The sequence below is a fragment of the Barbatula barbatula genome, assembly GCF_947034865.1.
Source record: "Barbatula barbatula genome assembly, chromosome: 15".
In the NCBI taxonomy this organism is placed as follows: domain Eukaryota; kingdom Metazoa; phylum Chordata; class Actinopteri; order Cypriniformes; family Nemacheilidae; genus Barbatula; species Barbatula barbatula.
Window position 1 is genome coordinate 21,105,836 of NC_136778.1, and position 54,562 is coordinate 21,160,397.

General features: G+C 39.7%; 3 protein-coding genes across 12 annotated transcripts; all 3 read right to left on the reverse strand.

Moving 5' to 3' along the window:
• Positions 1-273: 273 nt before the first annotated feature.
• On the reverse strand, positions 274-4,886 carry ccnk (cyclin K). 9 transcript variants are annotated; one of them, XM_079474908.1, is made up of 11 exons: positions 4,729-4,886; positions 3,996-4,282; positions 3,778-3,859; positions 3,525-3,656; positions 3,332-3,437; positions 3,171-3,228; positions 2,673-2,842; positions 2,319-2,524; positions 2,155-2,188; positions 1,996-2,064; positions 274-1,790 (listed from the first exon to the last, which is right to left on the reverse strand). In XM_079474908.1, exons 2-11 carry the CDS (start codon positions 4,196-4,198, stop codon positions 1,225-1,227), a joined length of 1,626 nt encoding a protein of 541 aa, XP_079331034.1. In that variant the 5' UTR covers positions 4,199-4,282; positions 4,729-4,886; the 3' UTR covers positions 274-1,224. The 9 variants fall into 9 exon arrangements, with proteins under 9 accessions (XP_079331034.1, XP_079331035.1, XP_079331031.1 ...); XM_079474909.1 differs by having other exon boundaries at positions 3,996-4,272; positions 4,729-4,884; XM_079474905.1 differs by having other exon boundaries at positions 2,673-2,845; positions 4,729-4,859.
• A 9,855-nt stretch (positions 4,887-14,741) lies between these two features.
• On the reverse strand, positions 14,742-15,608 carry cldn20 (claudin 20; the record flags this gene model as incomplete). Its single annotated transcript, XM_079474178.1, has 1 exon — positions 14,742-15,608. One exon carries the CDS (start codon positions 15,606-15,608, stop codon positions 14,742-14,744), a length of 867 nt encoding a protein of 288 aa, XP_079330304.1.
• Positions 15,609-23,545: 7,937 nt separating this feature from the next.
• Positions 23,546-42,735, reverse strand: tiam2b (TIAM Rac1 associated GEF 2b). 2 transcript variants are annotated; one of them, XM_079474193.1, is made up of 26 exons: positions 42,546-42,686; positions 41,227-42,339; positions 40,577-41,009; positions 40,265-40,437; positions 38,939-39,163; positions 38,298-38,483; positions 38,024-38,173; positions 36,009-36,068; positions 35,014-35,184; positions 34,807-34,911; positions 34,626-34,704; positions 34,377-34,466; positions 34,066-34,287; positions 32,700-32,785; positions 28,822-29,010; positions 28,661-28,729; positions 27,512-27,637; positions 27,309-27,417; positions 27,032-27,211; positions 26,724-26,839; positions 26,084-26,192; positions 25,939-25,997; positions 25,321-25,411; positions 25,090-25,177; positions 24,284-24,642; positions 23,555-24,190 (listed from the first exon to the last, which is right to left on the reverse strand). In XM_079474193.1, the coding sequence occupies exons 2-26, from the start codon at positions 42,331-42,333 to the stop codon at positions 24,159-24,161; spliced, it is 4,614 nt and encodes a 1,537-aa protein (XP_079330319.1). In that variant the 5' UTR covers positions 42,334-42,339; positions 42,546-42,686; the 3' UTR covers positions 23,555-24,158. The 2 variants fall into 2 exon arrangements, with proteins under 2 accessions (XP_079330318.1, XP_079330319.1); XM_079474192.1 differs by having other exon boundaries at positions 23,546-24,642; positions 42,546-42,735.
• Positions 42,736-54,562: the final 11,827 nt, after the last annotated feature.

Below are 54,562 nucleotides of genomic sequence, written 5' to 3' on the forward strand. Positions count from 1 at the left end.
CATCTTTTGTGTTCTGCAGAAGAAAGTCATACAGGTTTGAAATGACAAGTGGCTTGTAAATAATTACAGAATTGTAATTTTTAAGATGAACTGTCCCTTTTAAAAGTAGAAAATAACTGTCAACAAGAACAAAATCAGAGTGCATTGTGGGTAAAGAAATAGTAGGGTAGACGTTGTTGACTCGGAAATCAGACGCTACAAAATGTTAACAATATTTTGAGTGACCACGATTGTATTGAGCGCGGATATTTAAATGATAACAGAAGACTCAAATCCAGGAGAAAAATGACTTTATTAACAGCCTAAAGAACACATATGAGGTTGGGGCTGTACCCTGCCAATCAACTGCTAAACAAACTAAGGCACATATAGAAAAACTGTGAAACTGTGTGTCCATAAATGGAACCTTCTGAACCTTAGATCAGTCAAAGATGCTAGAAACACATCTGATTACAGGGACTGATAATTACGATTCGTTTTTCCCCATCTTAATAAGAAAATACATAAGCGGAGAGGTCTTACATAAAGGAAAAATAAACAACAGAATAAACAAGTTTGTACAACCAAAAATTCAAAATTCGTTCATAGAGTTAATTGGATTATAAGTGGTGATGTGAATAACAAGAATAGTTTAAAGAAATAGTTCACTTGAAAATTAAAACTAGACTGTCCCTCATGTTGTCACAATCCAACGTGCTGTTTAACAAACATCTTAGCAAAGATTTTTTCCATACAGCAAACGTTCATAGTATTCCACAAAGCACCATAAGCGTGGCTCACGTGTTATATTTTACATCATCTGAAGGTCCACAGCACTGAATGCCATTCGTTCTTGTGTGTCTCGCAACGAAACATGACAAGTCTTCTGCTGTTGTTTTTCAAAGCTTGACAGACATAATCACTATGAAGAGCTGTTGTAGAGAGCAGACTCAATTTTTGTGCTACAGAAAGAGTTTGAAACAACATGAGGGATTTCTGAGAGAACTATTCCTTAAATTCCAGAGAAAATGTACAGAACGGGGAAACCCTGAACCAAAGCAGAAATCTGTGGACTACCTGATGCTCCAATTCAAGCACAGTTCACCTTGGCAGCTGTAAAGTCTGTACCTTCCTGTGATATCTGCATTCCATACAGGCGGCGAGTTGTTTGTCAGGCACATATACTATGAGCCTAAATCCTCAGAAGGTGTTTGAGCGAGCGGAGGACTGTGAGTGCATGACATCTCATCTCATCCAAGCTCCTCTGTTCATTCCTGCCACAGGTGGCATGCCGTGGGGCGGCAGGGGCACCTGAGGTTGCCCAGGGGGAGGAGGGTACCCGGTGGGCGGCAAGCCCATAACGGGAGGCGGCACAGTGTGACCCGGTGGCATGCGCGGAGGCGGGTAGCTTGGGTTGTATCCCGGAGGAGGGTACGATGGGGTGGGCGGGGGCAGGTTGGGAGGGGGGTATGTGGTTGGAGGTGGAGGACCTGGTGGCGGAGGGTTTTGATGTGAGTAGACATGCGGGTGGTATGGCAGACCGTACGAAGGGGGCATGGGCGCATACGAGGGTCCTTCGGTCTTCATCATGGACTGCAGACTTTGATATCCTTCCCCTGACATGTACGAACTGGATGTGGACATTCCCATGATATAGCTGGAAGGGGGTGGGGGAGGCGGGCGGTGAGGTAAAGGAGGCGGGGCCCCGTGTGGCAGAGGAGGAGCCGGCCCCTGCGCAGGGTCCATTTCAGCAGACGTGGCCGGTTCTGCTTCAGCAGGCGGTGCTGGGATGGCAGATGGAGCCTTGCGATCTACATGAGGGCAGATGTTAGAGTCTGAATGAGTTGAGTGACCATGGTAACATTTGATTGTAAACTTATAATTTTGCTTCTGACTTCAAACCTCCATGACCTTTTCTTAAACGTCTAGGTATAAAATAAATGACATACCAAAAAATAATACCAATACCAACAGTAGTCAACACACATATTTTATTATCGATTCAGAAAGTCTTACCTGGAGGTTGGGAAGCAGGTGGAGGAGGCATAGGACTCTCCAACCGTGGTATCTTACACCCAACTTGCTCTGAAACAAAAACACAAAAAGATGAACCATTAATGGTCGAAACAATATGAAATACTTTGTATGACACCATTAAACATTTCTGTATTGTACCTGCTGGAGCTTTTGGTTCTTCCTTAGGTGAAACCTACAAAGAAAATGAAACAGATAAACCTTTAAATATGTCGTATGAAAAATGGATATATCTGTGCATCTCTACAGGATTTATTGGTTACACAAAAGAACGTGTTTTCTCTCATAATTAATGTTGTACTTACGTGTTGCCGTTTAATCTTGGCGGGTGGGCTGGCCTGAGGGGAGTTTTTCTTTGAGGGAGTTTGAATGGGTGGGTTCTGCCCAGCTGACTGGCTGGGTGGGCCCGCAGGAGGCAGTGGCGGCGGCTTCTCTTTCTCCTGAATTTGAGGCTGCTGGGGTATTGGCTGTTTACCCTGAGAGTACAAGTCCAGGATCTGGTGGCAGATGTCTAAAGAAAACAAGGTATGGAAATGAAGAACAAGCTCATGGTAAAATGAAGCTTTGAGCCAATTCAGATACAAAACGTTTAAGAATAACATCCGTCTGTGTGAATAGCTTTGATGCTGAATATTGATACATCAGCTGTAGTCTCTTACCCTCCAGCAGCTCAACCGGCACGTCTTGTACAAACTGCTCCCACCACCGGCGGGACGACTGCTTAGACGTCCACTCCTGGATGTCAAACTTACACAGACGGCCGGCAAGGTACATGACCGCCACTGCTATGATCTCTGGCTCCCATTGTAGCGACAGCATTGTGCAGAGACTGCTAGCACATGAAAACAAGATAATAATTAATGAAAAACACACTTTGACTGTTTTTGATTCTTTAGAAGCTTATTAGACTGAAAAATGTAGGCTTCCAAAATGAAAAATCAAACTCCAAATCTGAATAAAGATTTTTTTTAAAACTTGGATCCCTACTTTTTGCCATAGAACTGTGTTCTCCAACAAAAGAAAAAATTATACCATACTTAAAATGACAAAAGTTGATAATCTGGGAGTGATGCAATGATCCATGCTGCTTGTTACAAATCATACCACTTATTTAAAAACATTAATTCACCTGCACCTACAGTCAAAGTTAAACAGACCTGTCATTGACAAACGTCCAAGCCATCTGCACAAGCTTCTGAACTTTGTTCTTATCACCTGAAAATCAAACCATCAGGTGAGTTCCAGCACATATGAATGTTTACTTGTCAATGTATAATTTGAAAAGCACAAACAATGACATCAACTGGCTCAAAATTACCTTTCAGTTGTTTAGCGTAGCGCAGCAGAAACTGATACGGATGCTCCACTTGTAAATCGAACTTGATTGTCTGCAGCAAAATTCTTTCCAAGACCATGACCTCCTCCTGTAGAGACGTTTCATAAAACACAATGAATGAATACAGCTGGGACATAGCAAGAACGATCAATTGTGTCTTGAATGGGTTGCAAACCTTTGGGTCATCGCCAAACTGGGCAAACTGCACATCGTTGAGCAGACTGCGAGCCGTTTTAATGATGTCCTTACACTTCTTAGGGGTTTCTTCAACTTTTCCAGCCAAGAAAAGACAGCAAGCCCCAGTTACCTTTGGAGAAAAGCCAATGCAGTTCATTTATAGTTTGCTGCTTCTGAATTTGGTTGGCACTCACTGCCTTATTGCTTGTTGAATTCAATATTCACTTTTAAGAAAAGCCCGTATTACTTACGTATCTTGGAAACTGTTTAAAAGAATGAAACATGTAAAACCGATGAAAATATGTAATTCCAGTCGCCAATGTATCATAATGTCTTCAAAGTTGGTTAAGGATAGTATAAAGAACATATAAAAACTTATCAGGACAAAGAAATGGCAACATAACTGTGACAAACCAAATACACTAATTGGAATAAAATGTAATAATTTAAAAATGCATTTAAAGGATACAGCCCAAGACGAGTTCCGACATCGAAAATGAACCTGGCTCCCTCTCGCCTGTACCGGGCTTCCGTGGCCGGGTCAAGGCCGTCGGACTGGGACGGAGTGTGGGCTAGATCCTTTTTATCCCAGTACCAGCATGGCTTTATGTGATCCAGATTTGTGGCAAAACTTCCAGAGGTGGAGTTAGAGTTCTCTTTGCCGTCCTTCATTTGGGAGAACGTGATAGCTGATACCAAACTGGACTGTATGAGTCCACCGCTGGACAGAAATCACTTTGCAGATACTACAAAACACTGAATATATATTAAAAGCATTTCTAGTGAGTGGACCGGTAATATTCTTTATTTTACTACAAAATAATAATAATAATAATACCAATAATAATTCACGATGGAGTAATACTTCACCAAATTCATTACATAAAAATATAATTTCAGATAGTTTTAGGTGAAATGTAACATGTTTTGACAGGTTACATATATATATGATACCACCACGTATATTTAGTTTTCTGGTTAACGTTCGATAAATATAATCACGTCTAACTACAGATCGTCACCCATAAACTTACAAACTTGAAAAAAACGAGTCCATGTGTCACACATTACTACAGTACGTATCACATTAACATCCATTAAACGCCAGAGACAGTAGCGCGACTTAAACACATTCGAGCAGGGTTACGTTAAATATTCGTTTTTTCTGTCTCATTTCATATACAACTATGAAGCGATCTTACCGTCGTGATATATCATATGACTCTAATCTCAAGGATTTCAGCAAATCGATGTTATTTCTGTCGAATAATCTTTCGAGTTCCACATACAGGACATGGCGGTAGCCATTTACAGCGCGACTGCTTCTGCCGCGGTGGTCATGCGTCACCAAAGCCACTGCAACGCCACCTGCAGGTCTGGAGGGTAAATGTGTCACGGTTACAGTACAGCAAATCTATGAATGTAAATCAGTAGCGAAACCTGAGAGCACGTGGATCTTAATTTGTGAACTTGTAAAGTATTCGTACCTGTACACTAAAGTGTAAACTGACAGCCCCATTGCGAACGCTTTTAAAATAAAAAACTGAAGTTGAATGTTGAGATTTGCACTCGTGGACAAAACTCACAAATCTGTCTTTTGAATTTGAAGTTGCAGAAAAAGTCACAAATGTGTAAACTGTGATGTGATGCTTGTTGCATAATGCAGCATTTCTGAAAAGGGGCTGATGCCTCAAGATCCCAGCATGCTTTGCGTGGGATTAGATAACTAGATTCAGCAAAAATGTTTTTTATGCCTTTTAGCTGAAAACGGGAGGAGATTTAATAATGTGTGATATTCCGTGTGCAGAAGAGTAGAGCATTTCTTCACCTTGCAATTATAAGGTTCTATCTGCCATTTTGAGATATTTTCACATATTCTTTTTCTGTGACAACGTTCCTAAATTTGTGATTGAATGCGCACTTTGATTGCACATCTGAGGCCAAATAAGCTTTAATGATCCCATTTTTTATCTTTTTAAATTAAGTTCTTAAATGTCTTACATTTTTGACAATATTAAGCCATAAAGGTGAAATTGTCTATAATTTAATTCAGGGGTTTTCAACCGGTGGTCCGCTGCAGCACTGCATGTGGTCCGTGACATGCATTCCAGCCTACCTAATTTCACTATTAAAATCACTTTTTTTCCATAATACATTTTTCCAAACATTTCCAGAATATTTTCGCATTGGTGTGAATACTAAATTTAATGAAAATATCGAAAATAATATAGAGAAGTTTTACGTCCCCAACGTCATACGTACACATTCATCTTGCGCGCGAACTAGACCAGCATCTCGGAGTTAAGGAAAAACATTATTTTATTATTGTTTCATTGAAAAGACGCTTAATATCGGTGAATTAAAATTTGGAGTGGAGCTGTCCAGCATGGATCCCTGGGACAGAACCAGTTGAAAACCCTTGATGTAATTGATCTTAAGTATAACAAAACACACCGTGCAGTTGCCAGAGAAACGCTAATGAGGAAAAATCAAGAGCCCAGTTAAAGATAATAAAATTTACATTTAGTCATTTAGCAGACGCTTTTATCTAAAGTGCCGGGTTCAATAAGCGATATGTCATACAGGAACGATAATACAATAGGTGCTGAACACCAAAATAATGACCTCAAACTAAACATTTTTAATAAATTTAAACATCGTATTAATAAGCATCACCATAAAACTGAATAACATGCATGTGTGTATGGTTTTTTCCCTCAGTAATATACTTGTTCTCCCCACAAGTTGTTTAGGTCCCCATAAGGAAACAAGTCATACAGAATGATGTTTTTGTAATATGAAAAATGCTGAAACTTTCTTTAGTGGTAAGGTTTAGATGTTGTGCAAGGTTAAGGGGAACACTATCCATGGATTGTCCCCATAGATGTGTAAAGGCTTAGCTCTCTCCATAAAAATGCTTATTTTATATACATTTACAAGTAATTTAAGTTTACATTTACATTTAGACATTTAGCAGACGCTTTAATCCAAAGCGACTTACAGATGAGGAAACATTGGAAGCAATTATAACAACATAGGCAACAAAATACATAAGTGCATCAATAACTAGTCCATTAAAGCCTGACACAGTATACAAAGCTAAGAATAGTGAGGTTAATATAATTTTTATTATTTTATTTTTTTGAATAAGAAGGAAAGAGAAAAGACTTAGGATAAATCAATCAGCGACGTGTTGACGGAAGAGATGCGTTTTAAGGCGTTTTTTAAAGATGGCAACCGAGTCTGCTGATCTTAGCAGGTAGATCATTCCACCAATGTGTAACAGATCCAGAGAAGGTACGGGAGAGTGACTTTTTTCCTTTTTGGGATGGTACCCCTGGTCGTTGTTCCTTTGCAGACAGCAGGGATCTTGCAGGAATATAGGTCTGCATCAGCGAGTGGAGATACGATGGTGTAGATCCGGTGGTGGACTTGTAGGCCAGGAGCATAGCTTTGAACTTTATGCGGGCGGCAACAGGGAGCCAGTGTAACCTGATGAAGAGCGGAGTTACATGAGCTCTCTTCGGTTCATTGAAGACCACTCTTGCCGCCGCATTCTGGATCATCTGGAGAGGTTTGATTGTGCAAGCAGGAAGTCCAGCCAGAAGCGCATTGCAATAATCCAGTTTGGACAAGGCAAGAGCCTGGACTAGGACTTGCGTAGAGTGCTCTGATAGGAAAGGTCAATGATGTTTTTCAGAACGAAATATCTGGAAACACCAGCTGTCTATTTCCCCTAACTGTATCTGTTGGTATTACAGCATGTATATACTATGACGTAAAATATTCTGAAAGATTTTATGAAGACAATACGCAAAAATATGAAACATATGAATCTTAATAATGGTAATAAACAAACTACAAATCTTGTTTTGTGACGCTCATCTGAATATTTTGTGAGTGTTTAGTGAGCTTTTCTTCTTCTTAAGCCATCGATGACTGCTCTCCAGCGTTGTCTGTTCTGTGCCATCATCACCAGCTGCCCTCATACAATCCCGAGAGGGGTCTGGCTGCAGCCGATGGGGCAAGTGGAGCTCCACTTTCGTACAGGAAATACTTCACCTCCAATCAATAATAAAGAAGGGGCAAAATGCCGTTACTGAGCTCTCCGAAGTTCGAACTTTAACTCAGGTAATTTTATCTCGGCATCCCTACTAGCAGACAGACACTGTCTTAACATGCAATCCAAGCACAACGCATATGGCTTCCGTGAAATTAGGCAAATGGATATCACGATCACGGGTGGAAGAACCCAATTGCAGGCAGCGGTAAAGGGGTTAACAAGACTTTAATATAAATACAAATAATACACCCACGATGGGGGGAAAACTGAACTAAGGCAAGATACAAAAACAAAGACTCCCCACGAGGGGGCATAAAACAAAAGACAAATACTTAAAGCTGTAAATACTAGTACACAACAAAAACATCCAAACAAGGGGCAAGGTAATCTACGGGACACGAATAAACCGCAAGGCAGAGTCCTCGGCTGAGAGGACGGCAGAGTCCCCGCCTGAGGGGACGGCAGACTCCACCCCGAGATAGTCAGACAAATCTTGGGAAGATTTTACAAAGCAGAGTTGGACCTCTTTGCTACACAGGAGACAGCACAATCTCCCCTCTACTTCTCTCTGAATCATCCACCATACACAGAGTTTGGGCTGTCTGACTCGCTGTGTCGTCACAACTGGGATTTTTTTCACATGTGAGAGGAGCAAAGGAGTGAACTACGAGGCTGTCGTGGCTCTGGTGGAAGGAAAGTTGTTGTGAGACCGCTACAAACTACACATAGAGGAGCGTTCACAGTAGTCCAGCATTTTTCGGAGACCTCCAGCAAAAGAAGACAAGGATCTGTGAATCACTTCGCTCCACCACCTACAGAGGCACCGGAGGGGTCCGTGCAAAGATGATGAGGGCTACTAGTGGCCAAAAGACTATATTGGCCGAAGCGTTAAATGTTACAGGTTGATACTATATATTTAATAATGTTACATAAGTGAGTATATTTATGTTTTTATTACAGGTATGCTTATACCAATGATTTCATTTATTTCCATCCAGGTGCATTGATAAAGTGGATGTGTCGGATGCTTTTCGACAATTACACAGTCGCACAAAAGACCACAAAGTGTTACCGGGCCTTTTTTTACTACTTTGTGGATGCAGGCAGGGGCGCTGCCAGGAATTTTGGGCCCCATGACAAAAAAATCTAATTGGGCCCCTTCGGTGCAGCTGTTGGCACCACATCTCTAGGACCTAACTGTCCAATCAAAAGTTTTAAATAACTCTAATCAAAGGCTTGCAACTGTCTTGCTTCTTGTAGTTCAATACTAGTACTAGCAAAATATTTACTGCTGGTGATCTATAAATGCAAGTCTGCATACAGTATGCAGTTCACTATTTGATGCAAGATTAAAAGCCACCATAAAAATGTCCATTCTCAATGTATTTTTATTGTATAAATATTGACAGATTTAAAAAAAAGAAAAAAAACTAAATATATATGAACTTTTTAATCAAAATAAATTAACATCATCATCTCAAAACAATGAAAACATCTGATTTTTTTATTTAACTGCACATAAATGCCAACAACAAAATACAGTTGATATGTAAAACGGAATTTCCACATCAGGGTTATTATAGCACTACAAAACAGATCAAGCGATCACTAAATCAATAGGTTTTTTAGGTTTGGAATATGGTCATAACAAAACTAACAGTACCAGTGACATCAAATTAAAAGGTAAGTTAACATGGTACAAATAAGAAAAATGGAAATATATACCAATAAATGACACTAACACTACAGAACATTGACCCAAATTACCTATAGTTCTGTATTATCATCACTTGATTACATACATTAATTCTGCAAACGCTACATATATTATTAGCTGCCAGATTCAACTAGATTTAGTTTTTTATGATTGCTCCAATTTATCATGTTTTATGTCATTGAATGGTGAAGTTAAAGTCAAGGTAAGTTGCGCCCTCTTGTGGATGTATCTGTAATTTACAGCGCCATGTCCATCATCCATGATCCCAGTAATGCGTATATACAATTCGCAAATCTATTATACTCATGAATTGAACAGTTGCATTCATCTTAAACAATAGTTAATTAAGCGCGATGTCCTGGAAGAGGATACAAACATTTTAAAAGGAAAAAAGTGTTTTGACCCCCTTTTAAAATCATTCCTTTGCAAGATAATGACATGTCAGATGCATTTGTTTTCTTAGTAATGATTACTACAACATTTAACTGGCTTTAACAAAAAATTTTCAAACATGAATTGTTGTATATGTTGAATCCTCTTTGCTAATGCAAACCTCAACCATTGTGTTTAATGAAGGCTCACTTAAATTTGCCAAGTGAGAGACATCCTTGGGGACAACAATTCAATCAACCAATCGGATTTGAGTTGATGTGAAGTTAAAGCATACAACTATAGAGGCTTGTACACCAATGTTATTCACGTATCATTTCCCTCTGATTTTAGGAATAATTGATGGTTTGGGGTGGCCTTTTTCTACAGAAATGTTGTCCCAGGGGACATCTCTCACTTGGCAAAATCAGTTTGAGCGTGTTACGAAAAGCGTGCTTGTACGGGCATACAACTTAATCATTTTGAAATATTTATACATTCTCTTCTGTGCTAAATAAAAACTCAATGTATTATGATACATAATTTTTAGACACACAGAGCGGATTTCAGAGGCATTTTATACATAAGTAGTGGGATTCTGCATCTATGGTTTAGTTTTTATGTACAGTAGTCTGATTTTCTGAACTTGGCTGCACACTTTAAACAAAACGCTTCATGGGAAATCTAGGGCTAGTTAAATGCAAAGTGAGGATTATTGTTATTTCTTTCCTGGCAAAAGGGCAGGACACCTTGGTGCAAACCATCTATTCTGGGCTCTTATTGGCTGCCTTTATTCTTCAGTCCAGGTCATTCATTTCTCCAATTTTTTGAAAATTAACGTTTCGTTTTTTAATGACAAAATGAACAACATCAAGGGACAAAGAAATATCTTTAAGCGTATTTTTATCATCAGTTATCCCATGAGGATATGCCCAACTCGAGAGTAAATGTGTGACGCCCATCTTTAGTTCCCTCTATCTCAGTTTAATTTGAGTGGTTATAGGTTATGTCGACATACAGTATAGCAAAACATGAAAACTGAGCAGAATTCTCTTGAATACCTGCAGAAATATATTCTGCTCTGTTATTGCCTGCAGGCAACTTAAACTCAATTTGTCATTATGTCAAGCTGAGCACTAAAAATACACCCATAGAGCCACTTCAGAACGGCACACCTGCAAAGTGACCCCTTTAAATGTGTCAGATCGTTTATCTCATTATGTGAGACAGACGGAAGAAAAACAGCCACAGAAAAAAAGAGACCATTCAAAATGTTTACGTATTTCTAGATGTATTGTGGTCATTTCAGTCCAATTTCTATTGAATTTCAACCAATTTTGTCACGTGAAACACTGACAGCATGACCAGCCGCGTGAAAGCCGTGTTATCGCGTACATTATTATTTCTTTTTTTACTTATTCTCTATTTCGTACAAATATTGCTGTTGTATTGCGTAAACGTGAATCTGAACTTGTTTTCTGTGCAGTATTTGAGGTCTGAAAAGCAAAGCATCTTTTCTGTGTCTCCAGTTTTCATTTTCTGTGAATAAATGCAAATAGAAAAAAAGATACAGTATGATTTCTACAAAATAATATAAAACATTATTTAAAAAATTTGTGGAAAAAGTAGTATTTCACAGAATGAAGCAAAACCATCATGTTACCTAAACACATACCAATAAATCTACAGATTTTGAAATGGTCTCATATTTTTTCCGCGGCTGTGTGACTGAGCTTTACGCAGATTGTCTCTGCAATCTCTAAATGAGCATCACTGTTCACAACAGTGTCACATTAAACAACGAGCTCTGTGTTTTGTCAAAGGTCTTTCTGTGACGCCATTTAATGTGCGCATGAGCAACACAAAACACTCCAGAAGTGTGAGAGAATGATTCTGCGCTGAATGTAAATCAATTCTTTTCTGAAAGTCTGCAGGTTCAAAAGTACCCATACTTGAAAAGACACCAATATTCAGAAAATGAATATGACGTCCTTGTCGTTGATCCCAAGAGCTGGTCGACACAATGCAACACAGCTTCTGTTCCTTTGATGAGTCTCCTGCTCTCAGCATTTGAATTGTAGAATCAATTTTTATTGTGGCCATTGAGAATAAACAATGTCTCCATCTGCGTAAACAAAGCACATGTAAAGTAGCTGCAGATTTAACCTTAAAGAAGGGTCTCGTGACACCGCCGTGAGTGATTCGTGAAAATGTTGCTTGTCTGTGCAGTGGGCAGTCAGCCGTGTAAATGAAGCTCATTTGATGCTTGGATTCACTCGCGGAGGGAGTATGCAGATTGTCATTTGGACGGGCCTGACTCCTGGCCGACGCAGCCAGCCAAGACACCTCGTACCATACACCCCCGTTATGAGGAGGCATTTGCAGTCGGATCACGGACACAAAACAAAGAGCGAATGATGCGAGGCCAGTTGAACAAAAAGTCCTTGATGTGTGGATTAGCTCGGAATGAACAGAAATCATTTCCTTTTTTAAAGGAGGACAATAACAAACGTACACGTTCTTCTCTACAGGCATGTGCTTTAATGGGATTTGATAGTTGCACGTGATTTCCGTTCACACATTGTCAGTCTGTCAACACAGAGCCCTTATTTTGTGAAGGCAAATGAGAGAATTTACAATTTCATGGAAAGCAATATACAGAATCAACATTCGCTGTGTCGAAAATTTTACAAGAAAGAAAATGTTTGTCCATCATTGTATATATATCATATATAAGGTATATATATATACCCTTACAAAATTAAAGTTTTTTCAAGTGTGCTATTAGTAGACTTCTATTATAGTATACCTAAAATGTACTAGAACTTTGCCTTAATATGATGAACTATTATTTTGTAAGGGAAAACATTTTTGCATAAATATATTATTATACATATGAAATAAATATATATTTGTACATGTTTTTTTATAATGAATATAATATAATTTAAAAATATGTATTTTGCACCTTTCTGTGTCATACTTATTATCCTCATAACACTTCATATAATACTTTACAGAATAGAAAAAAATACATTTCTTTCATTGTTCAGTGTACAGTAGAGTCCAAATGCCTGAGACGACATAAAAAATCTGGGATGTTTTGCCATTTAACCTTGAATAAATAAACATCTCATTTTAAGATCGATTTGACAACTAAGTCTGCAGTCCTTCTAAAGAAAATATAATAAGAGACCGATCCAGTTTCGCCTTAAATCAGCATTTCTGCATGAATGACCATTCCAGAAAATAACCCTCTGGAATGACATAAAATGAAAGACGAAAATAAAAACAGGATCAAGTCATCATATATTCACATCACTTTTATATTGTTCATGAAATACACATAAAAATGACTATTGTGTATCTTAAACAATTTCTTCAAATAAGTGTAAATATATTTGTTATGGAAACTGAGACAGATGTTGTCACTAGTTCACAGAATGAAACAAAAATGATCATTTGACTTAAACACAGCTATACATATTAAACAAAAAATAAATTGGGGTGGTCTCTTAATATTTGTCCATTACTGAATATTTCATATTGACCGTGTTAGCTTATTTGTGTCTACAAAAAGTCAGATATCCTTGATTCTATTGAATGACATAAGATGCCCTTTGGAACATCAGTTTTCACATAAATATGTGTGTCCACGCCAATTCAGAAAGGCTGTGCTGTTTCTACTTTAATGATTATGATTTATAATGAAAATGTTCCATGTAATAGTGTAAAAAAGCATTTTTACGAGTGGTCTCAGGCAAGAGGGCAGGATTCATTCAAATACATGGACCCATGAGTTTCTTTGTCTCTGTCATTCTCACTGTCGAAGCATTCTATGCGTGTCAAAGTGCAGTTAGTGTGCTTCTATGAAAGGCAGAAAATAAAGGCAATCGTGCCATAAATGGCGTCTCTGGGGACATTGACTACGGCGTTAAAATGACAGCAGCGCAGCAAAGCTTGCATTAGCTTGAGTCAACTATCCTGTGTTTTATTGTCTTTAGCTGACTGTTTAAAATGCTCTAAACGACAATACCAGAAAATGGTTTTGCTAAATTAAGATGCGGACCAAAGGTGTAATTGTTGCCCAGCGGGGGTGGAGTCCCATCCCCGCTTCGGCCACGGCTGAGATTTGCGTCACCTTGGTTCCACTTTTCCTGGAGATGCAGAACAGCGTGTAACAACGTCCTGTTTGCCCTAGAACAGCAACGAGCGCACTTCCCGCAGGCATGACACACAGACGCACAGCATCAAGATGATTGGGTGCAAGACCCTTTTAGCCTTCCGGCAAGAGTATGAGGGAAAGCTTATGTGTGTGTGTGTGTGTGCATGTGTCACGCTCACAGTAAATGAGCAGTGTGCGCCCATCCGTAGCCAACCTAATGGAAAAGCAAAGAGCATCATTACCTCAGATGATCCGCTGTGCGGCCCCCCGCCCAACCACCACCACTCTTTCAAAAATATGGACTGGACGCATCAAAATCTCTTTTCTGAAGGACACGGATCATTTAATGGACAGCTGATGGTGAGACGAATCCCCAGGTGCAGACTTGACTATTCCCCAGGGTGTTTTCAGAACTGAAAGCCATTTAACACCATTATCTACAAACAGCATGCACATACCTCATGATAAATCTAAAAGCACATAAAACTGGCTAATCACACAAAAAGTGTGGTCAAATAAATTGCTCTCGGGATGGTTTTTTTTGTTACTCGGACAAGATGATGAAATGACCGTAAGCGGATAAAAAAACATTTTTAACCTTCGGTAAGCCTTAGTCAGCTTAGGAATTCCTCAAATGTTGCATTTTTTAGTACGCCAGAAGCCTCTCCATTTTTTTGTCTGCAGATGCGGTACAACCGTCTTCCCGACGATTCACAATCCTTAGTTTGTCTATTCCGTGGTTTTGGAAATGCCTTTTCGCTCACAGATGAGAGGGGTTGATAACACCATCAAAGTCATTATTCCTCCTGCTGTTCCTTCGCTTTTCTCCTCCTCTTTTAGACGGTCACAAAAGAAAGGCAATCCGATACGCGAGAACACACGCCTGGCGTCGGCGGCGGTTTCACACGTAATCGTGAAGACTATAGACGGCCTTGGGGTCTGGATTTCGGGTCCGAGAAGGAGACTGGTACTGCTTGTCCTTCTCCAAACTCAGCCTTTCTGGCTTGTCTTGAGGTCGTTCTTCCACTTTAAGCTTTCCGTGTTTTGGCGTCTCTCTCTGCGACTGCTCTTGTTCGGGTGACTCGGTCTGACTGTGCTGCTCCCGGTGCTCCTGTTTCTTTCGGTCACGGTTCGAGTCCTCTTTGCGCATCTGCTGTTTGGGCTTGTCGGGGTGGGACGTGCCTGTGTCGAGTGGACCACCTCTTTTTCCAGGGCAGGACAAGCAAAAGATAACGCCTGCGGCCAGGAGGAATCCCGCAGACACAAATGCCACGTACACGGCAGCACCCGGCTCATACTTGCTGCTCTTGGGCACTTTGGAGTCCATAAACGTAGTGATGACCTCATTGGTGAACCAAGATGCGGGGACAAGGCACATGACCCCTGCAACGACGAAGCAAGCCCCCGCCGAAATGGCCGTGTGTCCCTTAGAGCGGTAACTTCCACCCCAGCGAGTGCATTTCAGCCCCAGGGCGGCCAGGCAGAGTCCCAACGTCGCCAGCATGCAAGAGAGCACCATCGTGGTGCGTGCAGTCTGCAGGTAGGCGGGTAACGCCAGCACAGAGTATTTCAGCGAGCAGCTGAAGACTCCCGTGCTGTACCAGGTGCAGTCCATCCAGAGTCCCTGCATCTGATAGATGGCCGTCATGATGTTGTTGCCCACGTCGGCGCTCACCTTCCAGTTGGGTAGCAGAGTGGCCACGATGGCGCTCACGACCCCCAGCAGAGCCAGAACGAAGGCGAACATCTGCATGGTGGAAGACGGCATCGTTGCTCCCCGACTTTCGGTTCCCTTCCCCCTGTCGCCGCCTCTCTCACCTTGCGGTGGCCCTGCGTGCTCTGCGTCTCCCTATCTGCCCGGCGCAGGTCCTGACAGCAGATAATTTCTCCACACTGGCTCCGGTGGGCTGCGATAAAAAACGGAATGAGAATTGAACGGAGCGCACAAGCGTGACGGTCTGACAGATGAGACACATGACTGGAAGGGGGAACTGCGTTTTTTCCCACCCTATCCTTTTTTGGGACACCCTGTGTTTTAGTACACCCGCAGCCAGTCAGCATTCTCGTTTTGGGTAGGGGGAAGCGACTTTGTTGTTAACAGGCCAATTATTTTTAACATTAGAACTGGCGCGTAACCCTTGTAATGAAATTTCGCCAACTATCTGCACAGGCATGGCTGTGTTAATTGATTTTCTCCTTATCTCTCCAAACCATTTGACAGCTTGGAAATGAGAAAAGGGAAAAAAATCACTTCTATTCTTTGTTGTCCTTCAGATGGTGGTGAATCTCATGAATAGATCAGGGCAAGTATTGTTGGAGTGCATTATGTTTCAGTCAGAACAACAGAAAGCTTTACTTACCCTATCGCTGGTACGCAGTGTGCGCTATGTTGCGTCAAGCAGTTTCTTCTAACGCCTGGAAACAAAATAAAGGAAGGGAATTACCAAACAAGTAGAAACTATTGTAAAACAGTCTCTTTCTCCTTGGCAACAGAGTGTATTTCTTAAAGCTTTTCCCACATGTTTCTGGTGTGAGTGACTGGATGGTTTGGTAACGCCGAAGCTCTCACGTTGGAATCTGGACACCTTACCTGAAGGTCATTTTAGTATACCCTGAAGACAGACGCAAAGGAAACGTCACTTTAATAAATGAACACTGAAAAGGTAATGAAAGTGATGATAAGCTCATTTTCATTTTATTCAGCATAAAAAAAACAACGTGCAGCTGGAAATCAATTCCTATTATGTGCCGCAGGCAATTATCTCTGACGGGCAGGAGCTGCGCTGATAATGCAGTGGAAACAGACGCTAGGTTTTTTAAATTGCAATGATGAAAATTGCATGCAGAAACCTGTAGTTTTCTCTCTTTCATTCCATCTCTCTCTGAGAAACATTGAAATGGACAAAGAAGGTTATTAATGTAATCCACGATAAATATTTATGTTGGCAAAAAATACCAAATATATGTATTATTTGCCGCTACGATTTGAAAAATGATTAATGTACAAATCAAACTGTATTTTCACAGACTATTTTTTTTATTTTACAGTAGTGGCCAAAAGTGGCCAAATCCATAACTTAGCCGTGATAAATAATACAATAAAACATTTGAATGCATGCTGTGTAGTTTTGAGAAGAAGGAACATTTGCCAAAATACGACACATTAGCAAAGCAATCATGACCCAGGAGAACGACTGCTGTCATAAACAAAATATTAATAACAGAAAAAACTGTTGTGAACGTTTGCTTTATTTCTTCTGGGATTACATTTTGTGTACACATATTTTTATATAGGCCTATTAAAAACACCCATGTTCCCTGATATTCTAGTGTGTCTTTTTTGGTCAAATCATTTTATGAAATAAATCCCAGTATCAATGTTTTTCATGTTGTATTATACAAAACCTCTTTAATACCTCAGACCTGAAGATGGGACATTTAAAGGAATATATTATACAAATATGCCCATCATATTCGGCCACTATTGTAGATAGAAAGATATTTTTGTCGTTATGTTATTTATTTATTGCTGCAAATACACACCGAAATTTGCGTAAGAAAGAAATGCCGTTTGAGATGATGAGTAGAGTTTTAGAGTCAGTAAGCACATGCGCAGAACGTTTTTTGAGTCACATGTGTGTTATAGTTGCATATTTAGCCTCTCGCTCTCTGTAGGTCGTGGGAAAAGAAAACGAAAAGGCACTTTTCTCAGACAGAGAAAGAAAGCAGTTTTCACTCATGCACCGCAAGTTACGTCATCTCATTCGTTTTTTATGGCTATTATAAAATGTCTATAAACTTGTTAAAGATTTTAACATTTGCTCAAGCTTAAGACTGAATTAAAGACGTCTTGATGCAGCTGGTGATATTCGTCCAAAACATTTTTAATTCTGTCATCATTTACTCACCCTCATGTCATTCTGAACCTACATGATGAACACCGAACCCCCTTGACTTATATTGTAGGAACCATTGAGACATTTCTCAAAAGATCTTGTTTTGTGTTCCACAATCATATACGGATTTCAAAGCACATGAGGTTGAATAAATGATGACAGAATTTCAGACTATAGGGTTTGAAATAAAACATGTACTTGATTATTACTTAAACAATACATTCACGCAGGGTACAAAATGAATACTTGGGAACCAACAAATGTGAATAAAACCAAACATGATTTAAATCAAAGACAAGAGTCTATTTCTGTACTTTTCTAGAATTGTTTATTGTTTAACAACACAACCAACTGCAATATTTATTGCTTATACGCAATGACAAAAGCCAAATAATTGTATTGTCACAAGGACAAAAAGGCTCCTTTTCACAATAAAATATTACAAATTGCATAAATATTTATTTTCATTGCTAGCATTAAGTTTAATGTTTTTCCTCAACAAAGGAAATTGTTTGTATCGATTAAATGTTTGTCTGTTAGTGAAATATACTAAGTGTTGAGTACCTTATTGAAAGCAAAATGTAAGGTAACAGTTTTGAGGTAATAAATATTCGTCAGTATCCCTATAGACTGTTTCATCAGACTGCAGTCAACTTCCGGGTTGTGTTTGGCTAGTGTCTAAAAATAAAACTATTCATATTTTATTTATGTTAATATTCATTTATAGTATTATTTTATTGTGTAATAATTGTATTAAAGAGATACTTCACCCAAAAATGAGAATAATTCTGTCATCATTTACTCGCCTTCAAGTTGTTCCAGATCTGTTTAAATTGTTCTGATGAACACAGAGAAAGATACATATGGAAGAACGCTTATAACCAAACAGATTTTGACTCCCATTGTAGTACCGTGGTACATACTTTAGCCAAGTAACGCATCTTCTCGGTTTCTTTTGCTTCTTATCAGAAATAATCCACAGGCACTCCATTGTTTGTGAATGCGTACCGGAAGTTAAGAGCAGCCCACAAACGTGCAGTTACGTTTGTTTATGTCGTCACTTTGAAACCGTTTATTTATGGTTCTACATTTTATACAATCTTTACACGTAATGCACAAATATGAAATTATGCTTCACACGCTGCTTGTGTAAGTGATTCTTTTGTTGAAATCCGAGGTAAACGGGGTCAGTAATGAAAGGGGGTTTTCACAGCACAGCAGCACAGGCCGAGACTGTATATCTGTCATTAAAACAATGAGAGCTGCTTGTTCCAGCCGAGGACAGAAGTGTCTCTGCACAGCCCTGCACCATCACCGCTAGTCTACAGCCACAAACATATCATTTACTTCCACCATCAGAAACACTTTCCATTGGCGTCTGTCAGCAGATGAGAGACAATGTTTTACAGATCGTACAGTGAGTGATGTGTTGCCTCAACATGTGTTCTTTTGCAGTATACACGTCAATTTCTCTGAGTTTCAGAAGAGATTTCCAAAATGTCAATATTATTGAAGATCTCAATATGAGCTCAAACATTTCTCATCAGATTGATCCAAATTCAAATGATTTTACCTGAACAATTTACATTCACTTACACGTCAATGATTTTTAACAATAACAGTCTTAGTCCGCTTTCCTGTAGCTCAGTGGTAAGGTCGTGGGTTGGATCCCAGGGGATTGAACATACATGGAATGAAATGTATAGGATAATGCAATGTAATGCTCGGGCCGCACCAAAATATTTTCTTAAATCTTATGAGAGTTTTGAACGGTGAGAGACCACAAACAGGATGAGATAAAATCCTAGATTTATTCATCTTACTCCTATAATGTGTCATCTCTGTGATGTGACGGAGACTTGACGAATGAGTTATATAATATTGCACTGTAAGCTTTGTTTTTGTATATGTGTTCAATATAAACAAATGTGTACATATAACCTTTTATGTCATTTTAAAAATATTATTCATCGTTGAGAAAGTGCTCAAAGCATTTAAGGTGGCGCAGCACTAGATGTCGTTTTATTGCAACTCTAATATTGTGGTATTTACTGTTTGTCGTCACAGTAATTACAAAGGAATATTAATATTATATAAGCTGCTGACATTATCACCCGAAAGAGTCTACTGGCTCCACTGGACCTATTTATTCTGTTCCACCTTAAAGCATCCGCACACTGGGACTCCAACCACTACAGTCAATTTGCATAGCCTGGTTTTAATTGAAATTATTCGTAATTGCGATGATAGTGTTTGACAGAAAATAAAAAATAAAGAAAAGGGTTTGTTGAAGTGATAACTACGGTTGTTATACTTCTGTCAGCTGGCTTTCTGATTGGGTGTTGTTTAGTTCCACGTTTGTCCTCGTGGTTTCCCCCAACACATCAGGATTTCTGACGTTGAATATTTAAGATTCGCGATGGGGGCGGCTCTGATGTTCTGTCTGATCAGGTTCATTCACTCTTAACACACATCACACCACAGGGAAATCTGATGAGATCATCTTTAGTGCCGTTTAAGATCAACGGGACTTTACTTAGGACTATCGGAAAGGGAGAAATCGGCCCGATTATCTTTTGGTGTGGCCCCAGCATAAGTCGCTTTGGATAAAAGCGTCTGCCAAATGCGTAGATGTAAATGTCTCAATCGTTTTAGTTTATATACGCGATTTTAGGACAAATGTCTGTTTGACTAAGTTGATAAATGAAAGACAACTTCAAAAGAAAACGCACAAATAAAAGATTGAATTGGAATTTCAACAATTATGTAAACTAGATTTTTGTAGTTTCTGGAGACAGTACGAGTGATGTTTGTTCGTACTAAAGTTAGTTTTGTTACAGGGCTATTTCTTCTCAGCTGGAGTGACAGAAAAATACAGTAAAATAAAAGTTGTTTTCCTGTAAAATTACAGGATATAAGGATATATAAATATATAATAAATAGTTTCCCCTGTTTTTCTTGTAAATTAGTTTTACCGTTTTTAACCATATTTCAAAATTAAAAAACTGAAATTCTCTCGGGTGCCAGAAATACACTAAAAAAATATGTTTTTTCTCTGTAAAATAAATTTTTTTTCTTGTGTTTCTTGCGGACTTTTTCTGAAATTTTACCTTTTTTAAATATTTTTTTTTTTACACTTTACAGGGAAATTCAGGAAGTCTTTTTTCACTAGATGCCTTTTTATAGATGTCTAAATACGACAACAAGATTCCTTTGTATCTACGGTTATTGCTCTTAAGGACTTTAAAGAGAAACATCTGAGACAAAGTTGAAACTATAAATCTAGTGTCCCCGAATCTGTAAAACAAGGACATAACAATAAATTCACTCACTATATGTTACGTTTTTGAAAAAATACTTAATATTTTTACTGACCTGTATATTGTACAGCTTTGATGTTGAGCGCACACACCTGCACACATGTGAGGCAAGAAAGAAAAAAACACACAAAGTGTGTGAAGTCCAGGTAAAGTAAAAAAAAGAGGGACTCTATACGAGACAGAGGGAGGACGTCCGTCTGAGCACAGCACATTCCATAAACTCCACGCAGGCGGTAAGAGGCATCCAATCCCACAATGCCCGGCCAGATATATTCCCACCACTTTCAAAGCCCCCGTGCAAAACCTATTCCGAATCCCTTGGATATGTCCTCAGTTCCGGATCTAACCCATGTTGTGGAGACAGTTAGGCAGGCAGAGGAACCCGGCGACTGACTCTCAGATGGTTTTGAGAGAGAAAGAGCAGATGTAGACAGTGTCAGTGCACTTGAGAGCAGGCAGAGGGCAGTTTTAGGATCCAGTCTCACGCTCCTCCATCAGTGACACTCACGCTTGTAAAGATCTGTCCCCGGAGTGCTGTTTGTTCTCTTTCCTCTGCCTGCTTCTGTTGATAAGGATGGAGTCTCATTCACACTCGATGTGCTGGAGTGGTGGGCCGTCTTTATGAGCCTTCACACAGGTGTTACTGTGGCAACCGTTTCCCCAACATTCGTTTCCTGATGTACCATGTGAAGAATTCATTTATCACGTGCTCTTTTTACTACGAACATAAGAAACTCCTCTCTGGATATTAAGCTGCGAAGATGCTGGGAGTCAAGTATGGATATTTTCCATGTTAATTTCAATCAGGTTTGGCCGTATTTCACCCAAACGTAGGTTGAAACAAGGAATTACTGTCTACCTGCTTGCATTCATTTCTTGCATTTATTTGCAATGGTTTACTCATCCTCAAGTTGTTTCGAACCTGCATAGATTTCTCTGCTCTGTTGAACACAAAAGAAGTATATGGGAAAAGAATATGGGAAACTACAGTTCTTGGGCACCATTGACTACCACGGTAAATTGTTTTCCTGCTATCGTAGTAAGAAGTGCCCCAGAACTTAAAAAAATCTCCTTTTGTGTTTAGCAAAACCGCTAAATCTATACAGGTTCCACAGAACATCAGGGTAAGTAAATGATGACAGAATAATAATTTTTGGGTGAGCTGTTCCTTTAAGATTATTTTTTTATTTTGTGGGTCTATTTAACAATCTATATTCACATTTGCACTGCAAAGACCTAAAGAACTTCAACACTATTGTTAAGCTGCTCTGAAAAAACTCTGAAAATGCTAATTCAGGTTGTTTCTGTGGTACATAACACCCACCAATCTAACTCTTCAATCTCAGAGACAAAGCAATGTGCCCACGTCCACAATTACCATCACCCACCAAAAGTCCTCAACAAAGCAAGCCGGAGAAAAGAGGTTGTAATTATGACTCAGTCGAGCAATTTTTTTCTATTTCATTTCATTCTTTCTAGATCTTTTAACAAAGCATTGCTGAAAGAGAAAGAAAGGTTTAGTTTTTAAGAACAACAACACTTTGTGGAAAGATGCTTGCCAATGTAAAGACTCCTTGACATTTTAACAAACATGGCGGCGCCCAGAACGCTAATAAAACTGTGGAAGTGCCTTTCTCTTCTGAATTTTTGTCCGGCATTAATCCACATAAAAGTCACAGGCAACAGGAGCTGGTTGGTCACTTGGTTTGTTTTTGTAGTGTTGTGATGAGCAACAGTGGCATGAAAACTAACAGTAACTGTGACAGTTCCCATCAGCCCAACAGCTTTGTCTACATGTGAGGATGTAGTTGTCTTTCAACTCAAGAGACATCGTTCAAGTGGCTTTTACAGCTCAGAATATTTGCTAAATTGAAAAAAATCGGGATACAAAAAGTTTTCACTATCTGGGTTGCCAAGTCTGTGGTTTCCGCTCAGAACTGAGCTCATTTTAAATTGTTGCCATGGGTTGTTTTTTCTCTTGCGGGTTTAAGATGAAGTTATTTATGAAAACAAAATTTATGATTTCTACTGTGCAGGGTTTCGGAAATAGTGTCTAATGCATAACAGCGACTGTAAAATATCTCTGCTGACCTTCTGAAACCTGGCATCTCCATATTTTGTCATTTTTATCTTTTGCTATAAATCATTATTTATAGTGTAATTTATGTTTGTCACTTGGTTGTGTTTCTTCCATTTCCATGAAAAACACAAAATTTGCAGGACAGCGACAATATGTGTTTTAAGAATGGGAGTGACATTAAAATGTTGGTATTTGGGCTGGGTCGTTGGGCTAGTTTTCATTGATCGTTGGGCTAGTTTTCATTGGTCGTTGGGCTTGTTACGCATGTCTGGCAACCCTGGTTCCGATCAAGCCAATACCTTGTGTTGAATGCACTGCTTTCTTCAGGCATTTTTCACCTCCTTGGATGGGATAAACCTACTAGTGATGCATTTACACTTGTTGTGGAGACATTCAAGATTTTCATTCTAACAGTAGGGAAGGAACGAAGACGGTCTTTATTAAATATTCAAAAAAATATGAAGTCATTTTCACAAGCTATGCTCAATACATTTTTACAAATAAATTACAAATGCCAAAACAGACAAGTGAGCATATCGACATGTTTATATTACCGGTAAGAACTGTATTTTCAATAGATTAAACTACAACATAATATTTTGTTTCCTTAAGGAATGTAAAACATGTCTTTGAATCAAACAATGAAAATGTGCACAAAACTATAAAGATGAAATACAATATAATTTAGACAAGACATTTTCTCCTTATGAAAATTTGCCCGGCTCGGTGAATCAAAGCATGTCAACACAGAGCATCGCAAATTCTTTGTCAAACCAGCAATACAAATGTAAAGCTACAGTACAGTGAAAGAGTTTTTACTTGTGTACTAGAAGTACACGTGTCGGTCAAACTCTAGATATAAGGCAGAAACATCAAACTGTTGTCTGTTCCAAACTCGGGTGGGCGGCATGATTATGGGATGTCACTATGATGCCGTCTCGACATCGCAAGCTGTGAGCTGTTCAGTCCAAGGCACGATAATCCGGTTTTAGTGCATTTGAATCTTTACACCTCCGCGTCCTCTATAGTGTGGGGATGGCAGCTTTATGGATACCTACGGCCGAGTCGTAAAAACAATCCTCATTAACTACAGAACCCAGACTTTGTACGCTGTAGTCCCTGGCCAGCAGGGTGTTCAAATCCAGACCTGTTGAATCGTCCAGCAACGTCACTTGACTGCCCTGAAGGCTGTTGGTGTTGCTTTGTGGTTCTTCTTCAAAGTTCAGTCTCTGGAGTTGAGCTTCCAGGGCGCTGGTCAGGGAACGCAATGTGGATCTCTTGTTGAGGGGAGGTTCTGTGCGAGCGTCATCATCGAGAAGTCTGGTCTCATCTGTTTGTGGTGGTATTCTCTGCCAGGTGTTTGTCCAAAGCGCTCCTGCGTGGTGTCTCCTGGGAAAGGTGAAGTTGGAATCTTTGAATCTTTTCTCGATTGTAGCGGTCCACTTGGCGTTCTCTCTCAGGAGACAGCGGATGGCCCTCACTGCGTTGACCTTGCTCTCTAGATTACTGTGTATCAGAAGACACAAACAAAGGATGAAATCTGAAGCTGAAATAAGTTATCCATAGTAAATAGGAAGGGGGGTGTAAACACAAAGTTTGTGGTTTAACAAAGATTTTCTTAAAGGAACAGTTCGACGGAATAAAATTTTTTCCATCACTTTCCATCATTTTTTTTTTAGATCCACTGATATATCGGATATATTGGTCACTAAAACCGATTAGTGCCGATATATCCTGTCAATCAATAGAGGTCAGGAATATATAATAAGTGTGTAGAAAATGTTACGAAACATCACCATTTTGATGTTCAATATTAAAAGTCTTCATATGAATTGATAACAATGAAAAGGTAAGAAATATTTGTTTAACTTCAAAATCGGTATCGGCAGATATCACTCTCAGTATCGGTGAAATTTAGTATCAGTGCATCTCTCATTTTCTTCAAAATGTTACCTGCTGCAGAGCTGAAACAACATCTCCGGTCTTCCCTCCAATTCAGATTTAGTGTGAACAACTTCCCAAACACAAGGGTTTTCAGATCCTGAGAGAGGAACGAGATGAACGTTTTAAAGCATGTTGAAACTTTAATAACCTACATAACATTATTTATCTTACTGAAGAAACCTCACATTCAGTGGAGGTCTCCATTTGTTTACATTTCAGTACGATGTTTCACACACTAACCTGCTGAATTACCAGGTCGGACCTGTAGGGACGATACAGGAATGAGCCAGCGGAATTTAAATGGATCCAAATCACCGGGCCGTGAAGAAGTCTAGTTAAAGAAAACCACAGGAAATCCTAAATTAGCAATCATACAAGTGCGTAATTAATCGATTAAAAAATAAATGTTTGTATTTCTATCTTATATGTGTTTGTGTGTATTTTTTGCCACAAAGATCCTTTTGTGAAACATGTAAAAGGTTCTTTAGGGAACCATTCAAACAAAAAACGTTCTTCTATGGCATCGTGAAGCACCTTTATTTTCAATAGTGTCTATATAAATGCACGCATATGCATGTGTATATGACAAATATTTACTTCAATAAATATACATTTGATTAAAATATAAAATTAATAAAGGCCTAAGGCATGAATATAAATATACATTACACATAATTCTTAAAAAGATAAATATATGTTTGTGTATTTATATATGCATATAAATTTACACGCCACACGCACATCTATCATATAAACCTAAACATTTATTTTGTAATCGATTATCCACGATTAATCGAGTTGACAGCACTAGATCCATATAAAAACATGCAGTCAACGTATTTCTCAGGAAAAACTCACCATTCTCTTCTTCAGCTTGCTGCTCTCCTGATACACTAAAATGAGCGCTCTCTTAAACACTGGAGAAACAGAACAACGTTACTGAGTCTTTCAATACAGTAGGGTAAAAGCAAAGTTTCCTACAGCTCAACGAGACGTGACTTACAGAAGAGGGTCAGTTCAGGGTCTTTTCTCATACGGCCCAATGAGGGCAGAGGATTCAGCCAACGTGCCGAGCTGTGAATGATGAACTCTCCCATAGAGATCTCTGTCACCTGACACACAACACACCGATTTAAATGTCACTTCCTAATCATTCCTAATTACAAATTGAAAACTAAAGTTCTTTATTGGGGACATTCGCAGATTCTCTTTGTTGGCTATTCAGTTTTAATTGCGTTAAAGGGACAGTACCCACAAAAAAGAAAATTCTCTCATCGTGTATTTTACAAATCTGCATCATTTGTTTGTTATGTTGAACACAATAGAAGATAACTGGAAGAATGTGGGAAACCAAACAGTTCTCGGGCACCATTGACTGCCATTGTAGTTTTACTTCCTACGATGTAAGTTAATAATGCCCCAGAACTGACTGTTTACAAATATTCCTCCGAATCTCTTCTTTTGTGTTTAGTGGAACAATAACATGCATAAAGAGATTTTTTGTGAACTATCCCTTTAAGAATTTGATCCACACTCTCTTAATGATAAATCTCCAAACTGAAAACCTTTCTCTTTCCCATTTCCGCCACGATATTTTATTGAAACTAAGCTAATGTTATTAGAAAAATGGGAAATCTACGCACCTCCTTCTCAGCGCTCTGCTCGGCCACTAGCTGGTCGAACACTGTGCCGTAGTCCTCATAGATCTTCTGCATCTCATTAATGTGAAGGGCCACCTTCTCCATAGCCTTCAATGCCTCTGTACACAGACACCAGAGAGAAAACAGGTCAAGTCAAGCCAACTTAAAAAAAGTAAACGAAAAATGAAATGGAAGCTTGTTTGTGGGCTGCTTTCGATAAAAGTGTCTGATAAACAAAAAATGACATGAAACTCACTCTTACATTAAGTCATTCATATTAAACACGAGTGAACTTGCATGAGTTGACACACCTGTGAGATGGTTGTGCTCATCACTGTCGGGGTTTGTAAGAGACACCAGCTCCCTCAGCAGCAGCGGGTACTTCAGGACCCTCTGCACAGGTTTGATGAGGTATGACTCCAGCGTGGACGAGTGCTGTTTGGTCGGGTTCCTCGCCTCCAAGAACTCTTTGAACGCCCGGTCTGTTTTTGCTGCGTTGCAGAAGAGAAAGAAAACATGAAATACAACAGGCGTGCTCTTAAAAAAGCCATCAGATGAGATAAATTGTGATGACGGAGAAAATGTTACCTCGTTCTAGAACTTTCTGCACCTTGATGTGGTTCGCACAGAAGCCGCTGTAAAGCTTAAAGTGATCGGCGTAGTTCAGGAACGATCCGCTCAGGGAGAAGAGAACTTTCTGTGAGATTGAAAGAGAACGATTAATGATGCGCCGCAGACATCAAATGCCGTTGAAATAAATCATTTAGATCTGGTTTTATTTTTTAGGTCACCTTGAGTTTCTCAGGGGTCACCAGTGTGTGGTAGTCTGGAGAGAAAGTTGTCCTCTCCTCTAGAGTTTGAAGAAAAACCTTCTGGAAGTCCAGCATCTCCGGCAGACTGCCGAACAGAGACTCCATCTACAGCAAGAGATCATACAAAACAAAATCAAGCACATGCAGGGGTTGCACATTTACAAATGAATTTTCATGACTGCTTTTGCAGTTCTTTATATCGATCTCATAGCTGGATTTCTAAAGCATTTCTTAACACAGTGTTGTCCTTATAGAATGGCGTGATGACTACTGTTAATAGGGCAGTGCCATAACAGATAAAAGCAGAATTTTACGATTAAAATATAATGAAATAATAATAATAATAATACGCAATAATAATTTGCAACGTTACTTAAGTTGTTTTGCGGTATTTGGTGAACAGACTTTTCAAACATTCGAAAGTTAATTAAAAAAAGAACTTTTCAAGCTTTGTTATTAAATAAAATATAGTATAGTATTTGTAAATGTATAGTATTTGTAAATTTACAGGAACAATAACAACACATTTAATAAAAAACGTTCCGAACCGAATTAAATACAACATTTCAAATTTTGTTATTAAATAACTTAAACAAAAATAATAATAAAAAATTATAGTATTTGCATGTTTACATGAGCAACCACAACAAATGTATTAATAAAAAGCTTTCCGAACTGAATTAGAAAACAACGGTTCAGAGTTTGTTAATAAATAAATATAAATAAAATAAAACAAATGGTATCTGCATGTTTACAGGGACAATCGTAACAAATGTAATAATAAAAAGCTTTCCGCTCAGAATTAAAAACAAATTTTCAAATGTTGTTATTAAATAAAATGAATAGTTTTCGCATATTTACCAGAACAATTATAAAGATGTTTTTAACTTTCTAAACGTAATTAAAAAAAACTTTGCCAACTTTGAAATGAAATAATAAAAATGAAATCAGGAACAATCCTTTGCTTTTATTTTGAATGATTTCTTGATAAAATTGAATGATTTAAGGCCTGAACACCCCAATTAAATTTTCCCTGATATTTTATATATTTCCCTGATGTTTTGTTTAGGCAGAGAAACATTCTGGACAGATGCGTTTAAACATAGAAGTTTAACTCCAAAACTGTACCTCATCGTGACTGAGAAAGGTTTCTCCTTGTAATGGATTCAGGTAAATGTCAAACAGAGATCCAAGGTCCTAAAAAATCACAGTATGAGTATAAATGCATGCACGTAAACGATAAACACTCTCAATTGGCGTTCTTGGTTGAACAGAGGCTGAATCTGTACCTTCACGTAGGATTTTTCTGTGTCCACCAGCTCCTGAATCACCATGCTCAAGCGCTCTGTGACAGACATGTGACGGGGGGAGGATCTGCTGTGGCCGTTCTCAGTGGAGTAAGGGTTCCTGTGGACCTCCGGCACGAGGACGGAGACCTCGGGGAACGTCTGATAGAAGTTACACACCATCTCTGGGTTCTACAAGGAGAAAGATTTTTGTAGTATCATTGCATTCCTTGACATGTTTGTATTCATTTAGAGATCAGGGGCTGGCTCGTCTTCGGGGGGACACCTGGGAACATTTGTTCGTTGTCTGAATTTCACTTTGATTGCTGCTCGCTCGTAGCACACAAACATCTGGGTTAGGACACAAATGACCTGGTCCTGAATCAGTCCATTTCAAATCAACACTGCTGGATAAAACCACTAGAGGCTAAACTACAAGCATCAGTGTCTGTGTGTTAAACGCAGACCACTGAAAGGCAATAAGGCTTTATCTCTAGAGCACATGTGGTGTGTTCGGCCTCGGCACGGGGGGCGTGAAACACAGCTTCAACGGTGAAAATTCCAGCCATTTGTCATCGTAATCTATGCTGTCAGAGTGTAATAAAGTGCTGACAAACTGATGAATCCCTCCGGGCGGCTCTGTGGAGCTGCTCTCAACACACAGACGATGGAAAATGTATTACACAGAAAACATATTATCGTGTGGGTTGATCTCATGTATAATGAAGAGCACCTGTAAGTGTTGTGATGTTAAAGATGAGTGTGTTTTCAGGGTGAACATTTATCTGCTGTGATAACATAGAAATTGTGTTAACCTTGAAATTATTGACACACACCAGAATTGCAAAATGTGTTAAATAGCCCAAGGTCTCGGTTTTCACTTAGTAAAGCACACTTCAAACAACTACAGGATATATAACACTGTGGGCTACAGTTCATAGTTTATATTTTTATTGAATAGTAGTTTAGTGGCCAAAATGTATATAATCAAAATACTGTAGATGGTGTTACATCACAAAGTAAAAAATATTTTTGCATTTACAGTTTCGCTTTTTCTGTGTAGATAGACAGGAAATGTTGTGTCTGTTTTATTGAGTGAATATGAACTAGTTTTCTTTGCAGTATTTGAGGTCTGAAAAATACAGAGCATATTTTCCGATATTTTCGACTGTTTCTCCAGTTTTCCTTTTCCGCAAATGAATACAAATTGAAGCAATATTTTCAATTGAAATTTGGAGAAATATTGCTAGCAGATCACATGATGAAACAAATATTATAATTTTACCTAAACGCTTGTAAATAGTAAATTCAGAAAAACGGAAAATAATTTTGAAATGGTCTCTTATTTCTGCGGCTAAACATTATGCCACACGTCTCATATTTGAATGGTTTAATCCGTACACGGGTTGTGGCGAAGGGGGCATCATAATGGAATTATGCTTAGGGCACCAAAAAAGCTAGCAGCGCCACTGCTGTATATATTATATTTATTTCTGTTAATATGTATTTATATTTTTTGTTATTAGGGCTGTCACCGTTTACGCATTATCGCATGCGATACATTTTTTTAGATTAACGCGTTGAAATATGTTACGCAGTTAACACAGCATCCGTTTATTTTGTAATAATTTGTCCAGCGTTAAATTATATATTCACGTTCTTATGTATGTTAAGGCTATCACTTAAACACGATTTGAAACAATTGCTTTGACGCGTTCAGCATAGATAGACAGCTTCAAGCTGTTAAATAAAATCATATTCCGTATTCTTAAATCTGCTGCTGTGACAAAAGAAAAGAAGAATTCAATGGGTTTTGTAGCTTTAATTCTGGATTTAATTTGAATTTAGCATTAAGCTCTTAACTGGCGCAGCCCTTTTTGAGTCTCTACACATGGAAATGCACTGTTGGCTGTAAAATGGCTGTAACTCTTTGTCAATTAACAGACACAAATAAAAAATTTAATGTAAACAAGACAAGAAATTAATATGAAACTATATTTTTGACGCACCGATTTATGAATCTAGTAAAATGTATGAATCAATTACTCTTCCTATTCTATAAAACACTGATCAAATATTTTTTCTTGATTCTTAGACCTTTCCAACGATATGATGTTCGTCATGATGAGATAAGATCATGCAAAGCATTGAAGTAAATGTAAGCGTTCCGTTGGCAGTACTTATTTTTGATATACACCCCTGACATTTATGAATCAATTACACTTCCTACGTACTTGATTTGATAAAACAATGATGAAATGTGTATTCAAGAGTCTCAGACCTTTATATAGCTTGTCATGATTAGATCAGAATTCCCATGTGTTTGTCCCGTGTACGGGACTGTGACAATTGAAAAATATAACCTCTTCCTACATACATTATTCTTTAAAACTGTGATGAAATATGTTTCCAGCGATATAAGGTTGGTCACAATAAGATAAGAATTCACATGCCAAATCTTGAAGTAAATCAGCTGGGATGGCGTCAGTCAAGCAAAGTGCTGAGAACTTCGATTTCTGTATATTTCCTGCCTGTTAGACATGATAGCTCTCAGTTAAACTGTACTTCAATGTTAAATGTTAAAATAAAGAAACAGAATACATTTAATGGAGACATCAGATGCTATATTATATTAGATATATTAGAATGTTGACTTTCATTCATAAAATGATGTTGTTAAAGACATCTGTTGTTTCTATACATTCATTTAGAGATTACATTTGAAATGATCAGAATATAATAGTATATTTATAAACATTAATGTTATGTGCGACTAATTGTGATTAAAATAATTATTTATAATCGATTGACAGGACTAGCATTTTAATTTGATTATAAATAATAAAATATATAACTTTCAGAGGTTTTGAGAGGAAAATAATAATAATGATTTCTGCAAAAACGTGATCAGTGTGAACACTACACAAGCAACAAATCTGACACAGACACACTGTAAATCTAAAAACAAAGCAGTCATTTACACAAACTTGAAATGATTTAAATTATACATTTATGCACTTTGTTGGAAAATAACGTTTTCAGCAGCATTTTAATTTTCCTGTCCATAAAAGGGTCATGAAGAGATCATCAGCACATTAACAAGTTGATGTGCCCATAGTAGCTTAACAGCATTGAAATATTAACAATATAGCAATGCCCTCTCGTCCCATATGGCTGAAATATCCTATATAATATATTTTCTCATTTCCTCATATTTCTAAATATTCAAATGTCACTATACCAAAGATCTGCAATATAATGATACATCAAAGATAAATGCCAACTGAGAAAGACCGAGAAATGTTTTCAGTACCAGCGAGACGCGCTCACACGCCAAACACGATCTCATGAAATCCAGCAGCCTCGCCAGCGTGTTCTTCAGCATCTCATGGAGCGACGGCAGCGAGAAGAGGAAAATATATTCCTCTTCATCTTCTACACTTTACTGACCCACAGCCAACACATGACCTCTGACCTCTCTTCTATAAATGTACAACACTACATTACACATTGACTCAAATCATTCGATCCACTGCAGGTGCGTTCTAATCTCTCTGACACTTTTTCTGAGACGTGCGTCTCAGCGTAAGCCTGGATTTATAGTCTAAGTGGCCATATGCTGCTTTGTTACGTGCCCCCCATCAAGCATTTCAATGTAGACATTGAATTTTGTCACTGTACACATAACAAACAAAACTGAAACTTACAGGAAACGTGTAGACCTTTAATCTGAGAAAATGTCATGTGTTGCTAAGAGCTCTGGAATTCAGTTGAGCACCCGCCACGTGACCTCACAACAAACACCAGGCGATCTCTCAACACAAGCAGCTCACACCTCTTAAATCTCTGACAGCACGGCTACACACATTCCCCACGCTTACCTTTCTGCCGCCCTCAGCCTTATCGCTCCCCTCCTCCAAACCGGGCGCCACGGAGCCGTCGGGACCGTCCCGCTCCCGTGATGCATCTGATGGGGAGAGAGAGGTGGAGGAGATGTTGTTGAAAGAGTGGTTTGTACGTGAAGTGAGATGAATTGTGATCAACACAGATGACTCTAATATAATGGACAGACTCGCCGCAGGCTGACCCGTACGTGAATCTGACCTTTATTAACAGCCATTGATCTGATCTCACTAACAGCAGGAGCAATTTAGACGACCTTTGAAGTTGCTCCAGGACCTGATCCGTTTATTTCATGTGTTTGGAAGCTGATAAAACTGATAACACACCACTCATTCGGCTAGTCATCTTTACTGGTGCAGTTTAGTAATAATACACAAATAAATGAGTGCTGTCAAATCGATTAATCGCAATAATCATGATTAATCGATTCCAAGATAAATGTTTGTGTTTATATAATACAGATGTGTGTAGCGTGAAAATACAAATATTTACATAAAATGACTTATTATATATTACTTATACTCATAACATGTATGTTTGTGTATTTATCTATACAAATACGTTTCATTTGGAATCCATTAATAGCAATAAATCGATTTAACACAACTAAAATAAATGATTACTTAAATTATATTTAATTATCTAAACAATACCGTGCATGCCTTATTAATAACTTATATAAGGTTATATTTACAAACAACCAAACTGCATGTTTATTTTAGGTTAGGATTCTTAGGATAACATTATTTTCATTTGAGTTTATCTTATTAAAATGAATGTAAAAAGAACACTCGAATCCCATTCCCAACTCTATTTTTGTGATGGCAAAAAGGCCCTGCGGTGTAATCGTTCTGGGCATTTTGACAACATCATGCTGTGAAACATGCCATCCATCATTAGGTTCTCATCGTAAAGACAGCAGACGCTTTTCATTTTATTGTTTGCTGTATGCTCGAGAGGCAAGAGATGCCTGGAGCTACCCACGACCTCTGCTTCTTCAACGCTGCAACTACACAAACAATTCTTTATTCTGGTCTTTCCTAAACTTGAACATATTTGGAAGAGCCACGTCCATTTAAAGTGAACCGACCATGCCCACCATTATATTTTTTAACTAGGTGAATAGTAAATGCATCTTTCGAAAAACTGTTTATCTAAAACACTGGAGCAGAAATCCTCAGATCATATGCTTTAAATGAATCAAATTGATATAAAGTCAGACAGATTCCCGATGAGAATGCTGCCCCCTGCTGGCCATATGAGGTTAGTGCAAAGGAGGGACGAACAGGATCTGTGTACATGTTAACATCACATGTATAAGAGAGATCAGATTTGCTGTCTTACCTGTGGTCAACTGCTCCGTGTGAATGATGTCACACTGAGGAGGTGGGGCATGATCAGGGTCACCGAGGTCACAGTCAGGCCAGGTGGAGCTCTGGTTGTTCTCCTCACGTCTGAGGACCAGACGGAGTTCCTGATGGCTGAAGAGGCTCTGCATGAGGCCGAGGTCGAGAGATGCCACGCTTGTGCTGTTAAGAATCAAGATCTCATCTCCCGCTTTGAGACCTACGGAGGAAATCCATATCATGCAAATCAATCCAAATCGGACAATTATTCAGAAGCGTATAGATCCAAAGGAAATGTGTAAACGTTACCTTCGCCGAATGCCAGGCCATCAGGATTAACCTCGCTCACGTAGACATGACTCCTCCTGGCACCGTCCACGTGACCCGTGACCGCAAAACCTGCAGAGGGCCGTCAGATTATAACAAAGTAGCTGGAATTCCTTATTTTTTTTTGTTTTTGGAATGCCATGAACTCAACAAAATGATCCCAACCTATTCATTTTGTGTGAAATATTGCTTTAAGCGTGACAGATACGTGACAATTGTACTGTAACTCACCAAAGTCAACGGTTATGTCAGGACGGGACATGTTTAGGGTAAACACATTGAAAGGCCAAACTTCGAGTTCATCATAGACCTGTTGTCAAACCAGAGCGTACACAAAAGTAAATACGATTGAAGATCTCAATATCAACTGAAACATTTCTCTTCCAATTGATCCAAATCCAGTTTATCTCACCAGGTTTTTCAACAGCTGTGTAGGTGCTGGACTGCTTCTCTCCACACCTCCACCCAAATGTCTCGTCATGTACAGAGAGTGCTGCGCTGGATCCAAGTGCTTAACCTACCAGAGATATTAACATTTAAACTACCGCCTGCCGAAATCTCAGACTGTATAAACTCTACTTGTTCACAATAGGCCAGTTTAGAGTCAACTTGTGACTACCTTGCATGCGCAGAAGAGAACGTCGGTGACTAGAGAGTCCTGTTTGATGGGCACGTTGATGATCTGACTGTCGGGCATCAGCAAACATGGCCGACTCTCCGGTGTACAGTCCCACAGATGGCCTTCAGATGGCGCTGTGGGATATGATTTGGTGAAGACGTCCAGCCTTTGCTGATGAAGCCAATGGATAGACGAATACAAAAATAGAACCAATATATCAACCATGTTATAGTGCAGATAGTATAGTTATATCTAAATCAAGTACAGCTTCGGTACATTTACATGCTATCATTCAACAGACACTTTAATCCAAAGCAATTTAGAAATGAGGGAGCATTTCACATTTAAGCATCATGATAAGCAGCATTATTAATTCACTTTCACGTTAAAGATAAATAAAACAATTGTGTAAAAAGAGTTTACAACTGTCGCACCTGTACGCTTTATAAATCGAGCTGTTAGGAATGATTTAACACCCAATGTCAGCTTGGTGTTATTTGACTTACGTAAATAGAAGTACACAAAATAACGTGCAATTTCATGTTTCAAACAGAGATGGCGATATAGAGGCAAAGGTTCTGTGTTGTGGCTTGCAATACAATTACACTGAAACGAAGACCCTCCCTTATTTCTGAACAGCGTTATGTCCACAGATTAGCTGTTTGTTGTGACAGATGTGTGTGTTGAATGCAGTAAAAGAGGAACGTGCCCCCATTCACAGAATAAGTGTCAAAGAGATCCATCTTAGTACTGCTGACACCCGGGTTTGACCCCAGGGCAGCACAGAACAACAAAACCCAAGAGAAAGTTTGAAGTGTGAATACTTTTTTGTCAGCAAAAAGCAGCTGTAAATATACAATAACAGGGTTTCCTGTGAGAAAAGTCTTGACAGGCTCTAAACATATTCCCTAATTTATGGAGACCAATGGAGTGGTGCGCCTGCACAACACAAGCTGACATCGGGTCATTTGGACAAAAACTTTATTTTGGTTTACCTCAGAGCTGCTTTGCCTGCATGGATGACCAACTGATCCAGAAGAACATCCCTCAAATATCTGCATCACACGGAGAGAGAGAAAACGAGAGAGAGAGAGGGAAACATACAGTACACATTAGAAGACACACAGAAAGGCATCAACGCTTAAAAAAGCATCATGTTTCTATCTTTGTTTTAATTAGAGACCGTCCATATGAGGCGCCGGCTTTGATACTATTCTGATTGTAGATCTCACCAGAAATAACCGTGAGGTTTGCTCGGAAATAATAAGAGGTCTGGGTGAAATTATAGATCTATAAGAGCAGACAGATGGATGGGCTTTAATCATCAGGTCGGGATGGAGTCACAGCATGGCCTCAACCGACACGCCAATACATTCTCCATTATCTGTTGAACGTGACTGCTTTGCCTATGCCAACAGTTGTCATGGATGTGTTCTACATTAATAAATATATATGGGTCAAATGTGAGCAACAAAATGTTGGGGTCAATTCTCCAATGAGCTAAATAATGCAGCATACGCACTAACTTTTGGTGAAATCAATCATATTGATTCTATCCTGGGCTGAATGGCATTCTGGGACGACACAAACCGTAACTATAATTCTCCCTTGAAACTTGGCCAAAATGATGGATATAAAGTTGCGTATTTCTTTTGCAACTGGTATTGTTACAATATGCAATTCCCATATAACAGTAGCAGTTCAACCCCCGAGGTCTTGATCTATTTGCCTGAAGAATCGTAACCCTTTGGAAACAATCCTGAGTTCCCCCGTTACCCTGCTTTGCAGCTCGAGATGGTACATACATGTATGCTGGGAGAACCTTGCGATCTCACATCGCCAGCTGTCTCTTCTCTCAGAGCGCTCGCAGCTTGCAACAATCAACCACATGCAGTTTATGGTAATTCCCGTCTTTGGTAGCATGCGCTATTACGGACTGTTTTCAGCAGATTAGGTCCATTTAAGGCCGAAACATTATGAGGCTGGAACCACTGAGCCATTGCCTCTGATCTCATGTGAGATGGTCTACGCAATGGTGAATGTTGAGCTGACAGAGGAGGAGCGCCTATCCGGACTAAAATACAAGAACTGAGAGTATTTCGAAAACAGCCCCTGGACACTCTGACGGGTGAAGGAACAGGGCCACTGTGTGTTTTCCTGCCATTTGACCTCTAGGGAAAGCTTTGATGAGCGTGTCAGCGGTTGTTTGTGTATCGGGGGGACTGCGAAAGTGTTTCCCACCCTGACACCTGTGAGCAGCATTAACATGTTGTTGAGAGAAAATGAGTAAAACAGGCTTGTGTCGTAAAGCGCTCGGTTCTCCACCTGCCTCGAGCAACAGGCTCTCAATCTAACATCACACTTCTTAAAATGTATAAAAGCCTAAAAGTTTTGTTAAAGCAAAAGTGCCTAGTTTTTTTGTTAGAATTTATATATCAAACTATAAAAAGACAAGCTGACCCCCTCTTGGGTCCATTTTGGGGTCTATAATTTCTTATACAGGAACTCTGTTCAGGTGACGAAGCAAAAAAATGCTATCCTGCCTGTTTTATAACGCTACAGAATAGAGATGTGCCGATATATCGGCCAATAATTGGTATCGGTCGATAAAAGCAAATTTTCACACTAGTGAACTATAGTTTAAAAACAGGTGATGTCCTGTCGATCAAACATCACCAGTTTGATGTTCAATATTATTAGTCAAAATTTGTCAGAAAGTTAAGAAATAATCATTTAATCTTCAGATTCAGTATTCACAGATATCACCCTGAATATTCGGCCATCTGTATCGGTGGAGAAATCTTTCGGTATCGGTGCTTCTCTGCGACAAAACTTTAATTGTTAGGTGGTACTAAGAAAGTGTATAATTGTTAAATTTTTATGACATAGAGCCACTCAACCAAAAGGTTTAGGTGACAAAAGGTGTAAACTTTACTTCTTACCTATATGCTGACAGTATTAGTTTAACAGAAATATAGTATGTGGAAAAATGCCTCATCTTCAGTCTTACCTGTGACAGGGACTGTCTCTTTTCACGGTTGCGCTTGGTCAGACTGTCCAATCCCTTTTGTGAAGAAAACAGGAGTCCGCGTTTGTTCCTCATCGCTCGAGGCTGAGAGCGTGAGCGTCTCCTCAGGGTCGCCTCATCACGAGTGCATATCTGCACAAACACACGCACATACTTCTTAATATTTCCCAGAATATCAATGGTGTCTAACGTCATTTTTCTGGTAAACCCTGTTTTAATGAGATCTCTTCAAGAAATGCATTTGATTGGTCCGTACCAGCGCGTGGAAAGACGAGACGGAGAAGATTCCCAGACGTCCCAGCACCATTTTAGACGGCCGCCCAGAGGAGGCCAGCAGGCCTTTTGGGTTGGGAAGCTCAGTGCCCTGTAGACTAGACAGGTAACAGCGCATGCGGTAGAGATCGAGGTTGAACTTTTCCAGGTTCTGTTCCCATTGGAGGATCTGTGAATGATAGAAATGTCATTTTTAATTACAAAAGGAAATAAAGAAACGTAGAAAAAATTAAAGCATTTCAGAGTGGTGGAGGTCAAGAAGCACAATACTGTCTGTAACAGGGTTGAAGTCAAATGATGCTAAGCTGAAATATCAATCTTTATAATAATCTTACAGTTGCGAATAAAAGAAGACTTTTTCGAACATTGATTTTTAGTCATTTTTTAAACTAAATAAGTTACTGAAAACAGTTTTAACAGTCCATGTGTGCAGGTACCCATTTGGATGCAGATTTACGCTGAGCCTCTGTTTCCTGGCTCCATTCAAAATTGACATCAATCATCTAATTGCCCAATTTAGAAAAGCACTCATCTGAATGGCTCAGTATGTCCTTTAATCTTTAAACACAAACCACACACTTACCTGTAAGCATCTACACACAAACACATCCGTTTTGGCCTCACCTGGCTCTCAATAGCCTTTCTGTTCTTCTGGTCGCTGATGACGGACATCTGCAGCTCAGCCATCTTCTTCATTTTGCCGTCCATGTCGATCTTCTGCAGCAGGGCTCTGCTCTCATTCTCCAGGAGACGCACAGTGTCTTCCTTCCCCTGACGCTTGGCTAGATGTGACGCACTGGCCGAGTGGATGGCCGTCACCCAGTTCTCCAGGTCTGTCTGGTTTGCAGCCTGCGGAAGAGAGGTGGGCCATGAACTGTTGCGTGTGCTTTGCTAATTGACGTTAAGTGTACAGTCTACTACAACACAGCTAAACCATAATGTGTTAAGACTGGCCAAGATGAGAACTTGGTCAGGTAAGCAGCGCGAACAGCACATAAATCCATTGAGAAAAACTCATTGAACCCCAATGGCCTGTGAAAGTGGAATATATTACTACACAACATTATGAAAACTTATTCTATAAAAACATTATTCCGACATCAAAGCTGGAAAAAGTTACACAAACTCTCCGAAGCACATGTGAGGACATGCTTTTTTTAAACGTGACTCTGAAAGAAAATGTCTGGACAGGAGTCTTACCACAAACAGTTATTCTGAGTCAGAGGAACAACGGTTATAATATAAAGCATGGCTGGCCTTTCTGAACTCAAAACTGACCGCATGAAGAGCATGCACTTAAAGTGAATACAGTTTTCTCTTCTAGTTTCCAAAATGTCAAACATGATCTATTAAAAAGAAACTTGCCTCTACAAATGTCCTTTTTAGGGATTAAAAACATGGTCTGATATCCCATTAACGTAACGGTCTAAAAATATTAATACCAAAGCATTTTTCGCAAAAAATAAATAAATGAAGCCATTGTGTCTAAGCAAGCTTATAATCATCATTCATTGTTGATTCACGTTATTGAAGTATATTTTTATAGATGTGAAAAACTACCTGTATTGGTAAGGATAATCAATATTGTGATGTAGATTAAAGTATAAGTATATTACTCCGGTTAAAGTATAACACATCAAGCACTCAGACATAGCATCACGGTAATGAGATACAGTATTTAGCATAAATGTAAATACAAAAATAATGTATTATTTTGTTAAAATTATTCTTTGTCTATGTTGGAGAACACGAATATCTTTACTATGATAATTTATTGGTTCGTGAATTTTGTTTTATATTTAAAATCATTACTTCCATTTCAATGGTTTCGTGAAAATGACCCCGTTTTCTATATGAAAATCCAAATCGACCACAACAAAAAATACATGTCCTACCCAGATACTACCAAATTTTTGCAATACTGTTACGTATATGAAAACTATCACACACCTGGAAGAGATAAACATCTCCATAGGCGTTACTGAGGCAGAAGACATTCTCTTTCTTGGGATGCTCAGGGACTGCCTGCACAATACTGTCTTCAGCCAGAACCGCATAACGTGGTGAACATTCCTGTTCTGGAGAGGTCTTTCCATTGGATTCGCCTAACAAAAGTGTACACCCTGCAGGACACGAAAAGGCACACTTGAGCAATACAATAGAGCAACATTTTGAAATAAAGGCACAGAATATTTTGAACTACAAACCATTTTAAACACATTCTCAACATTCTCTGAAAAAAGGCACATCAAAATGTCTTACCTTTGAGCGTGACCCAATACTGCCTCCACTTGCGTCTCGCTACCAGCTCCAGTTTGCGGTCCTTGTGGAGGGTAATGAGAGGCTTAAAACCCAACCAGCCAGCCCTCCGCACAACTCCCTGCTCCTTCTCAAACAGGAAGTCCATTTGCTCCAAAGAGCCCATTGAGCCGCTGCTGCTCTCCCCTTGCTCCCCCTCAGCCTCCCAGACCTGAAGTCCATCGGCTGTTCCACTGCTGCTTCCCGTCTCCAGCCCCTGCATGAAGTTCTCATAGATGTTCTGCCTCAGAGCAGCACCCTGGTTCTGATGCCCAAGTGGTCCTGTTAAGGACCCCGAACTCTCTAGCTGTGCCTGGGAGGATATGGGGTTCCAAAATGGTCTGGATTCCTCGGCTTCTCCGTTGAAAACATCTGAAAAGTTCAGAGTGCTTGGTTCCTGAAGTTAAAGAGGGCAAGTGGTAACATGGTTAAGACAATGTTGTAAAGACGTTCACAATATTCGCAACAATACAACAGTTAATGACAGTTTGTCTATTGAGTATGATAACATCTGCGTAATTACAACCAATAGCAGTTAAGCAGGAAGGTCTGCAGTGGTCAAAGCCACACAATTATTCCCTTATCTGCCAAGAGAATCAATATTATTTTCTCACCTGCAATCTTGGCTTTTTCCTACTCAAACTTCCCGTCCAATCGCTGAGGCGGCGGATGCGACTCTTCAGTGAGTCCTTCCTCGTGTTCCCGTCAGGAACCGATTTTCTGCAGGGTAATGTAAGGGAGGTGTAATGCTGGACTTCCTGAGTGTCCTCTCGGGAACTTGAATCCAGAGTAGAGGTCAGTGAGGCTTGAAATTGACGAGTGTCCTGGAGACGATCTGTGGTTGGAATGCCGGCAGTAGGGAATGGCACCGTCACGTTAGGATTCGTGTAGAGGTCAGACAACCCATTCTGTTCTAAATGCAGAAGGACTGAATCCCCAATGCCACTGTCCTCTTCAGCGCGGTAGGTGTTGTATTCGTTACTATTGCAGTCGCTGCTTGCATACTGACTGCCTGTGGTTTGGCAGGTGAGTCCACCCATATGGTTCTCAGGCTGTTCTGCAGAAAAGCCACTGTAAGATCCAAAATCAACCGTACGTGTGGATGATAGTGTTGTATAACCACTGCTGTTGTCTGAAGGCTGGTTGTTGGTAAAAACGTTGTCGCAAAGCTCCGTCCCATTCCCCCAAGGTGAGTCATACCATGATTCCTCAGAGCTGAGAGAGCTCCCATTACTGGCCCTCTGGGTAACATCAACAGGTCCACTGGGACGACCACCCAGCTCACTGTTCTGCTCCCGTCGGGCCTTAGTAAACTCCACTCTCAGACTCCCGTCCTCTCTGAAAAGTACTTTGGGGCTGCTTTTAATCTCAGGTAGATCAGAGCTCATTCTTCTTATAGGAGCCTGAAGGCTGCACCCACCAGTATGCTGTGGGTAGCCTACAAAGAAACCATTTCCCTGGAATAAAATGTTGTCATAGTCCCGGTGGCTTTTGGTGTGTAATTTGTCGTCAGCTCCCCCTTTGATGCAGTCATAATGGCGGGAGATGTAAGGTTGACTGTTCTTGTGTGATGAAACACCATTTTTGGCTTTGTATCCAGGGGTCCTCCACCAAGTGTGCGGGGAGAGGACATCTTCTTTATGCGGGTGCAGCTTCAATGAGCCGGACTTGCCCTTACCTGGGATGATGAAACTGCTGTACTGACTATCTGTGTTGCCCATTCTGATCTGTATGGAAAAAAGACAATAAAACAATTTACGCATTTATCAATCAATCCTTCTAATCTATCAAATATTACTACCAAAGTGCATAAAACGTGTTATCCATTTATTGTGGTTACTATGGTATCCATCTTTTAAAGAATGCCATAGTATTTCCATCCCCAAAAGATCTGTTGACGCATACATTTAGGACAAATGTAATATTTTGTGACCTGTTGTAAAGGCAGTTCACAGAGCAGATAAGACTATTCCGGCATATTCCTTTCTGATGCGTCCTCTTTTCCTTCTCTTCTCTACGGCTGACTACTCTCCGCTCCGGCGCAGCATCTGACCCTTACTGAGACCCTCCTTCTTTCAATGTCTCTCTAACACAGCTGTTGCTCTTGCTCTCCATCGCTCATCTGCGGAGAAACAGAGGAAGGGAGGAGTATGTGTCAGGAACACACAGCCAGCTCTTGTGTGGAGCACAGTCTGCAGTGGGAAGTCCCACCCCCAAACTTAAACAACCCTCAAGCTTCTTTCCTGCTGCCACATTCCATGACGTAGCCTTGCAAGGCATTACAAGGGCAGACTTGATACAACCCCACTGTTTATTTTGAGGCTAGGAAATTCCTCACGATTTTCCTTCGTTTTTTTATGGTCAGAGCCATAATGATCCCTCCGAGTAACGTGTTCGGACTGTACGTAAAATTCTCTGACTATGTTTGTGGTACTGTAAAATTGTTTGGTCTCGAAGAGATTTCATGAAAAAATCCCAAATCGAATTAGCAGAATTACATTAGTAGCTTGGGAATTCTCATATCCTGTTAACTTTATTAAAGGGTTAGGGGTAAGAACAGACTTAAGCTTAGTTGTTTAAAAGCAGTACACTCTGGGCAGCCTATCTAGTGGCATTCTCACATTTATTGGACACAAGTTATTAAATTGTATAAAATATATTATATGTAGACATCTGTTGGGGGTTGACTACAAAAGTCATCCATGACCTTTAGACCCTGAGTGAGCACTGGATGCCGCCGAGACAACTTTCATTCACAGGCAACACGTCAATGAAGTGAGGGACGGCGACTTTTGAGATGCAGCAGGGAGACGGGTGGCTGCTTCATTATGATAAGTGCCAGCAGGCAGTGTGACATTATGCTTTAAACACTGTGGCTTTGTAAGAGCAGGAACATAGAAGCAGCCAATACGCTTGGTCCGTTTCAGACGCCGGGCCGTTGAGGGCTGAACCAGGGCATTGTGGGATGTGTGTGCCGTCCCATTCAGAAAAGATGATCTGAATGGCAGTCGCTCACATTGTGCATCTTTCTTTGTGTCACACTGGCCATCTGCTGCCCCACGGAGTGAGATCAGTCACCCCCCTGCGCAATTCACTCAGCCCGAACGAAACATAAGAGCATGCCAAACTTTACTAGAACGCAACAAGATGGGCCATGTGATGAGTCAGACACTTGTTGAAGGATGCCTGGGAGTGCGTGTGTATTGTTATGTATAGGTATTTCCATCTGCGCTTGGCACTGAGTATCACAGGCTTTCAGACTTTTAATCTGTGGCGCTACACTACACTTACCCGTCACTATTTCTACCTATTCGTAAATCAATTTTAAATGTCTTTTTTTCTTTGGAACACAAAGCTTTGCATTACAACTCACTTTAATGCTCAAAATGTTGGAGTTGGAGTCTATGCGGCTTGATGACCATTTTCCATATACTAAGATAGGGTTTGATGAAAAAACTGATGCAATGGATTTTAAATCATTAAATATATTTCGTGGCAAAACTGTGAGCCCATGCGGGTAACGTAAAACTTCAAGGTCGTTCTCCCAAGCTGACAAAATATTTTCTAATAACGCTTTGTTAACATTACCATTTAGATCTAAAAATAATTATTTTATTTTTTATCGAACAATGAAAAATAGCAGGGATTTTTATAACATTATAACATTATGACATATAAAAAAGCAAATGCTTTGTGAGCAAACATTGAGAGAACTTTGAGAAAACTTAAGACAGAACGCTAGTTCTGAGAACGTTTCCTGTTAGCTAAATCAAACCAATAAGGGAGTTTAGCAGCCTACTATGAGACGCATGCACACCCACAAATATAACACCCAGAAAACAGTGATTTAACAGTGATGTCTGCCAGGCTGAAGGCATTATAAAAGTATGTATTTTTTAAAGGATGGTTTTGGGAGGAGCGGTTTTGGGCGGAGGAGGCAGCTGGCCGCCTGAAAGACCGGCATGACTGAGCCTCTTGTTTGACCCAGCATGCCTTAACTACCAGCACACCACTTTTAAGACAAATTACCACACCAATGACAACACACAGCACTGAGAGAGAGAGACTTTTGTTAAATCCAGGTGTTGATTAAAGAGTGTGATCGTCTGATAAAAATAATGGTTTGCATCAAAGCAGCAGGCAGGAAGTGGGGAGTTGCCCTTGAACACATGACACAAACACACTTTGTTTGATTCCCCGTCAGATTTTTCTGGAATATTGGGGTAACGGCTCATGCAACACTAGGCAATACAGTAAATGGCTTTTCCATTTGCTTGGGCTGCTGTTTTGTCATCACATCGACAATAATTGTTGACGGGGCCAAGGTCTATGCGCTGTCAGACGCTGTTCTTGAAAATATTCCACCATTAATGCTAACAGCACAACGGACAAGCGAACGGATCATTTCCAAGATATTTTGTTGAAATTAGGCAAATTATGTAAATCCTGACAAAACGTGAGGATGGTAGATTCCTCAGTTTGTTTACTTTAATCTATGAATCAAACCTTAAACTTCGCATGAAATCATCTGCCAAATGCGGAAATGCCGCAATAAAATGTGGTCGGGTGGTCAATTTAAGATTTTCAATGCAAGTAAGACCATGCATTTTATAATGCAAAAAGTAAGATGCATTAGTATATAGATGACCAAACAGCTCACAAAAATGGACTACAAGCAGTTTTGATTCAATGGGGACTTGACAAAATAATAATTTTTCAACAATGTAGAAGAGAAATAAAAGAAAATAGAATTCACAACTGGTAGAAGGTGTGTTGCAGGCTCACGGCTTTTCCTGACAGGAAAGCTGGTGCCTGCGTCACAGAACAGTCCGTAGAGGAAGGAAAGCACTGCAGGCCGCTGTGATGTGGCTCACAGGAAGTCCACGCAGAAACAGGTCAGATAGAGGGTAACGTCTGTATGCGTTAGACCATTTCTCATGGGAAAATGTGCAAGTGCCTGGATAAAACACAGTAAAGCAGGCTGTACCAGAGCTGTCAAGGGAGACGGTCTCATAGGCTGCTGCCTGTGGGCAGAAAAGAGTCAGCGCTGGTATGGGTGTGCTCTTCCATCTGCTTCCGCTGTTCTTCTGCTCTGTCGTGACCATTCATTACTCACAACCGTCAAACTATATGTGTGTGAGGAGTTCTGCTTTATTTTTAGCCAGGGTTGGACGATAAGTATTTTTACTTTACTTTAATCAAAGGGAAAAAATCTACGTGCATTAATGAAATTTAATCAAGCTTTTTATTATAAATGTTCTTAAGAGTAAAAGTGCTGTCCACCTCAGCTTATTTATTTAGCTAGGTGACTAACTTGAGGTCTGTGGATGATGTCAAAGTCCTATTTAATTGAGTCCACTCCTCGTCTTGCATAGCAACTATTTTTACTCTTTTGTCTGCTTTTTTCTCCAGTCTATTGCAAGTACAATTTCTATTGGAGAAATGTAGATGATGTGCAATATATTTGCTCATCACAGAGGGTGCTGTCGTGTTTGCATGACATCATATATCCGTGTGTCTGGGTTGCAAAATTCGACCTGTTGAGTTAAAGGCTCAGCTTCACGTGACGCTGCATCACTAGATCTGTTTGCTTTAGCCTGGAGGGAGACTAACTTTTGACCACTGCTCTGTTTCAGCACCTGACTCCATCAGCGAAGCACACAAACGCACAGTTGCTGACCGCTAATGATCAGGATGCTGCGGTTACAGCAAAGCCAATGTAAACACAGCAACCCAATACCTAAAACACATAAGCATCCGTACACACAGAATCAACATTGCTTCAAATGAGTGTGCGTATACAGACTTGAGGAGTGGGAAAAAATCTTTAAGAAGGAATTTATCATTCGATTGAATTATTTATTGCAGAGTACAAGTCCAAAGCTTCATTTACACTTAATATCATCTGTTTAAAAGGCTATGCGACATGATAGACAGTCGCAAATATAGCTCTGCATCATGTCGTATAGCCATTTAAACAGTAGATTTATATGATTCCACTGATATGCCCATTCTCTACACAAATACGAGATCTTAAGTCTTTCCCACAACAAAAAGTCATTTCCTTCTGCCACACACTGCTCTTGAGCCGCTTCCTTTCAACGGGCCGCTGACCAATCACAAGCCTTCTTTGTTTGAAATGAAACAGTGAATGTAGTCCACCTATCCATATCTGTTCCTGTCAGGCAGTTTGGGTCAAACATGCATGGGAACGGGGTTGCTGCAATTTTCCCTTCACATTTGTTTTACACTAGTTCTAAGTGATGGTCATCCAACAACTACATTTATACACTAGTAGTGTTGTTTGCTAGTTTATCTAGATATAAAGATTTGTGTATTCCTTAAAACACAACATCTAAGGCACAACGTATGCAACACATTGTGATTTGAAATCTAACACAATCTCATGGCAAAAACGTAACTGTTTTACGAGGTGGCTAATTTTGGCTAATTCGTATCAATTCGTAAGATCTCAACAGTACAATTTGCCCTAAAGTCAGTGAAATTAGGTTTAGGGGCGGGGTTAGGGGTGGGGCTTCATTATTGCTTTTTTCTAGTAATTGTACGTTTTTGTACGAGCCAGCTGATAAAATAGAATTCCCGTGAAATCAGGGGTCTCATTTATAAAGTGTGCGTACGCAAATACACGAAAATCCCATATTTATAAAAACTGTCTTTGCCATGGAAACGTGCTTAACGATAAATCAGGGTCTGCGCACGTGTACGCACTTTAGCTTGTCTCAGTGCTGCAGGTTTTTCGAAATACAAGCCATTCTTACTGCTCATATAGGAATGGGGCCTCATTTATAAACATTGCGTTCGCACAAAACGGGGCTGTAAACGTGCCAAGCTTAGGTTGTGATATTTTCAAATCAAACTTGACCGGGGGAATGTGGGCCCCTGTAAGCAAACTTGCGTACACACATTCTGGAGACAAGGGGAAGTAGCGACACAGATGGCGAGTTGGTGAACTTAATGTGAGAACGATTATAATTCATCCTGGTTTTACCTAATCTCTTCATCAGAAAAAAGAAAAACGTATCCTTAATCTGGCCCGCTGGTCCAGTCTCTTTGTTTTATCATCTTCTCAATAAACAATTTGAATGCACCTCCTCAGTCTCTGTCAGTCACACCCAACTGAAGGTCATGAAATTACGTTATGCTGACATTGTTTTCACATTCTGTCATTCTCAGCTGCTAAAGAAACTTCTCTGGGATGAAAGGAACATGTAAACAAACTCACAAGACCCATTACTGTTACATAACCAGGCTGCACACCATCGGGAATTGAAAGAGGCGTTCCTCTTCCACAACGCAGAATGAGCACCAGACAGAATGGAAAATATTATTGTAGATCGACTCAAGCCAGAAGTCATAGACAAAGCCAGAAGAGAATACATTTAAACATCTTAATCCATCACTTGTTGGTTTTCGCAAAAGAGTGAATTAAGAGTTTATAGAGGTACAGAGAGGAAAGTCTTTGTGGGAAAAGAATATCTGTTCTATTCACATAAATCCTCTCAATAAGATTCAATCTCTCAGCTGGAATCTCCAGCAAAGCCACAGAGTCCAGATCCTCAGACTGCTGAACTCAGACCCTTACTTGAAGAATAATATCTTTGAGAAATCTATTCATGAAACATTTTGCATAATTCAAATGGTCTTCAATGCACGTCTTATCGTGCACAATACATTACACATTATTGTAAAGACCAAAGGTAAACAGTCCCACCAGATCAAAATATAATAAAGCAACCTATTGTGGTTACTGTTATTCTCTCACTGAACTGAAATACTAAAAAAGTATTTAAAACACTGAAAAGTGTCATGATGGAATGTGACCAATAACAATAGTTTTTCTTTCAATTAAACCTTTTATTATGTCTTGCCCTAAAAGGGGTTAGAGTCTTACCATACTCCACCACAGTATCACTCCAACTCAGTAATTCGCACCCGCACGTCCAGCAAACATAACTGTACACAACTGTACAAAAGTAAAAATTTTGTGTCTTGGGAACTGAAACGAAGTGTGCAGGAAACACATGCACGTGTAATTAAATGCAGCCGCAGCTGAAGGTCGATCATTATTCAGCGGAACGGCTTGGGAAAAGCAGATGATGTCATGAGGAGCCTATAAACAGTTCTATTTAGCTCTCTGTAAACTTTACCGTTTTTCGCCAGAGGGGTGAAGCATGCTGAGAACAAAAACAACTCTTGCTTTTTAGCAAAAGCAGAGAAAACAAACGACCTGCTGCTTTTCTCCAGTTGGAATAGACAGTGTTTCTTATATCTCAGCGAGGTTACGGCAACTCTGAGATCACTTGATAATGAGCGCCACTCACACGACACACTGGCTTGTGGCTTTCCCGAGGTCCATTATTAACACAGAAGCTGGATGTTGATAAGATCACATTTACTGTTAAATAGCAGAGTGGCTGCTGTGATGCGGTCTCTCAGTTTCCAGTGTGGTGTGACCACAGCAAGCCCCCGAACCGCTCGGTGCCCCTCTAACCCAAACGGACGCCTAGACACACAGACCAACGACTCCCAAAATTACAGCCATGGGTAACCAGGTCTCCTCATAACCATGTGCTCTATCACGAAAATTCAACATTTTCTGAAAGTTGTGTGGGCATTGGAGACAGACATACACAATTTATAGACCATAACTATGCAGGCTAGTTAAAATATCCATATGTCAAATGATGAAACCTACAAAAACTGAAATATTCACCCAAAAATTACTATTCTGTCATTATTTACGTCATAACCACGTGTCATATCAAACCATTATGTCAAGCCTTCCACATTTACTATATGGAAAAAGAACAGCTGCCTCACTTCTTTTGTGGTCAACGGAAAAACGCAATCTCACAGGAATTGGTAACTATTTAACAAATGGTGTCTTATGTGTATTGCCTATGTTTTAGTGCAATTTGCTTTAGCACCATTGATGTTAGACTTAGGAGTGGGGTTAGGGGAGGACCCTCCATATTGCTTTTTTCGAATAATCTTATGTTTTTGTACGAATTCATACGATTTAGCCATCTTGTAAAACAGTAACAAATTCCTGTGAGATCAGGCTAAAGATTTTAATGTTTCTTTCACATAAAGATGAAGTTAAACAAAGTCAAAGTTATGGACTAATCCAACTCTAATCTTGTTTTCTGTCACATTTCCACCATTGTTTTCAATGCTTAGACTGGGTTCTTCCCAGACCCCCGACTCAGCAAATTCAGCTCAAAAAATCGAAAAGGGGTCTGGTTTTTCCAAGGACAATGTCTACCTTGTTTGATTTGGATTGAGGTGAGTTCCTTTCCACCATATGTTGACTTTCCACTTCAGATCCTGTCTGGATGCTCAATGGCTTTTTGGTTTCCAAACTGTGGGTGTTCAGCTGAGAGGCAGCACGTGCTGGTGTTGGATTCAGTTTCAGGCTGGTGATGAATGAGAAGAGCTCAGATCTCGGGCTCGCTGTAAATGCAGCTTTGGTTTGGCTCTGTGATGTTTTGTTCATTTTGAAACCTACTTTTCCAAAGTCCTGTTGCAGTGATACAAGTACAACTTTTGTTGGTTTGATGTTACTTATAACACAATAAAAGACTGCTATGAAAGATAACTATTTCTAAGCGATCAGACATGCCCTGCGTTCCAATCCGTCCTAATAGTATTCAAAGTAGATTTAGTATGTCCCAAATCGTAGTATGTTGAAAATAGTATTCCATGGATTATCGGATGGTCTACTACTTCGGGAAGAAATTCGAAATGCACTATGATGCGCACTCTGACGGCTGATATTACCCACATCTCACAGCGAGTAGGCGGAGTTTAGTGATGCTCCACTGCATTAATAAATTATGCGTCTGATGCGTCACTAAATTAACAAATGTAAGTATACAGTAAACATTGCATACAAAATAATGAATGATTAAATACCTCAATAGAAAGAAGAGCTGTATTTTGATGTCTAGGCAACAATGGCCACTTTCGCTTCCTGTTAGTATGTCCCAGTGTGTGCAATCTCTTTTGCTATGCACTCAAAAGTACACACTATTCCAACACAAAAACACTACCTTCTAGTATAAGTAGGCGAATTGGAACGCAGGGATATACATGCAAGCTTCAGCAATGACGACACATACGTTTGCATATTCAATTTATTCAATCTATTTGCATATTATATTCTGATAGGTTTTGTCTCCCTTGCATTTATTTAACTATCCATAGCCATATTTAATCACCGTATAAATGAGTTGATTCTTGTCCACAGCCAGCAAAAGTCAAAACGTGTCCTAAGTTTGCAAAGTTGGCCATAGGAAAGTGGCTTTAAAATATTTCATAAAATGCAACATGTATCACAAATTTGCAAACACAAACTCACTTTTAAATGATCATTATGCACAAAGCACTGAAAAAATCTGTTCATGCTCTATGACATTTTGGCATAACGGGTCCAAGGGCATGCAGTGAGACTAATTGAAGTTGAACTGGGCTAAAATAAGCTGTGAAGATGTTATCACGCCTACTCTAACGCTCTACCGTCTCCCAGGCCTTTCTACAATTACACGCTTCTGATGGGCCCCAACAAGAGACCCAATGTGGGGCTTGAGGTGAAAAACAACAGAGCCCAAACAGCGCCAATGTCTATCGCATGCCTTCATCACAAAGAAAGTGGGTCTCAGCTCATGATAATGGAGGTTAATTAGGGAGAAAATCCAGCGAAAAATTCCATACGGCAGCAGTTCAGACAGAGGTTCCTTCTTCCATTCCACTTCAGCTGCTGGATCAGGGCCGAGACCCTGCGATGACTAGCGCTGGAAACATTCATCTCGTGCCAAATCCTTTTTGTATGTTTTCTAGAAATGACTCTCCGCTGTTTCTCTCTGATACTGATACATGTCAAACAGTACGGCACTAATTACCTTTGCCAAGCAAAACAAACACAAACAGCTTGCTAGCTCGGTCAGCAAACAATCCACACAAAAGGCAGCCGCCACAAACTCTCAAATGTTCATTTGATGGACATCTGGTAGTTCAGCCGAGGCAGGAAAGACAGCCACACATCATCCAAATGATGTGTCTTAAAGGTATAAAACTACTAGATTTAATTTTGATTTCTGTAAAAAATGTTGTTGGTGCTGGCCATGCAAAAATCATAACGAAAAGGGAACGGGGGAAGCTTTTTGTGGCTCAACCACTTAGGGTCGCTCAATAGAGATGGGGAGAAAGATCGGCAAGAGATTGTTCAATAAAGCTTCCCATCCAAATATAAAAGCATGATATTCAACTTTACTTGCTTAATGATGTTTCTTCCCTAGTAAAGTTATTGGAACCTTATGAAGGTGGTGGGAGGCAAACATGTTCCTGGGTCAACAACATATTTTCTTAATGCTGACACGAGCGACACAACAATCTTATCAAAGTATTTCTAAACAAATTCTAACAATAACCTTAACCTTGGGCTGTTCCAAGAATAATCACGATTAATCACTTCCAGAATAAGTTTGTGGTTATAATAATATGTCTGTGCAATGTGCATATAAACATACATGTATATATTTAAGAATAAAATATAAAAATAAATGCATTTTATTAATAAACATTTTAATTCTGAATGCGATTAATCGCAATTAATCGCAATTAATCACGGTTTATCGTTAAACAGCCCTACCTAAACCCCAAACTAACCTATTTCATGTTGATATGAAAAGCAACCAACCTAGTAGTAGGTCTAACACTAAAATCTAATTGGTTGTCAGGAATGTTGTTCCCGAACCAACAAGGGCGTCAACCCAAAAATGTGTTCAAGGTGTTTTTTGCATCATCAGGATTTCTCCTTCTACAAATCATGTTAAATACCAATCTTCTTAATTTGGCCAAACAAAGGCTAACTAGGCGTGTGCTACACGATCAATAAGTAAATGACAATAAACCCTGCTGCCCTTGTGTTCATTGTAAAGTGACCTTTGCGATTGAGAGCTAACAATGGTTCACAGAATTGGAACAGAAGGGAGGAGCTCCAGCTTGAAGAATTCAGATAAATGCCACAATATTATAAACGAGCAAGATATCCCACTATAGAAAGCAACATAATATATTCTTTAAAGAAAACTGTTGTTTTAGAAGAGTAGGCTACATGCTGTATAACATCAACAGCATTTTTATACCTCAATTGTTAATGCATTGCGTTAGCATCACAAAGGTTGTGGGTTTGATTCGTAAAGTTACCTACGCTGCTTTTAAATCACCTGCCAAATGCATAAATGTTAATGTGTAATAAGTGAAGACGTTAATCCCGTTTCAAGATTTTAAGGAGTCTTTGATAATCACGACAGGTTTGACTAGCCAACAAAACTAGCAGGGTCATTTCTTACACAGTTATAATCATGACCATATGTGGCACTTGCTTGGTTGACACGCCATTGAAAAGCTCAACTCTTTGAAAACAAACTGTAGATCAGCCATGCAAAGACATTACAAGCATAAAAGATGCTAGGGACAGAATTCCATGTCTGCAACGTTAGAAATTAGGTTGCTATGCTGCAGCTACATGTGCTTTCAATCTAAGGATAATTATCAGGTGAATGAGCGTCACTGAATAAACTTGGCATGCTGTTGCCACGCCACCATTAATCTGACTTTCACGCCCAATTGAAATCCAACAACAGTGCTCATTTGTTACAATCAAGACGACCTAACAGCTTGTCGACGATAAATTCCCTGTATAGCCGCTGCAGTAGCATACGGCCTCTGTCCAGAATGAACTTAAGTCACCACAACCGACAGTGTGAAAACATATTTGTCCAAAAATCCATTCTTGAGCCACATACTAGTGTAAGACACGAATACATCATATAAGCCATGTATTGTGCTCCAATCTGGCTCATTTTGTTTCCTTGATGATTCTGAAGATAGCACAAAAGTTTATGGAAAAGGACGCTCCACGTTAGAAAGGGAGTCATTTTGGTTTGGAACAACACGATGGTCAGGATACAATGACAAACTGTTATTTTTAGATGACCTGTTCCTTTAAACGTACACACAGGAAAATTCGCTTTTATTTCAGAATTTTCCACTTTTTCACATTCTTAGGATCCAAAACAAAACGCCTAACCAGACGCTTCTGTCTCTACACAATGTCAAATAAAGCATCTCAGAAAGATGCCGTCATATACTGTAGGCAAAACTCCAAAGACAGACTAAAATACATCGGCGTGTGCATTCCATTATGATGTGGGCGCTCTGATCAAAAGCCAATTTCGTGGGGATGTCAGTGGAGTGTGTGCTTGTGATTATGGGGTAGCATTTCCACGACAGAGCCGTCTTTGTAACACACTAGAGCTGTGAGATGAGCTTCCTTGACTCAAATCCATGGATTTATCCGTGATAGAAGGGTCCGCAGCTGATGCTTTGAGCCCCGTTCACCTCAGCTGCACTCAGGGATTCCAGCTGGTCTTTGTAAGCTCTTTGAGATCCATACAAACACTTCAAGAAGACAACAAAGACGCACACACACACACGCACAGCCAGAAAAGGGGGAAGGTGATTCTGAAGACACAATAATGAGGCAAGCGGACTCAACATGAGGTGGATTTCGCGCAGTGTAAATCATTAAGAGGTTTGTAAAAGGCCCCTGCTATTACCGAACATATGGGAGAACATTATACTGCCCAATGTTACTTATTAGAATTTAATTACCGAGAGAAATGGAAGAAAATCGCACGAACGCTCTCATTTAATCTGACACTAAGTTAATTGAGAGCAGACCTATGACATTATAATAGGAGCGCTCAATCTCTCTGAGAAAGGATGAAACAGATGTGCACATAGACGGATGCAGTTGTCTAGAAAGGTATTCGAGCTAGCACACTTATTAAATGCCAAATAAGTGGATTATTAAACAATCCTAAGGGTTTTCGTCAAGTCAGTCAGGGGTGATTTTTAGAGGAT

What these genes read in the sequence shown, in the direction of transcription:
- ccnk (XM_079474903.1), bottom strand. Translation starts at nt 4,198, where the DNA reads ATGAAGGACGGCAAAGAGAACTCTAACTCCACCTCTGGAAGTTTTGCC. An exon ending in GTCGGAACTCGTCTTGGGCT is followed by an intron (nt 3,860 to 3,995) that starts GTATCCTTTAAA and finishes CCAACTTTGAAG; the next exon opens with ACATTATGATACATTGGCGA. An exon ending in AGAACCAAAAGCTCCAGCAG is followed by an intron (nt 2,065 to 2,154) that starts GTACAATACAGA and finishes TTTTTGTTTCAG; the next exon opens with AGCAAGTTGGGTGTAAGATA.
- tiam2b (XM_079474192.1), bottom strand. Translation starts at nt 42,333, where the DNA reads ATGGGCAACACAGATAGTCAGTACAGCAGTTTCATCATCCCAGGTAAG. An exon ending in GCAGAAAGTTCTAGAACGAG is followed by an intron (nt 27,212 to 27,308) that starts GTAACATTTTCT and finishes TCTGCAACGCAG; the next exon opens with CAAAAACAGACCGGGCGTTC. An exon ending in TTGTTTCAGCTCTGCAGCAG is followed by an intron (nt 24,643 to 25,089) that starts GTAACATTTTGA and finishes TCTGATACACAG; the next exon opens with TAATCTAGAGAGCAAGGTCA.